This window comes from Canis aureus, chromosome 18 (genome assembly GCF_053574225.1).
Source record: "Canis aureus isolate CA01 chromosome 18, VMU_Caureus_v.1.0, whole genome shotgun sequence".
In the NCBI taxonomy this organism is placed as follows: Eukaryota; Metazoa; Chordata; class Mammalia; order Carnivora; family Canidae; genus Canis; species Canis aureus.
Window position 1 is genome coordinate 39,332,344 of NC_135628.1, and position 72,089 is coordinate 39,404,432.

Here is a 72,089-nt window from a genome sequence, read left to right on the forward strand (position 1 = left end):
AATACTACTAAATCTCTACTAGTTTTTTTAATCTCTTTGACCTATCAGGAATTGAAAGAGGTGTGTTGCAGTCTCCCATTATGAGAAAGGATTTGTCCATTTCGCTCTATGATTCTATCAACTTTTGATTTATATCATTTTAAGCTATTTTATTAGTTACATGCAATTTTAGAATTGTTATATCTTCCTGGGGAGTTAAAACATTTCTTCTGGTGTTTGGACATTCTCTATCCATAAGAATGCTTTTTTTGTCTCAAAGTCTATCTCATCTGCTACTATTATAGCTATCCCGATTCTATTTTGATTAGTATTGGCATGGGTAGTTTTTCCTGTCCTTTTATTTTCCATGGACATTTATTTTCCAAGGACTGTACCATGTCCTTTGGTATGTTTTTTGTATAATGCTTGTAAACAGTATACAAATGGATTTTATTTTCCTCTAGTATAATACTTTTATTTCTAACTGGTGAGATTAATATAGTTATACTTGCTGTGATTACTGATACATTTGGGCTGTTTTGTTTTTAACCATCTTACTTTGTTCCTTCTATTTGATTCACATTTACTATATTTCTTCCATTTTTCTTCTTGGCTTTTGGTTGATGGAATATTTTGTTTGTTTTTTTCATTCTATTTTTCTTTCCTCTATTGGTTTAAAAGTTATTCACTTTACTTCTGTTGCTCTGGTAATCACCCTTGAAGTAAGCTTGGGAAAATAAGTAATCAATGCCCTCATCTCTCTCTGGAAGAATACGTAGATCCTCAATATATTTTATTTCTAATCACTCTCCCATCCTGACTGTTTCTGTCTTTTTTAAGCCATCAAATTAGAAATTGTAACTCTTTTATACAAGTGGCATTATTTAGATTTACCTCCCTGTTTAAACTATCTTTGCTTACTTTTCTTCTTGTGTCTCTCAGATTTTCCTTCTTGGGATCATGTTTCTTCTTCCTGATAATCACCCTGTGGGCATTCCTTTCATAAAGATCTTTTAGTGATGATTGCAAATTTTGTTTGCCATAAATGTCTTTGTTTTGCTTTTGTGATTGAAAGACGGTTGTGCTGAGGATGTAAGTTGGCAGTTATTTTCTGTCAGCACTTTGAAAATATTATTTTACTGTTTTCTGGCTTCCTTTTTTGTACAAAAGGTCTACGTATAATTTGTGGATTATATTTTCATGTTGCTTTTAGGATTTTCCCTTTGTCTTTGGTGTTCTTCAGTTTCACTAAAATTTATCCAAGTGTGGATTCTTTTTATTTATTTTGCTTGGCATATGTCATGCTTTTTGTGTCTGTGAACTCATGTTTCCTCAATTTTGGAAAATTCTGAGCCTCACTTTGGATGTTGACGTTTTCCATACTCTCTTTTATATCTTTCTGGGGTTTATTGTGGTACAGCTCTGCTGTATTGTTACAAGTAGTTCAGAGATGGTCACTATAATACAACCAAGCACAACTACAGGTCCTTTATTAGGTCATATAGTGCCTTCTTGCAAATTTGAAAGAAGTGCTCCCTTCAGGCAGATTTGGGGCATTTTATTTATTTCATTTTATTTTTTTATTTAAATTCAAGTAGCCAACATATAGTACATCATTAGTTTCAGATGTAGAGTTCAGTAGTTCATCAGCTCCATATAATACCCAGTGCTCATCATATCACATGCTGTCCTTAATGCCCATCATCCAATTACCCTACCCCCACACCCCACCTACTCCCCCCCCCCCCGCCCCAGCAACCTTCAGTTTGTTTCTTATAGTTGTTATTTAGTGAACAGGAAACATGGCATCAGGAGTGGGCTCAGGGTGGGTTTTAGTCATTTGTTGCTTCCTTAACTGGGCGGTTTAAAACAACTACAGCACCCAGGAAGTGGTAGGACTTATGGTGGCTAGGTGCAGTGTGAAGATCAGACGTGTGGGGAAGGAGCCCAAAAGGGCTACAGAACAACAGAGAAATCTTCAGATTATGCGTTAGGGAAAGACAGCTTGACGACAGGCCGGTCTCTTCAACACTTGTGCACAGAGACTCTGCCCATATTTGTGGATCACATTCTAACATAAAGACAGGTTATGAGTCCTGTCTTCTAAGAATTGCATAGCTCCTGTGTATGGGTTTAACCTTTGTGGGGATTTTTGTTTGTTTCTTTTTATCTGCACTTACTCTTAGGGGCATGTGTACTTTAAAAAACAAAGTATTTGGACATTTTTTACTATTGAAAAACATCTGTATTATTTAACCATTTGAATCAGTAAAGAAATGACTATACATTAGAGATGTTCAGCATTTGTTCATTGTATAAAAGGTATACATTAAGCTTTCCTGATCACCAAGTGGGTACTTAGTACTGACCAAACCCAAAGAAAAGAAAGGCATTGAGATTTATACTCAGCCATTTTTCATCGGGTGTTCAATCTATGCCCAGAACCAGGGTGGCACCAAGCATTGCACTACAAAACTACAAAGGGAATATTAGCAAAATACTAACATGGTAGTCCCTAGGCTCTGAAACCAGGAGTCTTGCAGGCCATTGAATCACACATCCTATCCTCTGATTTCACTTGGGATTTATCAACTTAAATAACCTAATTGAGTGTCATAATTGATTTGGGAGACTCATTTCCTTCTCTGGAAATCATTAAAGGTGGCCAAGTCTTGCTTGAAACAGCACTTTCTCTAATGGAATCCCCTGGACTCCTTCGAGAGGAAGAAAAACCCTGTCAGCAGGTGGCTGCTCAGTCCTGCTGGCCTGAAGCCTGCCCAGACCTGCCCTCGCCACAAAGGCAGTCAGTAGCTCCTCAGGCCTCCCCACTGGGCGCCTTTCAGAGTACACAAAAAGGGCATATTGCCATTCCTAATGGAGGCAGCCACCCTGGGCAAAGGGCTGACCATTGGCGTCCTCTTGGCCATCACCCCAATTAGCAAGACACACTCTTTGCCACTGAAGAATTTTCAGCAGGAAACTCTTTTGTGAGTGGCTTGACTTCTTCCTTGTGTGAAATACTTAGATATTGTGACTTCTTTTTCGAAGCCAATGTTAAATTCCCAATTAAATCCTTACCTTTGAGGTTTTTCAGCCAACTGAGAAAGCCCACTAGAGGTGGCCCTAAAGAATTTGCAATGCCTTCTCTTTGCTTTCACCAGGAAGAGCTGAAGCTTGGAGCAGCTACTCTGCCCAAAATATCTTTGGAGCTGCAAGAGGTGGTTCTCCTTTCCCTAGATATTAATCTCTCTTTTACTTTTTAAAGAAAGTTTATTTAGTTATAATTTCTACACCCAATGTGAGGCTCAAACTCACAACTCCAAAATCAGAATTGCATGCTCTTCTGACTGAGTCAGCCAGGCACACATAATCTCTCTTCTACTGAACCAAAATCTGAAGGAGCAGCATCAAGTTCCAACAAATATGCTGAAGTTTAGGGTCACAAATGGAAAGATACCAAGATTTAATTTTGTGACATTCATTCATCTTTGTAAGTACCCTGCTCTTAAGCATACATCTCTGACTGCAGTGGAAATTTCTATTTGAAATATACTCCCTGCAAGTATAAGTCAATCTCAATTTGGAATTATCTTCATGGCCCTGAGATAGCCTCAAATCCATAAATGGCCTTTCTAAATATCTGTGTCATTGTTGAGACAGAAATGATTCTCTAACCTGTTCATTAGCTTAACCATTTTCACTTTTCTTTCATACATCCAACTTAAATGTTCTTTCTGCCAGTGAAATTCTTGTCTCTGTGAAGATGTATAACAGATGTCTCATATTTTTCAAGGCTTAAAGACAATATTTCTTTAGGGCATATAATCACAATTTTATTCTATAGACTGCATATTTTTATAAGCACCATTACAGTCCAATTTATAAACTGGCCCAACTTAAAAATAAACCCAACTTACATACTACATATATTTTTTAAATTTATTTTTTATATTTCATATATTTTTAATATGTGCATTCTTCAACCAGGCTGCACTAACCCCAATAATTGGAGAGTGCGCAAGTTAAAAGTGCTAGTGTGTGGCATCCTTCTTCATCCCTCTCTTACAAATTTTACAGGATTCAGAGCTTATTTTTCCCACCTCTTCTTGCATCACTAATTAAATAAATATAAATTATTGTTGATATGCAAAACTAGATTTCTAAACCTTGATCCTGTATTTGGATGAAAGAATACCGTTTTATTTTACTAGGTCCTAAACTGACTCTTGGGGACTAAAGAAAAAAGCATTAATTTATAATGTAAGCTGCTTAAATGCAAAATTAATTAGGCTAGGGGAGGATGGACATGGGGATTAAACTGTCATACTGGGATTTGGATGGTTAGTAACAGGCCAGGTGGGCTAAGAGGCCAGGATGGGGTAGGGGTTAATTGTCTGGTATATCCGAGGCTTATAGAGGAAATTTGGCTGATGCAGCAATGATATATTGAAGGAGTCTCTGGAGAGACTTGGCCTGGGGAGATGAGCCAAGTTGGGAGGGAAGAATATTTGGGCAGTAGGAATAGGGGAGACTGGAAACTTGTGGGTTTGGGCAACCATAAGTCAAGAACTGATACTAGAGAAATTAGGCAGTATCTTTTACATGTAGCAGATGCTAGCACCAACAGGAAAAAATGGAATTTGATTTTGAGCATAGAATTTGGGTAGAGGGGGCATTTATATGCTCCTGTCCAGGGCCTGTCTCTGAAAGAAGACTAGCCCAAGTCTTTGGCAGCAGGGAGACTCAAGATGGGGAATAAAAGAATCTGGGCTGAAAGTCTTCACTAAGCAAGTGTCCTTACTGAATAATTCCATTAGACACTGCATGGAAACTGTTGTGGGAATCTCTGAACCAAAGTTTCCGTCATCGAGATTAATCGCTAATTAATATGTAGCCAGTTCTATTTTTACTTTTCCCTATTATACTAACAGTTGTATATCTAGGCCTTTGTTTTACAATCACTAATCCTCAAAATATTCTGGTTTTGTATTTATTATGGAGATGATAAAATGAAAGCTAAGTAACTTGTTCAAAGCCAGCCACCTAAATCATAAAATAAAAAGGGTAAAAGGACCAAATCAAGATACCCAGCATCTGTTGTGATGAATAATGGATTGGATTGCCAAGGGGCATGAGAACACTTTTGGGGGTAATGGACTCACCCATTGTCCCTGTGTTTCACAGGTGTGGACATATGTCAAAACTTCTCATATTATGCAATTTAAATATTTGCAGTTGATTGTATGTCAAACATGCTTCAGTAAAGCTGTTCAAAACATGAAACAAAATAACTGATAGTACCAACAGTTGATGAATGTAAGCAGATATAAGCTGAAGTTTTTGCATAACCACATAACAAAATGGAGTCTTTGGGTATTAGATCCCTTTCCATTCTTGCTGTCAACAAAACTGATGGAAAAATTTGAATAAGAGGTAAGGGTTAACTTGTCTAAGATTGACCCCTTGCTGGCTAGCCTCCCTGAAAAAAGCTGGCTTCTTGCAAAACTCCATGGAAAGAGACTAGGCTCTAGTGCTTAGAGCAATCAATCATCCCTGCTCAACTACCAGGCATGGAGTCTAGCCTCTCCTTATCCTGCCCAAGGGAGGGCATGGTGTTTTAGTCATGAACATTGATGTGCTGCATGCTCCAAACAGCTTGCCATATACCATAGCTATAACTCCTGATCTCACCAAAGAAGCCCATGACCTTCTGTCATGAACCCTGAGCTGGCAGGACAGACTTACGCCAAGGTTCCATCACACTATGTAGCTTTATGTCCTGGCCCTTGGCTATGATGATGCTTTCTAATGAAGTAGCTTAAAAGTTCAGATCCCTTTCCTCAAATCTGACACCTGGCCTGGCTAGGTGTCTCTATGGTGCTATAGAATTAAGTGAGAAATGGGGATTATATCTCTTGTTTCCATGAATTTTCTCCAGTGAATACTGGTATGAGTACTTCTTGGCCAGTGCCATTGTTTTCACAACACTAGATAACTGTGCTGATTGGCTTCATTACAATTATAAGGCTTTCTTCCTCACTTGCACTCTCAGGGTTGCTCTGTAAACTCCTTACTCTTCCCTAGTTAGCTCCCAGGTAGATGTGAATGTTTACAACTCTCTTCAAGTCTCCTACCCAGTCATACTCCTGCATTTGGGGAGTATGATTAGCCTAGCTTCCAACTTCATAGAGAAAAAGACATCATCAATTATAATTTCATCCTTTCCTACTATACTTTTATTCCTACCTCTTTCAGAAGAAAAAGAGGGGACTATTGTATAATGGTTAGGAGATAGATGGCCTAGGTTCCTGTCTTGTCTGGTGTGATGACTTTGAATAAGTTATGTCACCTGTCGCAGTGCCCTCATCTGTAATGCAGAAGCAATATGGTTTTGGTCTCCTAAGTTATTGGAAGGAATAAATAAAGTGAATGCTTAGTATACTACCAGGTCTGTAACATGTACTCAAACTGTACAGGCTGGTGTCAGTGCTATGATGATTCCTTTCTAAGGCTAACTCCTTTTGAAGGCTGTTTGTGTCCCCATTTCTGGGTCCTAGATACAACAGTTACTCCTCTCTTTTATCTCTTCCCACTCTTAGCTGAAATATCACCTCTTCTGTGAAACTGTGTTGCCTGGCAAAATAAATTACATTTATTTGTTTGTGTATTAGTCTCCTCTGTTATGATCTGAACTTGGCCCAGATAATCTATCTCTTATAGACCCTAATATTTAAGTGTGTGATTTGTTAAGTATATCAGATTTAGGAAGCAGATTTCCTCCCTTTTTTCTTTTTTTTTTTTCCTCCTTTTTTTCTATTAGGAATCAGCTTCCTGTGTTAAAAAGGCCAAATGTGAAAATAACTCCTTTTATTGTTTTGTTTGCTTTTGAGTGGTCAGCACATTGGTTTGGAGCCAGTGAAGTCTGGATGGGAGTCATGGCCCTGCCATTTACTAGCCATGTGACTGCGGTCACATGACTATTTAAGTCTCTGATGCTTCCACTTGTTTATATGTAAAATGGAGCTAATCACAGTAACTACCATGCAGGCCAGTGCTTGGCATATTAGCCATTTCTATCGTTATTGTTATTAGATTGAGGAATTTCCAAAGCAATGGTACTATAGCTGCTAGAAAATCTACCCAGATCATGCTTGTATGTCAACACTAATGGTGCTGTCAAAACTACAGAAGGAGTGGAAATAAAAAGAGAAAAGGGGAAACATTTTTATTCTCTTCACAGGCTCTCTTTTCAGTGCATGCTTGAGTAATTATCTGTATGAGTGTGTGTGTGTGTTTTAAGTTTAATTCATACAATTAGCTTATCATTTCACAATTCAAATAATTTGAGTACAATAGCGAAAAAACTATACTTTCTTCCTTTAAGAAACACAACTGATGATGAAAAGGAAATTTTTCTCAGGTAGCTTAAATTTCACTTGGGGTAGATTTTACTTTTAAATAGTGTTATACACAAAATCTATTATGCTTTTAAAGTTTTAAAAATTGATATTTAGTCACTGTAAAAATGGAAATAACCCAAATAATGGACTGGATTATTTATGCAGTGTGTATCACCTTGAGATGGTCAGTTATGTACAATTTTCCCTTTTCTTTTTGTGTTGGTTGATAATTTTTCTGTAATTCCTCTTCATGTTTAGCAAAAAAAGAGAAAGTATTTCATCATATCCTGAATGTTCTCAAACAAGTTTACCAAAATAGATGCAACATATATATGGAATGCGAAGGATTAGCTCATAAAAATCAATAAGAAAAATACAAATGTTACCATATAACAAATGGGCAACAGACATGAACAGGCAGTTCACACCATAAGAAATACAAATGACCAGTAAACAATAAAGAACAAATATTATTTTAATATAAAAAGTTTACATGATTTGGGCATGCATTTTACCATGAAATTCTTCATGATTCAATGCTATTTAAACTAGATCTGCTGACTAAGAGACATTCTGTCTTTTCAAACAACTTTACATCAATGTTACATGCACCCAAAATGAAATAAATGAAAGAAAAAAATGAAATAAAAAGAGATGGGAATATACAAAATAAATAAGAAGTGGAAATATGTCAAGTATTTAAAAATGAGGCCCATCTGCTCTTCTCTGAAGTCTCTGGATAAAATAAATTTCAGTTTCTTCCCAGACTTTGAGTTTGGTAAACCCATTACCCATCTTTTTTGTATCATAAAACCCTTTTGTCATCTTGTTCTTCATTAGCCCGATAGGAGGAAGCTTCTTTTTCAATCTTGATGGCCACAAGTGTCATTATCCATGAGCAGAGACCCTGGCTTCCACTGTGACCTGGTTCTTAACTATGTCTCTGGTTCTATCTCTCAAGTCCACCTAACATGAATTACATTTGATGGTATAGATATTCCAGAAAGACTTCCTCAATTACTTTAAGTAAAAAGAGTTTATCTTTTAAAGATCTTGTTTGCTATTTTAATAAGATATGGGAAATCATATTTGTGTGTGTGTGTGTGTGTGTGTGTGTGTTTTAAAGTTGAATCTTAAAGGAGGAGCCTAACACCTTTTCCAGTGTGGAACTTTAAATTCTCTTGATCCCTAATTTATTACCACTCTGGCCACAGAGGTGACATTCCCTATAAGGTTTAGAAAATTTATAGCAATACTAATAAAAACCAATCCTTGACGTGCCACCCACATGCTGTTTGAAGCTGTTCTTCTGGAGAATCTGGAAACTGTGGCATCTTAAATTCCTGACTTTGTGTTATTCATCCCACCCACCCTTCATTTTTCTCCATGAGTAACTGCTTTCCTCTCCATTCTAGTAACCCAGAGGCATACAGGTCCAAAGACAACAGTCAAATGGAAACATAAATCACAGATCCTCACCTGAACACACCATAGGCAAACTTTTTGCCCGACTGAGTCTGGGAAGCAATTGCTGTCAAATTGAATGGATGAGACTAGCTTTATATAAAAAGAAAAAAGTCATTGCCTAAAAGATAGAAAAAAAAGGAGATTTATATATTTTGAAATGGTTATAGCTGTCAGGACAGTTTTTAAAAATTGTGTTTTATCTGCAGCTTTGAGCATGTATGTAATGTTCTTCCATTTGCTTTTTTCATTTAGAAGTGAGTAATTCTTATTGGAATTCAAAGTAATGCCTTGCAAAGACAAAACAGCCTAGAATGTTGTTATTGTTATTGTTTTGTTTTATTGTTATCTTTTTTCTCCAGAATTTTTTACCATTATATCCCTTCATGTTAAAGCTGCCAGAAAAAAAAATTCAGTCTCCCCAAATGGCTGGGCTTCCTAGCATTGGCCTGGTATGACTGAGTGAGATGAAGGGCCGACTGGCAAAATATCTCTTTCACTGCTTGAAGAGCATGCCTAGGAGGCTGGAAGAACCTGTTCTCCATTGTGATGAAAACCCACCTCCTTGTCAACTTGGCAATAGTGTAACACACCAGGCCAAAGTAGACTTTTTAACATCTAGCTGAAGGAGGATTGTATTGACTCTTGTGCAGCACAGCTTCCCTTTGTTCTGTGGATCTTTAGTTTTGTGAGATGCCCATAGGAAAAAAGATTTTTGTGGTCAAGTCAATTATGGAAACCTTTGCTTTTGAGCTGTTTATAGATTCACAAGGCACATTAGCATGGACCTGTTCTGAGACTTCCTGTGCTTAAAAAACCCTCTGTTTAACTTTGTTTAGCCCAGTGATTTCTAAATTTGTTAGACCACAGAATCTTTCTTGGGGAAACATTATTAATATTTCATGGAACTGGCAGGCTGTACTGATGGAAACGCATAGGATGTACTGATGGATGATGTTAGGTGCATAGATCAAATTATAATGGAAGAAGGATGGATTTGGAGTCACAGACATATGTGCAAATTGAATCTGCTCTTTGCCTAAAAATACAATTTTTAATTTAGATCTCTAGACCTCTCTAATCCTCATTTTCCTTATCTGAAAATTAGAAATAATAACTGTTTACTACACAGAATGCTGATGGGTGAAAGGAGGCAGTGTGTGAGAGAACATGGGATTAGTGCTTAGTGCAGTATTGGTCAAATCTGATTCTTCTGGAGGAATGAACATTAGGGTCAATTTACACCCTGGAGTAGATGGCACAGAGTGGTCTACCAAAACCCTGCTGCTGCCTTAAATGGGCATGTATCCTCTATTTCGATGGCTTTGTGCAAGGTTTAGAGTGGCACCTTATTGATGAGCTGAATGCATTGAAAGGATATAATAAGACTTTCTATGCCAACAAACTGACCATCTTCAGAGTTGGTGAAGATTGACCGTCTTACAGTCACAAAGGATTAGACTTACAGCTCTCACAATACTGGACACTTTGTATTTTTCAATACAGGTCAGCAAGATGATTGATTGTGGATATTTGGTGGCCTCTTTCCTTAAGAAAACAAACACAGATCTTTCAGTATTTTTCCTATCATTGACCAGGAGATCTTTTGTTGATGGTTTTGTGACTTTTTCATAGTTTCATGGAATATTTTTGTCTAAATATTTTGTTGTACTTAAAAAATTATCTTAGTTTTCTAACTTATAGTTTAAATAAAAACGTATTAGTTGATGGGCTAACTAACTTATAGTTAAGTCCTCAGGAGTCCATTGCTAGATCTCTCTGCTGTATTTCCAATCACTTTCACCGATGAAAGTTTTAATTAGAAATTCTCTAAGAGCCTTACAAATGAATTATGGTTGACATAGAGATCTACTGCCCAGAGTCTCTTTGTGGGATGTGCTGCTCCCTAACATCAAGCAGAGTCTACAGTTCTTAGCTCCTGAGGGCATATTTCAGTTTCAGAGAGCCATCTGTCTGGAGGTCACACCCTTCCCATGATTGTCCACAACCAATGACTGATCCAAGCAGGATAAAAAGACTTGCAATTTTGCCTCAATGTAAAACAGCCCTGATGGCCAGTATGCACTTAGCATCCCCTTGGGTAGGCCAAGGTTTTATCAGGCCTGAATTGCAGTTTGCAAAGTTCTGAGAAAAAACTGCAGTTTGGCCTCTGCTCAATCCTACTTCCTTCACCTTCTTTCCACAGGTATAGATCCTCCAAATGTAAATATCTGCTTCTGGAGAAGCCAATCTGTGCCTGAGATTGGCACTCCTCTGTATCTCCTAAATGTCTATTTGGTGTTTTGTGAATATGATGTTTTCTCTCTAACTTGATTGTAAGGTTTTTGTGGGCAAGAAATATATGGCAACTTCTACATATGTGCCACAGTTTCTGTTGCTGTGCCATGGACTTGGAAGATAGATGTTAAATATATTGTGAATGAAATGATATGTTTATTAGGCAGATGGACAGCATACGTCCATTGTAGACAGACTTCTGTACTATGCAAATGGTCATAAATAAGAAACTCATGTTAGAACTTTGGAAATCCTTGCAATCTTATTTATCTTTTTAATCATTCTCTCAATGTTCACTTACTCTATAGAAATTTCCAGTATGTGGATCTCACTCCTTTTTTGTCTTCTTTTTCTTTTTGTGTTCAGAGCTAACACTGTTGTCCAGAATTCTTCCACCTATATCCTTCTACATTCTTCTATGATAGCTGAAATGATATTTTTCTTTATGAATTGTTATTTGCAGCAACCTTCTTGACTAATGCATTCAAAGATTGTGAATGCCATTTTCCCCTTAAGTAGGCCCCTTTAGACAAATAACTGCTAAGCAGTTTTCCCTGTGAATATGTAAATAGGTTAAAAATGAGGATGCAGTCAGTGTTGTGTGAATATTATTCCAACATTACACTTAAGATCCTTTCAGCACCATTTGCTAACATTTTGTACTCCTAGCCAAAGTGCCAAAAATTGTTCTCTCCTCATGCAATTTTCAGAAATTTCGCTGGCACAAAAATGAAGTAAAATCTCTATCTGCAGGAGAGAGCAAACTTCATTTAGCGTGTTTTACAAAGTGCTAAATAGGTTTTCTATTTTGGGAGTGGAGTGGCAGAGTGTGTGCTTCCTGCTATCCTGATCAAACATTTGCAATTCCGTCCCTGTACAGATCTGCACATTCCAGGTTGTCTTAGGGATATATTCATATAATACTTGTTATTTTACTCAAAAGAAAAGAAAAACAATTACAGTGTGAAGGGATGTGATGTCAGCACTGGAAGGTTATTTTTCCTTGTCTTTAATTTTTTTTTATTATTTAAAATAAAATAGTGATTACAGCCCCTGTGAGAGGCTTTTGTATGCAACTGGTTTCAAAGTTAGAGCTCTTATTTCCTATTTTCTAGTACATCATCCAGGAAAAAAAAAAGTGTCATGGTCTCACTGCTGAGAAATTTAGGAACCTGGATAACTGACACTATTTCAAACAGTCAATCAAATCTGTGTCTGAAAGAAACTATGCATGACTAAGTCGTCGCTGAATATATTTTCCTATTTTCCATGAAAAAAGTAACTGTCTCTAACATAACAACAGCAATACTAACTACTATTAATTGATTGCTCACTAATATCATTGATTGTTCATTGTTCTATGAACATTATTCTAAGAACCTGACCTGTATTGTATCTTGAAATCCTGACATCTACTCTCTGAGATAGTATATTATTGTCCCCATTTTACAGACGAGGAACTAAGACAGAGGAGTTAAGGAACGAGGGCAAGGGAGTGAGTAGGTGGGCCAGGATTTAGAACTTGATTTGACTCCAGACCCTGCATGTTTATCTACTGTCTCACAAATAAAGTGTGCAGTGATAGTACCTACTCCCCTAGTGGAGTTTACCATTCAACCCATTAGCAAAATTGACTGAGAGAGCATAGAAACAGCGAATTAGGGAAGAAGCTGGAGAACACACAAGAAATTGGAACATATGGCTTCTTTGTAAATGTTCTCCATATTTACACCATAAAGTACATATCCTGAGAGTATTTGCACATTTTTCTAGACTTTTCCAATGCTTATTATGTGGCTTTTGTCAATACCCAGCCATTGTTTGAAAGGAAAGAAAATTCCTTCAATGCCAATGAAGGTTGGAGAATTGACCTAGGCAACTAATTTTGGGGGAATAATGATACTTGTGAACATTAGCTTTTATAGATATCTTCTAACTCACAATCTCAGAAGCAGTTAACAAAAAGAACAGATAAATCATGATTCTGAGCTGGAACTCCAATTGCATCTTTAATTCACAGAGCTGACTCCCAAGTGTGTACTACCTTTGTGTCCAAGTATCCTAAAATGATGTTGTCCTTATCACTGGAGAGAGTTTGGCAGTGGGTGGGGCTAGGAGCAAGCAAACAGTACCAGTGAGGAACCTAGTAACATTCGGCATAGTATGTAGAACTGTGCCTTGAATATGTAGATAGCCAGCAAATACTTTTTGCAAATATGGCCCTTGTTTTTATTTTATTTTTTATTTTTTTAAAGATTTTATTTATTTATTCATGAGAGACACACACAGAGAGAGGCAGAGACACAGGCAGAGGGAGAAGCAGGCTCCATGCAGGGAGCCAAATGTCAGACTTGATCCTGGGACTCCAGGATCACACCCTGAGCTGAAGGCAGGTGCTTAACCGCTGAGCCACCCAGGTGTCCCATGGCCTCTGTTTTCAAAAAGCTTACATTTGTAATTGGTATTTAAAAAAAAAAAAAAAACTATGCTTATAGGAAGAGAAGAAACTCAAGGTAGTATATAATAAGAGAGCTAAAATATGTGTGGCCCAGAGGGTACAACTACCAATTCAGAAGAATTCAGAGAGGAAGATCATTGTAATCTGGAGACTCAAGAGAAACTCAACTGGGCTTTTAGGGTTGAGAATGATTTGAAACAGTCTAAAGTAGATGGGGTCAGCAAACTTTTTCTGTAAAGAACCGGATAGTAAATATTTCAGGCCTTCTGGGCCCCATATTATCTCTGTTGCAGGTATTAAACTCACCATTATAGTACAAAAGCAGTAGAGACAAATATGTAAATATTGTCTGGGCTGAGTTCTAATAAAGTTTTACAAAAAGAGAGAGCAAGCCAGATTTGGCAGGCAGGCCATACTTTGCTGACCCCTGGTCTAGACCATGAAAAAAGACATTATAAGGAAGAGGCATTATCAAATGTAAGGAAGAATAAATCCCTGGGGCAATGAAGAATGGGCAAGAGATGATGAATCTAACGTGTGAAAGAAACCATACATGATTGCATATTCACAGAATATATTTTCTTCTTGTGGAAGATAGATGTAGCATCATCTCTACCCATGAAAGATGGCATTCTATAAGACTGAGAAGATGCTACCTCCACTCCCTGAGTTCAGACTTCATCACCTGATACCTGAACTACCTGAAGCAGCCCCTTTTGCTCCCCAATTAGTCTGTCATTCCCACCTGTCCATAATCCATCCATCTATCCAGAATGGGCTGTGTAAAATACACTTCTGGGTAGTGATGTGTCTTAAGCTCATTTAGTGTTTCCATGTAGCCTGAAAGATTAAAAACCAAACTTCTGTACGTGACATAAAAGCTAAATGTGCTCTAATCATGTCAAACTATTTGCAGTTCCTTGTGCATGCTCTGGTCTCTCATTCTTTGTACAAGCTATTCTCTTATCTATCTAATAAGATAAGAACAATAAAAGATTAAAATGTGTATAAAAACTGTTGGTATCAACAAGAAAAAATTGAATTGGACTGGCTACCCTGAGGTGGCCTCTTCCAACTTCTTTGAATGCCTATGAAGACACAGAAAAAAATAAAAATAGCAAGACTGAAAACTAAGCCTTATAGAAAGACTATTGATAGAATCTGGGAGCAGTCTCAGGAAACTACAAAGCTGAGAGTGCTTGGTCAGGGTAATCCAGTCCTCCCTTTGATTGGTGGCATTGTTTTGCCTCATAAAACAGAGACTGTAATCCAGAGAACCAGAGCTTACTCTAGCCAGAAATTGTGGAGTCATATCTTCACCACATAGTTCTGGAGGTTTCCTGAGCATTGTCCAAGTTGTTTTCCACCCTTTACGTCATTTAGAGGAGTAAGGCCCAGGAAACCATGAGAATAAGGAGTTGTGGCCAGTGGCTTGTTACATCTTAGGAGATGGATATACCACAAAGCAGTGGGGGAATAGGGATGGAGACTTGTAAAATTTGGGATTGGGCTTGGGGCAGTGAACATTATCACCCAGGCTTTCAGCTGGAGATTTAGATATTTGCAGTTAACAAGAAAAAAAGAATTGAACAAAAGGCAACCCTTTATTGTCAAATACAAGTTCTTTGTTGTTCTTACCTTATTTAAGGATATATATATATATATATATATATATATATATATTTTTTTTTTTTTTTTTTATTAGAGCCCATGGAAAACTAGTGCAAAATAAGAGAAAGAAAGTGCCATGCTGAGGACTTGGAAGAATGGAGACTGTTTATCACTGAAAAGGACCAATAGGAGAATCCTGGGGTAAAAGTTTGGAAAATCATTTGGAATTTTCATTTAAAATGAAAAAAACATAACCCCTATGAAAGTAGAAGTAATAAAAGGAAAAGAGATTAAGAAGAAAAGACAGGAGAATAAAGAAATTAATGAATCTGATGAGAAAGAATTATAAAAACTAAAAATAAAATAATGGGATTAGAATCCATAGTTTTACAGGAAAAATCATAACTTGGCACACAGAAAATAACATCAGTGATGTGAATGACTAACTTGGAACCTTTCTTGGGAAGGTAAAATAAGAGACAAAGGAGAAAAAAAGAGGACAGAAAACAGATGCCCAAACCGAGGAAGAAGCTAGAAGGGGCGGGGGGGGGGGGGGTTGGAGCAAAACATTTTTAAAGACATAATTGAAGATAGTTTTCCTGAGACTACTTTGCACATACAGATTGGTATTCTAACCTGAAATCTACAATTACAAACTGAAACATTTAAATTCTATAAACTCTAGGTAGAAAAATTTTATTTTATAAAGGAATAAAAGACAGATGTCTTCGGTTTTCTTCCCTGAACTCCAGAAGTCAGTGAGTCAATATTTAGACTTCATGCTGTCCAAAAGAACTTTCTGTGATGATAGGAATGTTCTATATCTGTTCTATACAGTATGGTAGGCCACCAGCTATGTGTAAATATGGAACCCTTACAATATGACTAGTGAGTTGAATTTTTCATTTCATTTCATTTCAATTAATTTAGATTAGTTCCATGTGGTTACCTATATATTGGACAGTGCAAACTTAAAGTTTTAAGGTAGCTTTACTATAAAAGGCCTAGTGGTGACCACTGAAAAAATATATATAATGCAAAATCTGGACATTTATCATGATCTGTGCCTACATCTCCAAATCATGTTAGAAAAAGAAAAAGAAAGAGGTAGGAATCATGCTAAATTCTTTTTTAAAAATTATTTATTTATTTATTTATTTATTTATTTATTTATTTATTTATTTTAGAGAGAGTGAGCAAGAGAGAGCTGGGAGAAGGGGCAGAGGAGGAAGAACAGGGACAAGCAGACTTGCGCTGAGTGTGGAGCCCAAAATAGGGTTCTATCCCAGGACACTGAAATCACGACCTTAGCCACAACTGAGTTGGATGCTTAATGGAATGCACCACCTAGATGCCCCTAAGTTGTTTTTTTTAAGGTACAATTTTTACCTCTTAATCAGACAAGAAGAGGGATATAGAATGTTTTATATACATACATGTTGTATTTAAAACAATACATCTATAAAAAACTGGAGAAGATAAAAGTAAAAATATACATTCTTCTGCATTCAGAGAAAAATCCAATGTTTTTAATTATTATTCAATGATTTTATTATTGAAGAATAAAGAATTAAAATAATCCAAGCATTCAATTCAAGAACTTAGGAAAAATACATCAAAGCAACTCTAAGAAAAGCAGAAGATAGGAATACTAGAATATTAAAGCAAAAATGAATGCACCAGAAAATTGGAAGATGGTAAGATAAAACTAAACCTGAAAGTTGGTTGTTTGGGGACAAAATATAATAAATAAACCTCTAGCTAGCTTATTCAAAGAAAAAAGAGAATAAAAGGAGCCAACATTATGAATGGGAAAGGTAATATGATGGTGGAAAAATTAGATTTATTTTTAAGGAGAGAGATGAAAATTTTGAAAAAAAAACTTAGGAAAGTGTAAGGAAATTTGATAACTGTAGAGAAAAATAGGTATTTAAAATGTTACTTCAGAAAAGCTGGTTTTAAAAAAAAGAAAGAAAGAAAAGAAAAGAAAAGAAAAAAAAGAAAGAAAAAAAGAAAGAAAAGAAAAGAAAAGAAAGAAAAGAAAAGAAAAGAAAAGAAAAGAAAAGAAAAGAAAAGAAAAGAAAAGAAAAGAAAAAGTCTTGGAAGTTTTGAGTGAGTTCTTTCAAACCTTTAAGGAAGACATTTCTCCAAGTTCTTTTAATTGTTTCAGAGCATAGGGGAAAAATGTCAAAATGTAAATTCGTTTTATGAATATCAGATTGCTTTGATATGAAAACTGTCAAAAATTAATAATGAAAAAAAATCTGGAAATCAATCCTACTTCTAGAGATGAGAAAGCTCATCTTAGGAGGGCATGACAAAGTGGAATTACTTTCAGGATTGAAAACAATGATAAACAGATAACACTGGTTAAAGTCTAAGATCTGCTCATGTTTTAACTCAATTCTCACAACAAAAAATGAGGCGATTCCAATAATGGCACCATTATTATATTCTTTTACAGATGAGGAAATTGAAATATGGAAAGAGTAACTTGCCCAAAGTCACACAGTGAGTAGGGCAGAGCCAGGCTCAAATGCGGACAGTATGACTCCAGACTCACACTCTTCCCAGCAGGTATATTGCCTTTTATGTCAGTAGGTTTTGTGGAAGAAACCAAAGCATACATCTCAATAGTTGTAGAAAAGGCATGTGATAATATTCAGAATCCATTCCTGACTTTAAAAAGAAAGCACTTAAACTAGGAGAGGTGGTTATGTTATTCTTAATATGACAAAGAAAATCTATCACTATCTAGGAAGACCATAGGCATTCACACTAAAGTCATGTATGAGTCATGTATACCATCATTTAGTATTATTATGGTAGTTCTATTGAATGCAACCAGAGTAGAGGGGACAAAGAATAAGGAGTTTAACTTTTGAAAAGGGGAAAAACAAATATTATTGTTATTTGCAGATGATAAGACATTGTACCTAGAAAACTTAAGAAAATTAATTAAAAATCTACCAAAGCTAATAGAAGAGTCCAGTTCTAATAATATATGGAAAATAAATATACAAAAAATATTAGCTTTCCTGTATATCAGGAGATATAAACCCACATGCTTTTAAAGGTCAAGCAGTAACGTAAATTCATGACCTCTTCTAGTATAGGAGTATGCTATTCACAATAGCAAGGAAAGTATAAACTAGCTAAGACTTAATAAGAAATACAGAATATGCTCAAAACCATGAAAACTGGGCAGCCCGGGTGGCTCAGTGGTTTAGCACTGCCTTCAGCCCGGGGTGTGATCCTGGAGACCCGGGATCGAGTCCCACGTTGGGCTCCCTGCATGGAGCCCACTTCTCCCTCTGCCTATTTCTCTGCTACTCTTGCTCTCTCTCATTAATAAATAAATAAAATCTTTTTAAAAAACTATGAAAACTGAATAAATAAATGTACACAATGTTCTCAGGTCATTCAGAGAATAAATAGGTGGTACTAGCAAAGTTTAGAATAACAAGAGAAATGAGGGAGAACTTACAATCCTGATCAGATATTGAAATGTATGTATGTGATAGCTATAGCAATTTAAATGGTGTTTTTTGTTTCTGTTTTGCTTTTATGCTTGATTTGGTAGAATAGATAGATCATTAGATAGAAAAGAAAAACCAGAAACATGCATAAGTGTAGGTAAAATGCTAACCTATGGTATATTCATTCATTCAAAAACATTGTTTTATGATGTGGATGGAGCTAGATAGAGGCTATCATACTAAGCGAAATAAGTCAATCAGGGAAAGACAAATACCATATGATTTCACTCATATGTGGAATTTAAGAGGATCATAAGGGAAGGGAGGGAAAAGTAAAATAAGACAAAATTAGAGAGGGAGACAAACCATAAGAGACTCAACTATAGAAAACAAACTGAGAGTTGCTAGAGGGGACACAGCAGGGGGTATGGAATAACTGGATGATGGATATTAAGGAGGGTACATGATGTAATGAACACTGAGTGTTATATGCAACTGATGAATCATTGAACTCTACCTCTGAAACTAATAATACACTATATGTTAATTAACTGAATTTAAATTAAAAAAAAAAAACAAAACAAAAATAAACCACTGTTTTAAGCACCAAGTCACTAAAATCTCAACAGTGAATGTGGTAGATGAGATTCTACTTCTTTCCATTCTGGTTGGAGAGATAAAGAATGCACAAATATACCAAAAATGAGTAAGAAAAATTAAGATAATCCAAGAAGAGTGGTGTAAGAATGACTTGAGGGGATATTTAAGCTGATAAATGAATCATTAGAAGGAGTGATTCATGTGTAATTCAGGGGGAACTAACCTTTCAGAGTAAAGAAATATCATGTGCTTCTCAAAATTATCAGGCTCTGTATGTTCAAGAAACAGACAGAAGGCCAGTATAGGTGGAGCAGAATAGGCAAGAAGATGATAGTCCAACATGATTGTGCCAGGAGCTAGATCTTGTAGGACTTTTCACCCACAATAGGGAGTTTGAATTTTATTTTTAAGTATAATATGAAAATATTGAGAGATTTTAAAGCAGAGGATGACATAGTATGATTTGTAATTTATAAAGATTACTCCAGTTTTTATTGGTAGAATTTATTACAAAGAGGCCAGCAGGACAGTAGGTGACCAGTTAGGAACCTATCTAAGTTGTCAGGAGAGATGAAGGTGGCTGGGTGTAGATGGTAATAGTGGAACTGGAAAGAAGTGGATGAGTTTAGAATATGTTATGGTTGAAGAGTTAAAACCATTGGATTGCAACACTGAGGAAAAGAAAGGAACCAATGGGTAATTTCTAGTTATGGGGTAAATGAACTGGGTAAATGATATTAGGAAGACTAGAGGAAGACCAGGATAGGGGTTGGTGTAAGGAATCAAAAATTTCAAATATATCAAGTTTTAGGTGTCAGAAATTATGAGAAGATAAGCAAGCAGTGAAATATAGAAATCTGATGTTCTGATGAGAATCTGGGCTTGAGACAACCATTTGGCAAATAATCCAAATAATTGATGATATTTAAAGCCAGGGCACACATGAGAGTGTTACAGAAGAAGATGAGGCCCAGAAAGGAGCCCTGGGCATTCTAACATTTGTAGGACAGGCAGGACAGGAGCAAGGCAGCAACAGAAACAGGGAAGACATAGCTGGCAAGGCTGGAGGAAAATCAGCCAGGCATTGCAGCTAAGAGAAGAGAGCATTTCAGGGAAGGACAGTCGACTGTGTTTAGTATTGTTTGGAGTTTAAGTAAGATAAGAACAAAATGGAGGTCATTGCCTAGGCTGAAAGGAGCAATCTTGGTGGGGTTGGTTGGTATGGGATTGCTATTAGAATGAAAAGTGAAAAAGAGGAGACCACTCCTTTCTACAACTTTTTCAATATGATTTAAGTGACATTTCAAGCATTTCAGTACAATGAAAAAATTACTTCAGTTTACTGACGGTGACAATTCAAATCAGTTGGGAGAACAAGGATTATTTCTTAAATGATCTTGGTATGATTTCTTACTACTTGGGAAAAAAAGTTTGATTGCAGTGTTTTAGGGAAAAAAGTGAACTTCAAAAGGATAATAAACCTTATCTCTAAGAAGTGGCATAATGAATATTTTCCTTTTGTAGTTAAACATTTTTGTATTTTCATTTTTCCACGGTATACTTTTTTTTAGTCAAAAGAATTAATGTCTCTTCATGAAAACCAACAATTACTAGCAGGTTATTAAGTTCAAAACAAATTAAGTAAATTCAATTCAACAGACTATTGCAGCTTTGCAACATTAGTGTGCCATCTAGAAAGGTGCATAATATAAGAATCTTGAGTTATAACACAAAAGTGAAGGGAAGTGAGTGTCCTAAGTGAAATACAAGCACCTAAAACAAGTCAAAAGAAGGACTCATAACTTTTGGTTTTTGATCTAGTAAAACTCTGAAACGAAAGGGCTTGACAAATGGAACCCCATGGTGATAGGGTCATATGAGCAACATCATGGAGTGGGAAGGTAGAACTTGTACCGCATTGAGTAACCCTGTGGGAGAAATCCACAGGATGTGGTAAATGACCAGTGGTTACCCAGAGAGCTTGCCAGGGAAGTTAGTAATAGGGAAGAAACCTTAAAGCCTCCTTTTCTTTTCCCTTAAGAATGTTTGGTCACTGATTCAATAGCAAATAAGCAAGTAGCATCTATAACCAAAGATCTCTGCAGCATGTATATGCACGTGTGTGTCTCCAGTCACCATAGGAGATCACAGTCAGTTGTTCACAAACAGCCCTGGATTCTTTCTTTCTTTTTTTTTTTTTTTTTCCTTTCAAGGCCTTGTTTCCAGTGCTCAAGTAGCTTGTCCAAACCTAATTAGAGAAGGGTTAGCTCTGATTAAGGTTTTTAAAAATGTGGTTAGTGAAAGAGGCCACAAAACAGAGACTTCGGAACTGGAGTTGGGTAGAAACACCACTCCTCTCTGTTTTATACAGTGGCTGTGATTGCCGTGGGTTGTGAAGATTTACTGGATTGGTCCATTGCTCATGTTGAAGTCCATCTAGTACTGCGTGTTACAAAGATATGAAAGATCTGGATTTCTGCATCTGACTCAGTTGTGGATGGAGGTGCTTCCTTGCAATTGAGACAACTACTTTCTGGGTATATAGAGGAGTAAAATGAAAAACAAAGTATGTAAGCAAGAGATGATTCAAAATTCCACTCATTTGTGACTCAGAAGCAATGAGTCTAAGGCTATTGTTAGCTACTTTCCCTGGCTCTCCGCAGTCCCTGGGTAAGTGCTGCCTAGGAAAGATCTGATGTGGAGAGGCCCTGACTGCACTGCTACTATCAGGAAACCATGGGGTCTCTGGTGTGTACTCAGATACAGAAAAAGAAGACTTTAAAATGCCAGTGGCATTACTCACATGTCTTTTCTTGCTGTCTCAGTGTGTTCTTCACCCTCACACAGAGATTGACACACATTCCCCTGGTCCCTGATAAAAAATAGAACCCATTTCTCATTTCAGCTCTCAAATTATGGAACGATGTGTCCCAAGCCTTCATAATCTTCTTCAATGCAGAACCTGAAGCCAACATAAACACAGTGTTATCTGGGTGCCTTTATTATGTTTATGTACTTAGAACTTTTATATAAATTGTTTTCCCTTGAGATGCTACTCATTGCTGGCAAGTCCTGTTGTGCTGCTTGTATTTCCCTTCATTTAACTTTACTTTAATGCCAATGGGTTGTGTGCTTGACTATATTTTCCATTTAATTTCAGAATGTTGGGCTCTTAGTAAAGCATAATGAGGAGCCCAATTCACTCTCAGTTCAAGTTTTGGATAATGTGCTTCTGCGTTAGATGAAGGGGATGCATCTCTTATGGCTTCCCTCAGTATAGTTGTTCTACCATGAAGCAGCTGGGCATGGGCAAATGGCCCCTGTACAAACTGAACACTTCTTTTCTTTCTCTGACAATCATCTCCTTCCCTCTTATTACACTGGCTAATTCTTATTAGACTCCTAATGTGTACCCTGGGCTCTCTATGTTTGCTGGACTTACTGAGACTTTCTTTTCCAACTCAGTGTCTTTCATTTTCTCTCTCTACCTGCATGCTCTCTGAGCTCCCAGGGGGAATTATGACCAGCTCATCTATACACTTCTCTAGTAATCTGGCACAAAGACCACAGCTAACAGCTACCAATGAATAGTAAGTTAGCAGACACTGCCTTCACCTGGCCTGGCTACCTCATCAATTGCTGATTTTAAATATTCTCAGGTGGCATTGCCTCTACACTCAGTTTTTAATGAGCTCTACTTAGCCACATTCCTCTAATCTACCTGTTTCAAGATGATTTATGATCAAGACTTTTCTTAGAATATTTCAGGTAAGACTAAAGCCAGGAATTGCTACTTAACCTTTATTCCTTGAGCACCCTCTTTGCTCTGTCATTCTCGTATAGTGCCACAAATTCCTTTCCTTTCTAAGGCACAGAAGAACTGCTTCTTGTTGGAGAAACACAGAATCCTGGAAACACGTGAATTCCTCTTTGGACTAATTCATTTGTACTTTAAATTTGACCTACCATATTTTTCTCTTCATTTGGGCAAGCTTTGATTTTTTTTTAGACAATGTATTTTTTTCTAATTACAAACTAAAGACATACGTGATAAGTTTAGAAAATATAGAAAGCTCTAGTGAAGAGACAGAGAATCACCTATAATCTTCCCATTTATTATTAATTGCTTTGTATCTTCCTAACCCCCTTTTTACATAGTAATGTAGTTAGGATCATATCGTACATACTATTTATATCTCCTTTTCACTCAATAATTCATCATTAATATTTCCTCATAATGATAAATATTATGTTTTATGGTTGTTAATATTACATAGGGTACAGTAGTCCCTAATTTAATAAATCAAATCCCCGACTGATTTGTTAATTAACTTGATTGTGAAAATCATTTCACAGCACATATATATATATATATATCAAATCATCACATTGTACACGTTAAATATATACAATTTTATTTGCCAATTATACCTCATTAAAGTTGAGGGAAAAAAGAAAATGAAAAAACAACAAAAATAAATAAAATGTCTTATTTCTAATTTATTGACATTATAGATGATGCTTGAGTAAGCATTTCTACCCATACCGTTTGTATTCATCCTAATTCCATCAAGCCACTATTTACTCATGGAATCAAGTTCCATGTTGTCCTCTCTTTTGTCCTCATTTGCTTTGCCAGTTAAATGGACAGTATTTCTGTACTAGTGTTTATCTTCTCCAACTAAGGCATGCCTATTTGAAGGGTGGGTGCATAAACTAAGGTGGCTTTTAAACAATCCCTAGGATTTCTTATAAATATTCTAATATCCACCTTTAGTGGTTCACCTATTTAAAATCAGGTACTACATGATAAATGTTTTAAGCTTTCTCCTCATTGGAGTTTGGTACTTATGGTCTTGATTATATAATGATCGTGATTATAAACTGGCTTACATAGGAATTCTGCCTACATCAGTTCCTGTCCATTCTTTAGAGCCAAGTCCAGGATATGTCTTTTCCACATGTATTCAAAGGGTGTTCATGCCAGAGGCTATATTTCTTATCCAAACCTCATGTCCACAGTTTGTCCCCACGATAGGCTCTGCCAATTTCGATGTGGATACTGATCAGAATCCAATTTTTTCAGCCTCCCAATGTCACTTAATATTTCTATGCCTGCCTTGTGAGTTTTTCCCTTATAGCTTTATAATATATCTTCATTATTGCCATACTTCTATTGTTTCAGTACAGAATCCACCCAAGGAAATATTATAATATTGTCTTTATCTGGTAGGCCATTGAATATTGACCTTGTACCCACTATATGCAAAACACTGTGCTGTTTTTCACTCTGTAAATAAGCAGATTAAAGGAGGGTTTATTTATTTATATTTTTAAAGGGGGGTTTAAATATGGATATGCTAATCCAAACCTATGCTTAATTCGGGTTGCAGTCTTGTTTAATACTTCCATACATAAAGCTAAATTTGAAAACCAATGTGCTCTCTACCTTTGCAACTCAAAGTGTGCCCTCTGATCCAAATCACTGAGATCACCCAGGAGCTTGTTAGTAATTCTGGATATCAGGTCTATCATATTAGCAGATGATTTTTGTCACATCAAAGTTTCAGTGGCACTGCTTATGCAAAAGATTTTAGCATTGAAGCTTAAAGCCTAAATTTTAAGGCTTGTTATTTTGTTGATCATTTTAACTCATTTAGTGAAGAGTAGAAAGTAACAACACAAGGATATAGTTCTAAAGATTCATATCAAGTCATCTGAACTGTTTTAGGGAGCTGCATGTCTCCTTGGCATTTCAACTCTTTTCCTCTTGCTACTTTCATCTTTAAGTTTCTGTTGTAGTTCTTTCATTTCTTTTGCTTTTTGGTCTTGCACATGTTGGGTGACTGTGAGAGGTTGAGGGAAAATATGGTGCTAAGTGAGAAGTGAGGGAGCCAAAAGCCTTTCTTCTTTTGACCTAAAAATGAAATGATGCCCTAAATCTGAAGTATGAATCACCTGGAGATGCACTAACACCCTGAGATGTGGGAGAAGACAGCAGGCATGGCATTTCACCTGAGAGGGGTTAGCTCTACTCCCATTTGGAACAATGGGATTCCCAAATTGCATGATCACACCTGAGCCTCCTCCAACACTACACAAGCATCAACCCCTTCATGGGACAGAGGGAGTGGCTCTTAAATAAGTGTTTTTAGCATGGATTAACAAACATTTCCATTTAGATTGAGTGATAGTCACTTAGCATTGAAGAAGCTTCTTAGATATAATAGGTGCTTTGGGGATTTGCATGAACTCCTTCTGCATCATGGCCGACAATCTGGTGCTGAGCAATGAGCAATTATTGTTTTCAGAATCCTCCTGCTTCACGTCCCCCTGCCCCAGCCTGTCCTCTGCCCCTGTGCAACTACCTTACTCCCTGCATCCCAGAGTGCTCTCCACTCCTGAACACACATACATACACACACATACACGGTAGGCCATCTGTGTCTCCTTCCTAAAAGTGTCTCTGTATTAGCTACCAGTAACCCTTCTTCACCTGCAAGGAATCTTTTCTGTAGCAAATAGTAGACTGAGGTCTAAGTTCCTTTCCCTTCCCCCTCCCCTCCCCTCCCCTCCCCTCCCCTCCCCTCCCCTCCCCTCCCCTCCCCTCCCTTTCCTTTCCTTTCCTTTCCTTTCCTTTCCTTTCCTTTCCTTTCCTTTCCTTTCCTTTCCTTTCCTTTCCTTTCCTTTCCTTTCCTTTCCCTTTCCTTCCCTTCCCTTCCCTTCCCTCCCCTCCCCTCCCCTCCCCTTCCCTTCTCTTCCCTTCCTTTCCCTTCCCTTCCCTTCCCCCCAAACAGGGATAATCATATTTTCATGGTGGAAGGGTATAGGCAGAAATACCACAGAAGTTAACATAATAATGAAATAGCTAAAATCTGTGAGGCCCTTTTATTTGCCAGGGAAGCACTATTTCATTTAATTCTTACAACTGTCCAAAGTTAGTATGATTATTCTTTTTATCTCCATTTTATAGATGAAACAAATAACTGACCCAAGATTTCACAGCTAGTCAATGTCAAGCCTGGCAGGATGCAGACTCAGGCATTCTGACCTCAGAGCTCACACTCCTACCTCAAATCTGAAATAACTTCTAAGTGATGCTCTCTTGAACCATGAGGGATTTATATGTGGTTTATTATGAAAATTTTAAGCATATACGAATTAGAAGGAATAGTACAATGAGCTACCTATCTACCACCTAGATTTATCAGTCCTTAACCTTTTGTCTTATTTATTTCATTCACATTTATTTTTATTGAATCATTTTTAAGGTAAATTTCAGATAATGATACTTCACCCCTGTAGTGGGTTGAATGGTGGCCCCCAAAAGGCATAATATTACTTTATATGGTGAAAGGCCAAATGTTACCTTATTTGGAAAATGGTTCTTTGGAGATATAATTAATTTAAGAACCTTAAGATAAGGAGATAATCCTGAGTTATCCTGGGGGGAAGGGACCTACATCCAATGACAGGTCTCTTTTTAAGAGAAAATCAGAGAGAGATTTGATAGAGATAGTAGAGAAGAAGGTACACACAGATGAGGAGAAGATGAGAGGCAAAGATCAGAGTTATGTGGCCACAAGCCAAGGAATACCTGGAGCTACCAGAAGCTGGAAGAAGCAGGGAAGTTTTCTCCCCTAGAGCACAGACCTGCCAACATCTTGATTTTGAACTACTAGAACTGTGAACAAATTTTTGTTGTTTTAAGCCTCCATGTTTGTGGTGATTTATTATGGCAGCCCTAGGAAACTAGTACAACTCATTAATATTTTATATTAATACTTTATATGTATCACCAACAAAATAAGGATATTCTCTTACATAGTCACAATACAGTGATCACACCTAAAAAAATTAACACTAATTCCTTAATGTTATCTAATATGAAGCTTATAATCAAATTGTTCTTCAGAGGTATTTTAGGGCTGGTTTGTTCAAATAGGGTCCAATGAAGGACCATATGTTGTGTTTCGTTATTGTTTTTTTACAAATCTGTTCTAATCTAGAGAACTTCACTTCTGCTTTTCATGGTATTGACTTATTGAAGAGCCTATAGAATGACTCACATTCTGGATTTACTTGGTTGCTAGAATGGGGGACTTTTGTGCACTAACAGTTCTGCTGGGCAAAGTTTTTTTCAAAGTCCTCTCGGATCCCACTCTTCTTGTAGTGCCTGGCGGGCAGAGCAGATGGGAGGCAATGACAGAGTAGAGGATGTGCCACTTACTGCATCTTCTTGGGGCTTTCTCCAGGGGCTTATGCCTCTCCTTTCTCACATGAGATGTTAGAGTTTAGTGTTACTCCTGGAGAAAAGGTGGAATAGGGGGTTGTTCCCTCTAAACTGGAATTGATTTGTGGCAGCCTGGAAAAGTAGGCAGTTTGGCTTTCAGGGATTTCCACTGGCACTGACCCTAAAGCATTCATACTCCATGTAGGACACACTAAGGCTGGAATTCCACCTTTGAGATGCTTGTAATTGTGTAAATGTTACCTGCCCCCTTTGAAAACATCATATCCCTAGACAGGAAAATGTATTGTGTTGCCAGCACAGTGGTATGAATTGGTTTTATAGTGATATATACTGGTCAAGTGATAATGGGGGATTTGAGACTGATGGGTGTTTAATAAAGAAAACATCTCTTACTTTCTAGTTTTGCCTATAGCTGATACCTGGAAGTGGAGGACTGCAGAGAATTGCCAATACCAAAGTCAGGCTTCACATTGATCATGCTGCAGCTAGTGGGGAGGAAAAGGGTACCTAGCCCCTTGCCATATGAGAATTTCCATCAACTGTGGAAGGAGACAGAAAAGAAAATGATACACTCTGTTTAGAAATTGCCACTGGTGTCTTGATAGTCAGGTTACTTCTGAATCAACTACAGGCTTCCCCCACTATCTGAAAGTAGAACATTCCTATGAAACCTTTTGTGAGCTGAAATGGTATAAAGTGAAGAAGCAATTTCCACTTTATAACTGAAAATCCCCTTCACATTTTTTTTTCAGCTAGCAAAAAAACAGATTCTAAGGTAGGTCTTTTGTAAAAGCAAAGTGGTGTAAAGTGAAATTTCAAGTAGTGGGGGAAACCTGCAATTGTTTCCCCGCAGCAATTCAAAGCCAAGGAAACATTTTCTCATCACTGTGTGTCTCAAAACTCTGAAATAAGGCATCCTTTCCTGTCTTTTATTTGATTTAAGGTCTGCTTTGGGCATTTATTGAACTGATTAGCACATTAGTTTTACTATTCTCTTCCATGTCCTTTTATGTTCTGGTGAGTTTATTAGGTGAGGCCAGTTTCCTTCTGAGAGTTTAATCCAAAGGCCTTTACTAGAAGGCTAGCATATTTCCTTTTCTCATAAAGATAAGAAAATGTCAACAGGCACAACAAAGATAGCAGCATCTGAGTCTGACTTATGAAAAAGACTCCATGTCAAACTTGCCAGTGAGATTGACTTCAACACTCACTGACTTACTTCTGATTACTGGTTCACAAATGAGATAAGTAATCCCCTAAGTGGGGAGCTGGTCATATTCTGTTGCTTACTCATGGATCTGGGTACATTATTTTTTAGGATTTTTGGTAGAAAAGGTATGGTGTATGAGAGAAAGAGAGAAGTGAAGAGTGTCTCTAGAATTTTCTACTTGAGCAAAAGGTAGTGTAGGATTTTCATTTGCTAGCATGGAATAGACTGATGAAATAAAGTCTTTCATGTAGAGGAGGGAGAGTAGGGGGAGGAGGAAAATATCAGGGATTTGTTTTTGAACATGTTGAGCTTAAGACATCAAATATGTATATCCAAACTAAGATACACAGCTGACTAAACAAGGCCGAAGTTCACAGAGTTGTCAGCATATGGCTGCTGCTTAAAGTTATGTGAGGAAGAATACATAAAGAATAGAAGAGGCTATACATTATTTACAGTGGTGGTCAGCAATTTTTTTCTGTAAAAGGTTAGGCTGAAAATATTTTAGGCTTTGCAGGCTGTACAGTCTCTGTCACAGTGATTCAACTCCACCTTTATAGTGAAAGCAGCCATGTATAATATGGAAAGGAATGGATGTGACTATGTTCCTAATAAAACTAGTTAAAAGATAGACACCAGACCAGATTTAGCCCAAGGGCTCTAGTTTTCTGACCCTTGATTTAGAGGTCAGACTTACAGGCTCTTAGAAGGAAAAATAAAAATTCTGAGCTTATACTTTAAGCTTTTCCTCTTTAAGCAAAGAAATTGTGTGTGTGTGTGCGTGCATGCATGCACACGTGCACATGCATGTCCTATACATTTGTGTAAAAGATAAGATGAATATCTCTATGAACTACACAGAGCAGCCAGAGTTCTGTAACTATGAGACTATAGAGAACTCAAGGTTCCCCATGCATTGTGAAAGACCTGAGTTGGACTCATGGCCTGAAACCAGAAGCTGGATAGGTCTTCCCTGCCCTAGAAAGGAAAGCTGGAAAAAAAAAAAAAAAAAGTGGTACTACTGTCTTTGGCTCTGGCTTTCATAGAGCATAACTTATGGAAGGAAGCAAAAAATGTCATTCAGAAAGTTCAGGGTCTGGACAGAGCTTCCGGCTGGCTGAGTGAATGCATCTTGATATTTAAGGTTCATCTTGAAACTGGAGCTCCAAGCTGTTTATTAAAGACCTGGTTCTGGTTCTGGACTGGGGGATTTTAGCAGGAAACCTGCACAGAGCAAAGTGAGACCACAAACAAGGAACACAAAAGAATGAAAACACTTTCCATTCAAGGTGAAACTACAAAAGTAGGTTATCTAAAATTTTAAAACACATTAGGAAATTCAACATCAAGAATGAGACCAAAAAAACAGAGGAGATAAATAGATAAATTCACACATGGCAAAATGTAAACATTAAAACAATTTCAATGTGACTCTAAAATAAGTATACTTAAGATTCTCAAATAGATACAGATAAGAATTTTATACAGAGAAATAATTATGAAAATAAAAGATTGATATGAGTAAAAAACCAATTAGAAATCCTGGAAATGAAAATATAGTAACTGGAATAAAAGTCTTATTTAACAGAGTGATTCCTAGACTGGACTTAGTTAAAGAAAGAATTAGAGAATTGAAAAATAGTATGGAGAAAATCATGCAGAATTCAATAGAGAAATTAAAAAAAGAAAAATATGAATAAGACATTAAGAGACAGCCACTGAAAGATTTATGTACATATTTGTATATAGAAAATAAGTGTCTCAGGGAGAGAGACTGGTGAAGAAACAATATTTGAAATTGATTTTTTCAAAAAGGCAGCTATATTCCATTTACAAAAGTTACATATAAAATAAAATGATGGATTGAAAATTTTAAAAATATGGAAAGAAGTATTCAGACACTAAACAAAAGAAAACTAATAATAACATTATGCAAAATGAAATTTAAGGAAAAAAGCACTAATTCCTATAATAGCTGGAAAGGTGTTTTGTTTTGTTTTGTTTTGTTTTTGGAAAGGTTTTAACATTGAAAAAAGAATGAGTGCTCAGCTTCAAGGTGCGTACCAAATGCTACAACGGTAAAAGAAAAGAAACTCCCAACTCAATTTACTATACTGAAATCTCAAAACTTCAAAGGTTAAGGGGAAAAACCTGAAAAGCTAACAGAATGTAAAAAAAAAAGTTAAAAACTGCGAAGAAAGCAGTTAGACATGAAGGAGATTTTTCATGAGAACAATAAATACCTGAAGACAATGGAGTAATATCTTCAAAGTGCTAAGGAATAATAAATATTAACCTAAAAATATATATCTAGCTAAACTAGCTTTCAGGAACTAAAGATGTTTTCAGATGTACAAAGACAAACAGAATGTACCATCCAGGGACTCTTGGTGACAGACTGCCCATTTTTTAGCAAAAAGAAAAGTAGATGAAATGAGATACAGCATGATATGAGAAACAATTGGAAACATGTAAATTGATAAACTATGTTTATATATTATTAATTATAATCTATAAAAGAGAGCAACAACCATAATTTTGAGTTTGTATTTGTTCAGGTGAAAGTCTAAAAATAAAATGAAACTGTAATGTCTAGATCAGAGGTTGGAAAATTTTTTCTGCAAAGGACCATATATTAAATATTTTTGACTTTGTTAGTCATGTGGTTTCTGTTGTAACTATTCAACTCTGCCACTGTATGAGGAAAACAGCGATAGATAACATGCAAACAAATGAGAGTGGCCATGTTTCACTAAAACTTTATTTGTGGACACTGAAATTTGAATTGTATACAGTTTTGGATGTTGTGAACTATTATTATTCTTTTGCTTAAAAAATCATTTAAAAATGTGAAAGCAAAAAAACAAAAAAAAACAAAAAAAATAAAAAATAAATAAAAATGTGAAAACATGTCCTAGCTCAGGACACACACAAATACAGGTAGCAGGCAGGAATTGGCCTGTTGCCTGCAGTTTGCAGTGTACAGTTTGTCTTATAGTAGCAAGAAAGATCAACAATGTGAGGGATAAGGAAAGGGGGATTATTTTATAGATAGACTGAGATTAAAAGTGCTAAATACCTATGGTCATTATTAGAATATTTAAGAAAAACCACTAAAATAATAGAAATACAATCTATAGCTTCAAAACTAGCAAAGGAAAAAAGTGAAATAAAGAATATAAAAACCACAGAAGGTAAGAAGATTTTAAAAAGAGAAAAACACAATTAAAAAACCTCCAAAATTAATTGATATTACTAAGTCTAAATATATTACTTAACAATGAATGTAAATAGATTAAGTGTATCTAAAAAGGACTGTATAATTGGATTTTTCCCAAAAACAGCTATATTCTGTTACAAACATCATCTGTAAAATATAATGCCAGGTTGAAAATTTTTAAAAATATGAAAAGAGGTATTCAAACACAACAAAAGGAAGCTAATAGTAACATTGGCACAATGAAATTTAAGGGAAAAAAGCACTAATTCCTGTAATAGTATTAATTAAAATAAAGAGGAACATTATATGTTAAGAAAAATCAACATACACCAATAGATAAAATAATAATAAAATTATGCATTCAACAGCATAGCATAGAAATACTGGCAAAATTACAAAGAGAAATGTATAACCATAGTGGGAGAATTTAATACTGTTCTCTCAAATTTCAAATTTTGTCTCAAATCTAAAACAAAAAATTTCTGCCTATTCTTTGCCCATTCAGTGTATGTATGTATGTATGTATATATTTTATGTCTTATATAGTAAGTTTAATATTATACTTATATATATTATAGTAAGTCTTATATAGATCAGTATCTTATATAGATCACATTTCCTAACAACAATGCAATTAAATTAAAACTCTAATATAAAATAGTAACAAAAACCCAACCCGTATATTTGGAAACTAAAAAATACACTCTTAAAGAATTCATGAGGTTAAACAAGAAATCAAAATAAAACAACTGCAAAATACTAGAATTGAACAGCAATGAAGTAGTATATTTCAAAATATGAGGTCATGATTAAAATATAATGTATAAACAAGGAAAGAAAGTAAAAGGAAGGAAAGAAGATAATAACAGAAATTAGTAACATTATAAAGCAAGTCAACAGGGATCCCTGGGTGGCGCAGCGGTTTAGCGCCTGCCTTTGGCCCAGGGCGCGACCCGGGATCGAATCCCACGTCGGGCTCCCGGTGCATGGAGCCTGCTTCTCCCTCTGCCTGTGTCTCTGCCTCTCTCTCTCTCTCTCTCTCTCTCTCTCTCTCTCTCTCTCTCTGACTATCATTAAAAAAAAAAGTATAAGATAGGTCTTGGATTGACCCCAAATTCATGATAGTGGTTGCCTCTGGGGAAAGAAGGAAGAGAGAAGTAAAATGGCATTTTCTGTAGGTTTTTTTTAATTTTATTTATTTATTCATGAGAGACGCACAGAGAGAGAGAGAGGCAGAGACACAGGCAGAGGGAAAAGCGGGCTCCATGCAGGGAGCCCAATGTGGGTCTCTATCTAAGGTCTCCAGGATCAGACCCTGGGCAGAAAGCAGTGCTAAACCACTGAGCCACCCAGGCTGCCCTGTAGGGTCTAATTTAAAAAAAGAAGAAGAAGAAAGAAGAAAGAAGAAAAAGAAGAAGAAGAAGAAGAAGAAGAAGAAGAAGAAGAAGAAGAAGAAGAAGGGGGAGGGGGAGGGGGAGGGGGAGGAGGAGGAGGAGGAGGAGGAGGAGGAGGAAGAAATTCTGAGGAAACTGTTAAAAGATAATTTTCAAAAAACTATAAAGTCCAGACTCTCATATTGTTATAAAACGAACACATGTTATAGATTCCCTTTAACTTAATCACAGAGGGAACTATTCAGATGGGTTCAAAAGAGAATCCATGAACTGACACGTTTATAGTCAGCAATATTGAAATGTGTATAAAATTGTTTTTCCAGGGCAAAAGGAAGAGACAGAATTTGTATACGTCTATAGGTAAGAATTATTTTTGCGTTGTTATTATCTATAATACACGGAGTTGTACAGTAGTTCTCATAGAATCAGAATCTGATAACCCTGAGAAGTCTCCTCTAGTGTCTGAACAATGCAGTTTTCCATTAAACTCTTTTGAGGGGGAAGTGTAAAAGGGGAAAAAATAGAAGCTCTTTCCTTTTAGCATAAAAATGTATTTTAAAATATCTAGCAAAAACCTATGAGTCTTATCAATTTAGAGACCCAATGATATAAAAAAGATAGTAATTTATATTGAAGTGCAGTTGGGGTCAGCTACCACTGGATGGAAAAACTTTGCACTTGATAGAGATTGTTCAAGAGTAGAATAGGATCAGGTTATTTAAACAGGGGATTCCATGATTGTTTCATAGGTTAGGCTGATCCAAAAGTTCTTATGAGAATAAACAAGTAAAATCATCAAAAAACAGACGGTACCGTACTCACTGAATTCATCTCCCTGACCTTTCATTTTCTTTCTCTGATTATCTGAATTCTACTCAATTTTCAGACCCACTGTGAATTTTTCTTTGACTGTCCATCATAGCACACAACTCTTTCTCCTTCTTCTGAGCTCTAAGCAGCCCTTCTGGTCTCCACAACTCATGATTTTAGCTCATATTCCATGACTCTTGTGGATGACTTGCCAGTTCTTTTTACCTATTTTGTTTCTTCCTACCCAGATAATATAAGTCATTCAAGGCCAACAGCAGTGCTGTATACATCTTAGGATCTCCCATAACCCCAGGTTAGTATTTTGCAAAAAGGATTGGAGATTCTGGCAACCTTTCTAAAGTATGTGAGCCATTGACCAACTCCTGAAACATTCATCCTCTTGGAAGAGGATGAAACATATTTTTTGCAAGGTTTGTAAAGTTTGCAAGGCTTATGAGATAGATTACTTTTAGGAATGCATTTTATCTTTTATATCTGATTACTGATAAAGTAGCTAAATCTCAAGAACAATTTAAGCCAAAGATTTGGGCCCAGTCAGGACTTTGCCTCTCTCTCTCTCTTTTCTCATGTAGCTTATCTTTGGTGTCCATATTATTCAGCTTCATAGCAGAAAATCCTCCTCCTTTGTGGAAAATCTGATTATTAAAAGTTTCTGGAATTTACAATTTATGGTTTCTATCAATGGGAAGGGAGGGCAGCCCAGGTGGCTCAGTGGCTTAGGCCACCTTCGGCCCAGGGTGTGGTCCTGGAGACCCAGGATCGAGTCCCCTGTCTGGCTCCCTGTGTGGAGCCTGCTTCTCCCTCTGCCTGTGTCTCTGCCTCTCTCTGTGTGTGTCTCTCATGAGTAAATAAATAAAATCTTTTAAAAAATGAGAAGGGATTGACAGGATTTTTCTTTATGAAATTCACAATTACTGGGAAAGTCTTTAATTGGTCTAGCTTGAGTCAGGTGATCATAGCAACCTACTTTTTTTCTTTTAATTCAAGTGTAATTAACACACAGTATTATATTTGTTTCAGGTGTACAATAATGGCAATTTACTTTAGTCAGACGTGAAAGTCAAGTCACTCACATTAAAACATGGATTCTTTAATCTGAACTGCTGGTTGGAATGGGAGGAGAAACAATTCCCTAGAGAAGGGTGGGACAAAACAGGTTTCAACTATACTTTCAAATCTCATTTCTCGCTATTCTTAATTGGAATCGAGAATTGTTTCCTTATGCATCTTGCTTCTCTCTACCTCTATCCCATTCCCGCTAGACTACCCTCCAAAATTATTTATAAGGCTTTGGAGTCTCCTCTTCCAAGAAGATTCTCCCTCCCTCCATCCTCTGCTTTCAATTAATCTTGCACAAGCACTTCCATTAAATGCTGCATCATAATGACATGGTGTTGTAATTTAAATTAGGAGACTCACATTTAGGTCCTTATCCTGAGATTTGCTAGCTGTGTCACCCTGTGCAAATTCCCTAACTTCTCTAAGCCTCAGTTTTTCCTTCTATAAATAAAGATTATAATGCCCATATCACATATATATTTCAACATCTAGGTGAAATAATGCATTGAAATTAATTTGTAAATTACTCTAAAGATAGAAGATATTTTTATATCTCAGTGCATGCTGCAGGAAGGATCTTTAATGCAAAGATTTATATTGGGACATGTAGTGAGACATTTTTGGAGCCTTAAAGCCAAGCTCACAACATCTGAACCTGAGGGTACCGCTACCATCTATATAATGGTTCAGAAAATATTAACATCACTGGATTAAAAAGTAGTTGCATACTAATGATAATAAGCACATAAAAGGTGTTCAACATCATTAGCCATTAAGGAAATGCAAGTAGAATCTATGATGAGATGCCACCCTATGCCCACTGGAATGGCTATAATTTAAAAAAAAAACAAACAAGTAATAACAAGTGCTGATGAGGCTATGGAGAAACAGGAACCTTCATATATTGCCTATAGGATTGTAAAATGTGTGGCAAACACTCTAGCAGTTACCCAAACAGTTAAACACAAAGTTACCCTATAAATATCTATGTATATACCCAAGAGAAATGAAAATGCACAAAAATGTGTACACCAATGTTCTTAGTAATATTATTCACAATAGCTAAACGGTATAAACAACTTGTCAATAGAAAAAATGACTGGATACACAAGTGTCTTCTAGTCATCCAATGGAATATGAGATTCTTCAATAAATAGGAATAAATTGATACATGCTACAACATGGACAAACTTTGAAAACATTATACTATGTTTTTTAAAAAGCCAGTTAATGTATGGTAATTCTCTTTACAAAAAAAGGTTCAAATCTTTAGAGACAGAAAATAGACTAGTAGCTATGTTTATGGGAGGAAGGTGGAGAGTAACTTTTAGTGGATACAAGGCTTCCTTTTTGGGATGATGAAAATGCTCTAAAATTAGATTATGGTGATAGTTGCTTAACTCTAAATATTATAAAAACCATTGAATTGCACACTTTAAATGGGTGACTATTATGGTATGAAAATGATCTCACTAAAACTATTTTAGAAACACAAAAAGATCAACATTATTTTTTAAAGATTTATTTATTTATTTTAGAGAGAGAAGGAGAGAGAGAATGCATGTGCAAAGGGAGGAGGGACAGAGGGAAAGAGAGAGTACCAAGCAGACTATTCAGGGCTCGATCTCATGACCCTGAAATCACAACCTGAAGGAAATCAAGAGTTGGAGGCTCAACCAACCACAGCATCTAGGTGCCCCTGGATCAGCATTCTTTAAAAGAATGAGGGGCAGCCCAGGTGGCTCAGTGGTTTAGCGCCACCTTCAGCCCAGGGTGTGATCCTGGAGACCCAGGATCGATTCCCACGTCAGGTTCCCTGCATGGAGCCTGCTTCTGCCTTTCTCTCTCTCCCCTCTCTCTCTCTCTCTCTCTCTCTCTCTCTCTCATAAACAAATAAATAAATGAAAATTAAAAAAAATAAAAGAATGAGAAGCAAAGTAGAAGTAGTGCCTTGTGTCAACAAGCAGGGAGAATAGTGATGTTCAGAAGCAAAGTTGCAACCTACGCACTCAAATTCAGAGTTAGGACTTCCAGTCTCTCTGTTGGGGTGCTGCCAAGAGCTCTTTCACAAACTTCCATTCCCTCGTTTATGTACTTCACTCTGCTTGACATGTCCTTCCTTCCTCACCCACCTAGTGAATTCTTATTCATCCTTTAAGAATCATCTCAGATACACTCTCCCTGGGAATTTTTTTCTATGACTGCTTCTCTTCCAGATAGTAGTAGTAGCTTCCTCCTCTTCCACTCCCATACCCCCAACCACATCATTTTCAGAGGGTTGATGTCACTCACTTTTGACCTTATGGGTACATCTCCTTATTAGATTTGAGCTCCCTAAGGGCAAAAACAATTTCTTTATTATTTTAATATCCCCACCACCTGACATGATGAGTTACCCAAGTAGATACTCAGTAAATGTTTGCTAAAAGGATAAGTAGGGCAGGTGTTCCAGAAGTAAAATGTATACTAGATAGAGATTTAGATCAGGGACTCAGAAACAAAGTCTAAGGCCAAAATCCCACTGGAAAAGCTGTGTGGGAAGCCAACTGTCAATGCAATGGCTGCTAGGGAGTGAGCAAGGGCGACTCAGAACAAGGAGGGACTCCTGTGACCAGCACAGCTGGACATTTAGTGAGCTCAATTGTGGTCAGCTAGAGATGACACTGTTAACACGTATGAGATAGGGACTGTTGGCTTCTGTTATTACCTGGTTGTTTGTTACTTTATTCAGTTAAATTATAAAGTCCTTAAGGGCAGGGCTATAATTTCTTGTTTTATGTGTTTCATAGATACTCCGTAACTGTTTGTTAAGTGAGCTAATTTTACTCTAAACATTTTCTCCTAAAAAAGAGTGAACATTCTCTTTTCTTTTTAACGATTCATTATTCTAACTCCTTCAAAAATGAAATGTAAAACACAGGAAAACAATTTTCCTCCAATTTAAGGTAGATTCTGTGGTTTTGAGTTAGAATACTCTATCACTAAAGAATGACTCAAATTGTGAAACCAAGTGAAAGGAAGAACAATGCCCATCATTGTAGCAACATGACAAAGCATATATTCATTTGTTTATTTGTTGCAGGCTATCTTTCCACACTAATAGGTAAGCTCTGGGAGAGTCAAGATTTTTATCTGTTTGGTTCACTGAGGTATCCTGAGCATTTGAAGTTTCAGGCAATAGCACTTGATAAATAAGATGAAGACAGGGAAAGAAGAAGGGAGAGATGAAGGGAAAAATGACTTTTATGTATGGAAATGTGTAAATACCAGGAATTAGTGCTGGATCAATCTTACTTAACATTGTTATAAATGAAAAAATGCCTGCTAGAGTAAAATTTTCTGCAGAGCTCTCTGTATAGTGACATACTGAGGCAATAAGAATGAACTGAAAAAAGAAATAACTTGGCCATATGAGTGGGCAGAAAAATGGCAAATAAGCTTCATGTAGACTGATGTGAGATGATAACACATTATGGGAAAATGGCACAAATGTGCCTATAAGATAATGGCATCTAACTATTAGATCTGAACCAGGAGAGAATCTGAAGTGTTGTTGAATGCAACCTACTTTATGCCCAGGGGTTACACTTCAACTTCAGTGCAGTGAAAGAAATAAGTCCCACATTATTTTAATTATGCCTCAGGACTTGGGTGAAAAATGTCTGTGAAAAATAAATAAATCTTTTTGTAATGGTTGTGTCACAATTTTCTGTCTATTCTTTCTATGTCCTCAATTCCAGCCTACTATATATGGATGTGGGCTTGTTTCCTTACCAAAAAGGCAGGTATAGGCTCAATTCAGGTGCCACAGTTAGGGTGTCTGCTCTGTAGGAAGGGCTCCCACAGCTCTTGCTGTGGTAGCTCAGCTGCTTTGAATAAGAAGGACCCGCTACCCTCTGGCTATAGCTGACTAGAATCTAAGCAGGATTTGCTATCCACATTTTTTTGTCCTTAAGCCCCATATAAATCTAAGTTACTTAAAGTTGGCTTGAGTAGGTTTCTATTTATTGAAACGAAAGGAACCCCAGCTATCAGTAGGAAATGTATTTCAAGAGGAAAATCACATCCCCTATCCAATCCAGCATAAAACTTGATGTAAATCAACTCAACTGGTAAAGAGGCTTGGAAGCAGATCCAGGAAAGGACTGAATAGTTTATCCAAGTTGGAAGCAGTCCCAACTCAAATGTACCTTGGCCTGTATTTGGAGAGCCTTTGTTTATCATTCAACTGTGACATGAGAAAGTCTGAGGGGATATTTATTTATTTATTTGTTTATTTAAAATATTTTATTTATTTATTCATGAGAGACACACACAGAGAGGCAGAGACACAGGCAGAGGGAGAAGCAGGTTCCATGCAGGGAGCCTGATGTGGGACCTAGGAGTCCAGGATCACACCCTGAGCCAAAGGCAGACACTCAACCACTGAGCCACAGAGGCATCCCCTGAGGGGATCTTCTGACCAGCTCCCCAAGTGTTGCTATCTAATCCCCAAGGTGGAAAGTAGAGTCGCTTTTGTGTCAATAACTCTGGCCTGCAAATCTAGGCCTCTATATGATTTTACTATTGTTTTCCATTGTTGGTTATTATATTAGTGCTCTCTACTGAAATAGAACAAATAGGATATATCTATGTCCATCTATCCATATATATAAAGAGATTTGTTATAACATATGGTCTCACATGATCATGGAGGCTGAGAAGTCTCAGGATCTACCATCTGCAAGCTGAGACCTAGCAAAGCCAGGGGTGTTGTTCAAAGGCCTGAGAGCCAGAGAGCTGTTGGTATAGATTGCAGTCCATGTCTGAAGGCCTAGAACCAGGAGCACAAAGGGCAGATCTATGTCCCAGTTCAACAGGCAGGCAGAGAATGAATTCAACTTCTCCCACATTTTTATTCTATTCATGCCATCAATGGATTGGATCATGCCCATTTATATTGGGAAGGGCCATCTGCTCTACTTAGTCCAGCAACTCAAAAGCTGATCTCTTCTGGAAACACCTTCAGGGACATACTCAGAAATAATATTTAGTTAGCTACCTGGACATCCCTAGGCCTAGTCAAATTGGCACGTAAAAGTGATCATCACAGTTTTCTTGGTAAATATTTATTTTGGAAAAAAATAAAGATACCATAGTTTGAATTTAATTCTAGTCTCTGCACCTCAAGAGTGACAACATAGAACTGACAATGGAAGAGCAATCAAGATGACTGGAGGAACTGATTGTCTGCACACTGACTCAGTTTTATCTTAAAGAAGTATTGTAACATGAAGAGGCAAATGTTGAGAGAGGTAATTGTTATAACCAATAAATTAATGACTAGCATGTAATTTATAGGTTAATTATTTAATTCTCCTAACGATAGTATAATAAAACTATGATGATTATTCTCATTTCACACATGGGAGGTAAAGTAATTTGCCTAAGATCTCATAGTGGCAAAGCTGGGATTTGATTCTGGCCAGTCTGGCACTAGAGTTTATGATTTTTAGCTGCCACATTAGATGACCTCTAATGTATATTGAATTAAGCTCAACTGTTGGAATACTTATAAAACTTATATATTTATAGAACTCTTTATACCAAGATGTGGCAATGGCTGCAAATATAAATAGTCATGACTGATAAATTTATGAGTGTTAAATTTATATTGTAACAAAAGAATATTGGAGAAATTGGAGGATATCAGCCTGTAGATGCTGATGACCTGGGGACAACCACAATGTCTTCCCAAATTCTGCCTAAGAGACCCTGTTCCAGACAAACCAGAGAGACATGTGGAAGCCAGTCTAATCCAGTTCACAATGTCTCATGTTCCTATTTTATGTCTTAATAAGTACAGAAAGGATATTTTAAAGATCTTTGTTTCCTTCTGTAGCTGGCCACTCGCATTGCTGGTGATGGAAGGTACAGAACAGTCCATAGACCTGGTCCTGGTGGCTTTCTCCTGCATGTTTTCATGCTGGATATCCTCATTCTGCTTTACCTCTTTACTAAGTGAAATGAGTATTTGCTTATATCTTAATTTTATTTATTTAATCATGAGACACACACACACACACACAGAGAGAGAGAGAGAGAGAGAGAGAGAGAGGCAGAGGCACAAGCAGGCTCCATGCAGGGAGCCCGACGTGAGACTCGATCCCGGATCTCCAGGATCACACCCTGGGCTGAAGGCGGCGCTAAACTGCTGAGCCGCCGGGGCTGCCCTATATCTTGGTTTTTAAACACCATTTATCATCTATGGAATAAAGTATAGAATACATTATAATCAAAATTTAAATGGTAAGATCTATTTTTAAAATAACTTTCATTTAATATATTAAAAAAATTATCATCAGGTGTGATGATCTTATAATTTTACATGCAGTCACAAATACAAAAGTGATGGTACCTGACTGGGCCTGGGGCTTCTCTATATTAAAAAGCTGTCCTGTAATGTCAGTGTCCATTAAATGTGAGAAATATAAATTTAGTGAATGAGTTTTAAAATCTCTCTCCTTCCCAAATACTGAAGCACTGAAGTAAAAGACTGAAAAGGTTTTTAAAAAAGAGAACAGACATAGGGTTGGAAGGAAAGAGGAGAGCTGTTGGGAGAGCTTTGGCTTGCTGACTGTTGCCATAGGAACCATTTACCAATTGTTCAAGATATCAGTTCCTGAGGAAGACAAGAGTAGCAAACAAAGTAAAACCAACAAATGAAGAAAACAAAGGGATCTGGCACTAGAAAATGTTAAATACCTTTTTGTGTGCATGCATTTGAGAAAATGGGTTTGTTTGTTTTTTTCAGAGAGAGAGGGCAGGGTAGGGAGATGCCCAAAATGTGATGATCATATTTCTCTTTTGAAGAGCAGAGATAATGTGTCAGGAGGAGGCCCTGATTGGCTGCCACATTCTCCTCCCAAGCTCATGACCACTCCTAGGGTCAATCCTAAGAATGATCAGAAACCTCGATTACAAATCCTCTTTTTCTTTTCAAGCAATCTATAGAAACAGATAGTAGGTGTTCAGTAGGTATGAGGACTGGCCAACTATTCTCTCACATAGACATTTCTAAAGATTGCCCTTAAGATCAATGTACACAGAATCTCAGTGTAAGAATATGTATTTGAAATCTGAAAAGAGAAAATAAATTCTTGCTCACAACCTGATAGCCAAATACATTTCTTTGAAGTTACAGCTCATTTGCAATTTCCTATCCACTCAATACGTGGAGCCACATTCCAGGTGAATTTTCAGGTTAAAAACTAAACTTATTATTTTTTACTTTCTAATTAGTATACAGTTTTATGCTGCTCTGCAGGAAAAGTAATCCTGCTTTATGCCTACTGCCTTAACATTTCAGATTTAATTAGACACCTCATCCTGATTATTTCCCAATCCATTTTTCTTCCCTTGTTTTTTTTTTTTTTCCTTCTCTGTACCTATATGTGACCCTCCCTTTGATCGTTTCTAAGACCTTGGATGCTATTCAAAGCTGACCACGACTGAGGTAGTACTTTGAGTTCTTGAAACATAAGAAAAGGTTGAGATGCTCACTAATTCATTCTTTGTACCTCAGTGCCATCTTTCTCTTCATTTCTCTGGTAAGAATGTCAAACTTAGATTTACCAACAGACCAGATATCTTCTCATGAAGATGCTGGCTGGATTTCCCAGATACAATTAGGAGAAAAGCTAGATTGGTTCAAGGTAGCAATTATTAATTACCCTTAGGTAAGAGATAGAAATGTTAGTACCATCTGTGTATGTAGGTCCATACCAGGACTGACAAACTCAAAGGCTCTCCTTCCCAAGTCCAGGCATGTGATATGAATGAGTAAAACCAGCCTGATGGAGATATTGGTGACCTGGAGAGCACATATCCCTGTCTAAATGCAGAAATAAGAGTAATTATTTTTATTGTAAGTTATTTTTTTTAAGATTTTATTTATTTATTTATTTATTTATTTATTTATTTATTTATTTATTTATGAGAGACATAGAGAGAGACAGAGACACAGGCAGAGGGAGAAGCAGGCTCCATGCAGGGAGCCCAATGTGGGACTCGATCTCAGGACTCCAGGATCATGACCTGAGCTGAAGGCAGACACTTAACTGCTGAGCCACCCAAACGTCCCTTTATTGTAAATTAAATAGTGTCACTCCTCTGCTCAAACCCCTGCATGGTTCCTCATTTCAATCAAGTAAAAGTCAATCCTTACAAAAGCTTGTAAGGTGCTCTATCATCTGGGCCTTCATCAGTTCTCTCACCTTGTTTCTTATAAACTTTTCATTTGTTCACACTGCTCTAGGCCCACTGGCCTCCTTGTTATTCCTCAGACAAGCACATATGCTCCCACCTTTGAGGTTGGGGGATTTATTGCCTCATCCTGGAACATTCCTCACATCTTCATTTTCACATGGCTAACTCTGTCACCTCCTGCAAGTATTTGTTCAAATGCTACTTTCTCAGTGAAGCCTCCAACCAATGACCCCACCTTTCTTCTAAACATCCATTACCCTAATTTACTTTTCTTTCTTAGCTTTTACTTTCTAAGGTCCTGTATGTTAATCACTTATTATGTTCATTATTTATTGTTTGTGTCTCCCTGGTAGAACGGAAATTTCATGAGGGCAATTTTGTCTGGTATTTTGATGAATCTGAAACTCCTAAAACAGCACCAGGCACATGCCAGCCACATGCCTAGTAGATACTTAGTCTGTGGAAGGTGTTGGCGCTAGACGTATTCTTGGCTTTCTTCCTTTACACTTCCCAATTCTTCCACTGCTCTTTTCAAACTTGTCGTGTCTAGGGGACAGCATTGCAGACGTTAACCTGTAGACCTGTGGAGAAATCCAGGCAGAAGGCTACATATCCATTGTGAAATCCACCTACCTACCTCCTCCAATAGTTGAGACCAAAACTAAGCATCAGGAGCAGAGCACACACATGAAGAAAACACATCACTGATGCTTTGTCATGTTTTATAATAGCTTTATGAGAACAAAGATGACATGGCATGGTGGCATGGCAAGCTCCTAAGCAGACAGAGTTGGAATTTTGGGTCTGCCACTTACCTTGGCCACCTTACTCATTCTTGCTGAGTTATAAATTCCTTGGTAGTTAAGTCAGAGTCATCATATTTGGGAATTAAATGAGATAGTAAGTACCAAATGAGTGGCATATTGGTATTCTTTTTTTTTTTTAAGATTTTATTTATTTATTCATGAGAGACACACACGGGGGGGGGGGAGAGAGAGAGGCAGAGGGAGAAGCAGGCGCTCTGCAGGGAGCCCGATGTGGGACTCATCCCAGGACTCCAGGATCAGGCCCTGAGCCAAAAGCAGGCGCTAAACTGCTGAGCCACCCAGGGATCTCGCATACTGGTGTTCAATTGATGATTGCTTCCCTTCTCTCTGGCAAGCCAAATGTTTGCTAAAACCATCCTAGGGAATTTGGTTCTTCCCCTTCTCTTAAATCACTTTCAGCATTGCCCTTACTCTTTTTGAATGTAGTATTTTCAAAATATTATGTTTTTTTCTCAACCTGTAGTCCATACCATAAATATTTTCTAGATTTTTTGAAGTCCCTTGTCAAACATTTCTTTGCAAAACATTTTTTAAAAATTCTGTCTCTCTCACTTAACAAAAAACTGTTGGTGTTGCTACAGAAGAGTTAATCTCGGTCTTTCCTTTAAAGGCTTTGATGGTTTTTGTATATTTGCTACCTAAAGACTTCAGAAAAGGCAACTATAAAGATTGATTAAAATAAAACAAAAGCAGGAATGACATTTAAAAGTATGTAAATTCACATATTCTGAGTTTCTCAAACATGAACTTGTTTTTAAAACATTCTCTGTCTCATCTCCAAATGTTTGGTTGGTTACTGATTTCTGTCTAACTGAATCCAGTAGCAATAGACTTGCATGTTCCTATGTGACCTGGAAATTCCCAAGTAATCACTTTTGAGTAGCAGATGTTTAGATAAGCTAACAAGTTCTTAGGGAAATAAATCCTTTTATGATTATTTCAGAAGGAATCTGTATGTTTGGTTCAATGCTTTAGTGGAATTGCATTCTCAACAGGTGAAAATAAATACATGCAGAGCCAGGGTTTAAACCAAGGGAAGGGGATCTGGCACCTATTTTCTAGAGACTATATAAAGACAGGCTAAGGGGCTGACCCCAAGATGGGTGTGGGTCAGAAGGGCAGGAAGGGAATCTGCTTGTCCTCTTGTTCTCTTTTAAAGTCTTGTAAGAGCAAAATACATATAATTTTAAAAGGGGCCTGGGAAAGGAAGAATTGTAAGAATTTAACTTAATACTTATAGTACCTACAAAGATGACATTATCATGTCATATGTAGAACCAAATGGGGAAATAATATCATCTGCTACCAGTAACATCAGGAGGTATTTTTTACATATCCTTGGGGATGACACAAGCAACAGACACTTAAGGGAATGTTGGAGTGACCACGTATATATAAGTAAATATGTGAGTAGTGAATTATTTATTATTACTTGTTTTTTGATAGTCTTCTTTCCTCTCAATTTTTGTATTAGAAGTTTTTGAACCACCAATATTTTTGTAAAAAAAAGAAAAGAAAAAAAGAGAGAGAATATTACTTATTAGCCTTTCCTTCAGGCAAAACCATATGCTTATGCTTCAGCTTTCTACCCCAAATAAAGTACTATGTCTTCCTGTCTTCCATCTTGATAGGAGGCAAAGACAAATGCAGTTAACCTCAGCTTCACAACATTCCTTCTTTCCTTCCTTCCTTCCTTCCTTCCTTCCTTCCTTCCTTCCTTCCTTCCTTCCTCCATCTCTTCCTTTCTTTCTTTTCTGTTTTTCTCACTCTCTGATGACGCAGTTTCATTCTTGGTTGTATTTCTCTTTGAATTTTTCCGATACTCCAGGGTTATCCATAAACCTCATATGATTCTTTAAAGAGGACAAATTACATTAATCTCAATAAAAGAGTATATACATGCCTACACAGTTTTGCCCAAATCAGGATAGAGGTTAAAAAAAAAAACCAAAAAACTAATTTTATTTAACAGGTAAACAACAACTGCAACCTAAGATTATAGACCCTATGTTTTTCCACAAAGTGAACATATAAACTCAGTGGTCTGGGGCCCATGGTCAAAAAGACATCATAGTTCTACACTCTTCAGATCTTTCCAATTAGAACTTGAAAGCCCATTTTCCTCCCAGAGAAATGCCAGATGCATTCTTCTTTAATGAGCTTAGGACCCAAACTGCAATATGATCTCCTGCTTCAGGTGGAACATGGATAACAACTTAGAAAGAAAGGAGAATGGGGTCTGGAAGAGGATGTAGATTGAAGGATTACCTTAATTAAATGTAAAAGTAGGATCAGAGAGGTAGAAAGACCTTAAAGAAACACTAGTTCTGTGGTCTGAGAGACAAAGCCCTGTAGGGCAGCTGTTCTCATGTTTGGAAAAAATCAAAGTAAGTCTGGATGTTTATACAATATTTAAAAAAAATAAGGTGGGCATGAAAAACACCACATAGAATATAGGCAACTCAAGACAAAAGCCTACTAAGAACTAATAAAATCTTAAATGTTTTTAGTTGAGTCTGTGTTCTAATTCCATGCCTTTTAACTAACTCAAATTTATAAATCAGGTTATTCTTTCAAATAACCCTTGACTCCACAGATCTCTATTTTTCAGAGTCTTAACAATTCAGGCCACAGGTAAATAAAACTTTAGTTTGAAGTTGAAAACAAATGAAAATACATGGAGCTTGCCATGTCATATTTTTGAATGGTGTTTCTAAGAGTGACCAGGACTTAAAAAGCCTGCAATTTGCATCAAGTAAATTATAATCCATTCAAACAATGAGATATTATACATCTACAAAAATAAATGAGGAAACCATGTATTAAGACTTAAAAATCTCCAATATATAGTATTAAGTGAGAGTAAGATACAAAACAGTGTGCAGAGTGTATTAACTTTTGCATAAAAATGGGTGAAACCAATATATATGTATTTATTTATCTGTATATAAAAAAAGAAATACAGGAAGAATATACAAGAAACTAATAATAGTGGATATTTAGGACAGGAAGAGGGGACAGTGGACTGGTTGGAACAAGGGGTAAGGAGACATTTTACTACAGACAATTTTTGTACTGTTATATCCTGGAACCATATGACCATATTAGCTATATATGTATAATTTTAAAGTTCTTGATACACCAAAAAATAAAAGAAAATGTGGCCATCTAAAAGAAAATTGTAAGCTGATGAATCTGTAGAGGAAATCTATATGACCTGTATTTTATTTGCAGGCTCTGTCATTTTGTGTCTTGCTAACATCTCAAATGCCTACAGTTTGACCCCTAGGTAAAAGGAGAGATCAGGAAACTTCAGAAAACACAACCCCTGATAATCTTCTTAGAAGCATTTGGAACTGCTCAGTGATCCATGAATGTCAAGGCAAAACTCTGATATGCCTCTTTCAGGTTCCATATAAATCTCTTTATCTAAGGTAAACTTTGGGTCAATAAGAAATACCTATGACCTTTGTTTTATGTTCATGAGTGTTTTAGAGGCATTATTTCACATATCTTCCTAATAGCTCAAGAAATATACAGCATTTCTCATATCTTTTCCTAAGTAGAGGTGTTAAGGCATTGAACAATCCAGCTCTGACCCACATGGTAAGTGCTAAAGGAGAGCGAATGTCTGTTTGGATTCCTAGCCAGACAATTACAAAGATTCACAGATTCACTCCTCCAAAAACATTTTCCATTCTCCAATTTCAATGCCAGCTCCAGTGTCATTTGAAACTCATTTCTTATGTACCTAGAATTCTTCCTTTTCTTCAAATGGCAAATTTGCCTCTATCTGATAACTGGGGAATGCTTATCATTGGAATTTTTAAGCATACAAGCTGACACAACAAACCACCAATTTGTTATTTTGATGAAAATATTTTTATATTTTCAGCAGATGGCTAAGAATGTTGCTTTTGTTATACATTCTTTGTTTTGACAAAGACCAAAAAAGAGAGAAAGAAAGCTCTGGATTATTTTTCCTGTGAAACTTAATCTAAAACCAAACAATTTGGCACGTGACTTCTGAGCGTGTTCCATGTTTCATTTCTAGAGCCCATTTCCCTGGCAACCTCCACCCTCTACCAGCTGTAGAGGTCAACACAATAGACTTGTCACAGGTTTTAAGTCGGGTAACCACTTTTAATTTGGAGAAATTATTACCCGGGGAGAAAATAGGCTGGTCCTGTACTTCAAAGAAAAAAAATAGAAATCAAGATGCACACAGCCTCCCGAATTGGACTGACTCTTAATGTTGCTGTGTGCCTCTTAAGCAGCTGTTCAAATAAGTAGCTGCCCGAGGAAATGTATATTCAAATGCTCCTTGTCCTTCGCCTCTCCTCGCTTCACACCTAAAAGCCAGATGCAAGCTCTTCCAGGGCTAACAAATAGATGCCTTCTGGTGGCTCATTATGGTAATTACTGGCCATATATTACTGCCAGGTGAAAAGGGTTGGGAGGCAGGCTAGCCCAGGGGCATTTACAAGTGGTTTATTTGTGTTGAGCTATTAAGAATCTTCGGAGTTATCAGATCAACCACTGCTCTTTGGGTTTTACAAGCAAGTTGTTCCTTAACAATCTGATCCTTCATCTGCTACCTTTGTGATATGTTTAAGCACCACTTAGGGACCTGACATGCTGCTTAGGAAAGTTACTTTACCTGTTTACAGAGTTTCTCAAGTCCACTAGGTCCTCTACACATTTTCTGCATGCTTCCTTTCCAACAACCGCCACCCCCCCACCGCCCGCCAACCCCAAAGGCTGCTTTCTCCATTCTTTGATCTTCAACAGAGCTACACACCTCTTTGCTGGCCACAGACACCTTGTTGGTGTAAATGAATGTTGATGCAACTGAGCTTTATGGGTTTGGACAACATCAGGGTTAAATACAGATTATACAGGGTCTGAAGCTCATACAAGTTGGGGCAGGCCCTCTTTAACAAAAAGAATAGAAAGCTTGTATACATAAATTAGATACAAAATGAATATTTGGAATGGGAAATACAAAATTTAGAAAGCTGACAAATCAACAGATATAAAAGTCTAAAAAAAAAAAAAAACAACAACAACCGAACAACCCAAAATAGGACTTTAAAATCAGCTACCTAACTCCTCTAAACTATTTTTCTTACTTTTGGCAAGGAGAGGAGCAGCAGACTCTTTGCTTCTTCCTATGATGAAGAGTTTATAATTTTATTTATAAAGAAGAAAGAAATTTAGTCTTTCCTCTAGCAACATTGACTGAAAGTTTTTTTAGAACTTAGTTTAAGGAATTATTTCAGCTGCACATCTTGTTATAGGTAATGTCATATAAAGTTTTAGAATTTTTGTTAAATTTGGGGAAATGTTTAAATTTTTTCATATGTAAGCTATAATATTTCAGGGTATCTCAAGTTTTATTTTGCAACGACTAATTTTAAATACATTTTGAATTGAAATATACTCACTAACCAGCTTGTTGTAGATGACACCATTAAAATACATTTTTCTTGGGGATCCCTGGGTGGCTCAGCAGTTTAGCGTCTGCCTTCGGTCCAGGGTGTGATCCTGGAGTCCCAGGATCGAGCCCCACATCGGGCTCCCTGCATGGAGCCTGCTTCTCCCTCTGCCTGCGTCTCTGCCTCTCTCTCTCTGTGTGTGTGTCTCTCATTAATAAATAAATAAAATATTTTAAAAAAATACGTCTTTCTTCATTGCTGCCTTTATTTGAATGTCAGTTTTTTTGTTTACATTGCTTCTCTATTAGTAATTTCTATTGATTTTTATCACTTATCTATATTGCTTTTAATTTCATATTAATTTTTTTCCTGAATTTCCTTTTACTTTTTAAATACATTGATAGATGGAAAAAATGGTACCTCATCATAAACATTCAAATCAGGACATTGTAGATAAATTTTCACTTATTTTATTTAAGCATTTCAAAACATCTTTGCAAATTTGTGTCTCCATATTAGAGTAATTTTTACAAATTTTCAAAAGTAAGTATTTGGCAGATGCCCATGTAAGTAAGAAGCCATGACGCTTAAGCTTCATTAGTGTCATGAAAAATCTGCCTTTAAGCCTCTGAGAGATGACCCAATAGGTGTGATTCAATGTGTTGTGAGGAATAGGTCCTGCCTTATTCATCAGTACATCTCTGCTTGATGCAGTATATAGCTAAACACACAGCTATAAATTTAAATTAAATAAAAAGCTTCAAGCTAATATCTGAGGGTAGGGAGGGAGTTATAAATGGGAAAATCTCTCATATCCCCAGAATTGTCAGAGGATAAGGAATGGGAAATGGAGTGAAAAGGAACTTTTGGCTTAGAGGCAGGGACATTGGAAGAAATGGCTTTTTGGAACTGTCCCCCTTTCAGCCTGCTGTCAGGACCAATAAGCTTATTTGTAGCCTACTTCTGGTAGCAGGCATTTGGTTGTTGCAGTTGTATATATTCTCTTCACACAAGAGATAGAACATTCAGCAAATTCTTTTTGGCTAACAACATTATCTCACTCATTATAATAGCAAAATTGGAAATAACCTGCATATTTAAAAGCCACGTGTTGGTTAAATACATTGTTATGTATCTACACACAGATTGGAACTTCTGAAAATGTTCCATAACAGTGTATTTATTGATTTAAAAATTTGTTACGCTGAGTGAAGTAAGTCAGTCGGAGAAGGACAAACATTATATGTTCTCATTCATGTGGGGAATATAAATAATAGTGAAAGGGAATATAAGGGAAGGGAGAAGAAATGTGTGGGAAATATCAGAAAGGGAGAGAGAACGTAAAGACTCCTAACTCTGGGAAACAAACTAGGGGTGGTAGAAGGGGAGGAGGGCGGGGGGTGGGAGTGAATGGGTGACGGGCACTGGGGGTTATTCTGTATGTTGGTAAATTGAACACCAATAAAAAAATAAATAAAAAAATAAAAAAAATTTGTTACAAGATATTTTGCATGAAACAAACAGGATGCAAAGAAATAAAACGCCAGTTTTCCTTAAAGAAAATGTTTATCTACACAAGTAGATACAGACAGGCATGTACCAAAGTGTTGATGACAGTTGTCTTTGTGCAGGTAAAACTGTAAGATTTGCATTTTTACTAAAAGTATTTATTTGTAGCATGCGAATTTTCTTCCCTAATGACCATCTTTTATTTGGTAATAAGAAAATAATATTTTTAATGAAAAAAAAGAGAAAATATCACTGAGATGTTAGATTTCTTTGGTCCTCCTTCAAGAAAATAATGGCCTGAAGTTTAAACTCTTATATGCAGTTCAATGTTCATATTAAAACCCCATTTCCGGGATCCCTGGGTGGCGCAGCGGTTTGGCGCCTGCCTTTGGCCCAGGGCGCGATCCTGGGAATCCGGGATCGAATCCCACGTCGGGCTCCCGGTGCATGGAGCCTGCTTCTCCCACTGCCTATGTCTCTGCCTCTCTCTCTCTCTGTGACTATCATAGATAGATAGATAGATAGATAGATAGATAGATAAAAAAAAAAATTTCCAAGAAGCGTTAACCTATAAGAAGGATGACTCCCCAGGATTTACCATAGCAATAGGAGACAGGTCAATCTCCTATGTGGCACACTAAGATCTGCAAATTCCATTCATATGATAGGGGAATTGGTCAACAAACTGAGCAACTAGTTCCAGAGGGCTGTAAGAGAAAGGTCTTATGTTTAATTGAATTTTTCTAGAATGTGTATATGTATATATTATATTTAAAGTATTTTCTGGGAAAGCTTATATTTATTCCTTCACACTTACATGTATAATTAGGAAAGTACAGTGCCTCTTTAGAAATTTGTAGGTGTAGGGGCGTGTGTGGATAAATTTCATTAATTTGAGTTGGCACCAGACAAAATTTATCGCTGTGAATGCAATGTGAACTAGCACTAAGAATCTACAAAGTTCAGAACACATATGTTTACTTAATCTCACTCTATCCTACCAAGAGAATGGTTCTCACTCCTCGATATGCAAAAGAACCCCCTTGAGGAAACTTGGTAAAATGCAGATTCCAAAGCTCAGCTTTCGGATATTCTGATTCAGTACAGCTGGGGTGGGCTGAGGAATGGGCAATTTATTAGCCCAGGGCTCAAAATTGGAGACACACCATTTTTTAAAAGTATGCCTTTTTTAATAATGGGAAAATTACAGCGGGCGGGGGTGGGGGGACCCTGCACTACAGTTCTAAGGACTGTGATGTGCAGATAAGAAATGAGAAACATTGCCTCTGCTATGTGCTTTCTCCACCCCTCCATTGCCAGCTGACCAATGAGCCCCCTCACCTGTATAATGTGAACTCTTTCCCCAAATTAATCAATCCCTCAGAACTAGTCCTTTGGCAGTTAATGAAACCATACTGTGTGGAAAAACAATTCTTTTTTCCTTGGAGTAGTTTGAAACCCTGTTAAGATAATGATTTGAGCCTCACTTAAAAACCTGCTGCATTCAACCTTCTAAATCTACGCTCCTACAGATTGCTGCCCTGAGTACATGTGCTTTGTCTCTGCTGGCACTAATGGTTTTCTATGTTCTGTTCTGGACACGTGACAGCCCAGTATCATAGTGCTGCTGTAAAATGCATTCTCCGTGCCCAGGAAGAACCTGTATAAATATTCTCAATAAATAAATAACAGTTGTCATTTTCAGAATATGACAATCTCCAGCTGCCTGTGCTTAAAGTGAGCGACGTGTCATTTATCCTAATAGATGTGAATGCATGTATTGTACATACCAGTGAGTCACCTAATTCTTATTCACTCTAGCCTTGGTCTCAGTTGGGGGCAAGTTGCCTCTAACAGGGTATGGCTGGATCAAATCACAAGCTGAAAAATCTTGGTCAATTATAGAAGCCTGAGGCTAAGGAGGGAGTTGTCTTTTCAGACTTCCCAGACCCCTCCTCTTCCCAGGCTTACTGAAGATGCCAGTCAACCTCCCATCTGTGGAATTTCTGGTACTTTTTCTCCTCCCTGTAATTTAATGTGACTCAGTTGTTCTCAGTCCTGATAATACAAGTGGTGAGAAAGTCGCCTAATCCCACTGGCATCCCCTCTTGTCAGCACCTCTTTATTTCCCTCTTTAAAGGCTCAACATGTTTTGATTTACAATCCTCACCAAGATAACTGCAGGTGCCCTCTTTAAAAAGCAAGGTTAACTCACCTGAGATGAATTCTTTTATTGCAAACAAAAGCAACACATGAGCAGGAAATACAATTAATACAGGTGCTTCCCTGAAACTTAGCAAATGCCTGTTGTCTTGAAAGGGGGAAAAAAAGTCTTCACCAAGGCCCCAGTGGTTCTTTTCATGCTCTTTTGGTGAAATAGGAAGGACTTGAATTAGAATATGCTTGAGGGGGAAAGGAATAGCCCTCTATGTTCAGGAGAAGCTCCAAGAAAGACTCCATGTGAGGCACTGCAAATTCCTTACGGACTTAGGTTATTCAGGGCAAGTAAAATGTTGGACAAGGCTGACCCTCATGTTAGCATTGGGGGACAAAACCCATTCAGCGAAATCACCAGTTTTATATGTCTGGAGCTATCATCTTGCCAAGTAACTTTTTAAAGCACTCCAGTTAAGGCAACCTTTGTAGAACTTGTCATTTGGTTCTCCTTGAAAATGTATAATGTATATATTAGTTCCAGGAACGTGTTTGAAATTGTTAGATGGAGGCAGATGTGCTAACCTGATCTTCAGTTTGAGGTTCAGAGTTCGTTATTCCGGTGGTTGACGGTTGGTTAGTTTAAAACTTCAGAAGTTAATTGAAAGTCTTTGATTGTGAAGCAAAGGCAACTCTTTTCAGGTGGTGGTAAAGATATTTGCTGTTCCTGTTAAGAAGTCATCAAGAGGGAAATCAAGCAAAATAAATGTGCAGTCCTAGTAAACAGCTTAATTTAGTAAGTCTTGTGTGGTTACAGGAAATTAAGATAAAAAGCCATGAAAAACTTAAGGAGGAAGTGGTAGACTTAGCAAGAACACCTGACAAGTAGTTACAATTAAATCCCCAAGTATTGCCTTCTATTAAAAAAGAAAAAAATCTTGATCACTTCTCTAAACAAGTATCTTCTGTCTTTTAATTCTTAGATCTGATACTCATTTAATTCTGATAGTTTGATCTAGCAAAGGGTTACTCTTCAGCCTTGGCCGGGGTACCTTCTAACATGAGTTCACCTGGAGAGTGAATTCCTGTGTTTGCAACCTGGACTTTTGCTCTGACAAGCTCCTCCTTTCCCAGAGCACATACAAAGTAGGGTTTCAGAAAATGCATTTGGCACAGTCACACTTCCTCAATGGCAGATTCTACCTGTTTTTACAATGACAAGATGACAAGACTGCATGCTCAATTACACCTTCTCTTTTTAAGTAATTGCCCTAGATCTTGCCAAATTATGTGCTAGTTTTCTCCGGCACTCTAATTTAAATTAGAATGAAGGTGCTAAACTTTTGTTAATTACTGCAGTCTGATTGTTTGAAGCAATGTCTTTTTGTTTTCGGAATTCTACTATCTTTCATGACCCAATTAGAAATAACTGAAGATTCCTACTATTTAGGATCCCTGTATATGTCATGATTATGTTTCCTTCTGCATAGTCCGTATATAAACTAGGTTCCTATATCCGGATTTTTATGTAACAAAAATCAGTGCTACTTTACGAGGTTTCGTATGACATAGAAATAAAAGCAATAGAAGAAGTAGGGCCAGATTTAGCAAATAAAAATACAATATGCTTAGTTGAATCTGAATTTCAGATAAACAATGAATTATTTGCTACTGTGTGTCCCATGCAGTATTTGGGATATAATTATACTAAAAAAATTATTTCTATGAAACTCCAATTTAAACAGGTGGCCTATAATTTTATCTGGCAACTCTAGGGTTGAGTAAAGCCAAAATTGATTTATATATTTGTGTTTTCTATGAGTTACATTGTATTGGGAAGCAAAGGAATGCATTATATTTCAATTTTGGTATGGGAGAAATAAGATCGATTTAAATAATAAGTAAAAATAAGATATTATTGGCAAGAAATATTAGCCTGAATGGGTATTTTATACCTTTTTCACATTCTAGTAAAATATGAAATTTGTCTCCATTTATAAATATGAAACTTCGTTTTCTGCCTGAATTAGCATTCATTATTTTTGTGCATGAACCTCTAAAACCCCTTGCACGACTCAAGTCATCTTTAGTCACTCAAAACTGGTGAAGCCTTATGAGAATAGCAAACGGAGGAATAGTGGCCTAGTTAAAATTAACTCAGTTCAAGAAAGAAGGAATGCAGCTTTAAAATGTACTGTCATAGTGAAATATTAGGAAAGGCATACTTCAGATAATTCTCAGACTCCAAAAAAATGTACTAAAGACAATTTATTTCCAAAATCATAATTATAGTAGCAGAGATGTTTTAATTTTTACTCATGATTATTAGCAAAAGTTACAAAATCAATTGAACGTAACTTTCGTATTTTCCTCATAATTTCTTTCATCACAAATTCTATAATACAACTAAAGAATACTAATTAAAGTTAAGAAATATGCTACAAATTATTTTGATCAATATTAGAATTTTATATATTTTAAGTTTTCTAATGTGTGCTAATACCTACTCATGCATGAATTGAAATATATTCCTAATCTTAAAATTAAATTTATTTTTTTCCGTAAACTATTTTTAGCCTTGGTCTGCTATAACAATTTCCAGTGTTTTTTTTTTCTTCCTTTCTCTTAAAATAAATAGACTTCAAAACAGGAGAGTTGATACTTCTTATTATTAAAATGGAATGGGCTTTTATTATCAAATAATACACCTATCCTGTTAAACCTAATGTTTGTAATATAACCTAAAGCCTTTCTTTCTAATTGACTCTATGAAATGTAAGGCAATGACATTGTTTCTTTTTAATGCTTTAAGGAGTGAACACTGAGCTTACAACATGCAGTGCTTCTTAGTTAACATGACAAAGTATAGGCACTGTATCTACTGGTAAAAATTTTCACAACCATTATTTTACGTAGCTTTCTACATTGTTCAATATTATGTGTTCAATATTTTTTCAGTGTCTGTAGGAAAATGTGAAATGTATCATGCAAGGTTCCAACATAATGCATGATATATCTAATTTAACCTAAGTAAAGGATTGGTGAATTTACCATTATCCATTATCCAGCTCTCTGGTGCTACCAAGACAGATCAGACCAGCCAGAAGCAAGATACACACTCAGTGTTCACTGAGGCTATGGAAACAAACCCACGTTTGCCAAAGCTGAGAATGTGAGGGAGATTCCCAGAAAGGAAGAAGGAGGAAAAAGAAAAAGGAAGGAAATTAAAGGAAAGAAGAGCTCAAAGGGTACAGAAGAATGCAAAGGTAGTCAAGGATCAGAAGCAGCAATGGCACAAAATTAAGACATCTCTAAGGGAAGAGAACAAAAGCATCACTTGGAAAAGAGGGAGAATATTATTTCTCCAACTGGGTTCTGTGGAAATTAGTGTCCAAAAATCTGAAAGGTGTGCCATGGGGGGAAAAAGTTTCCTTAATTAAATATACTTGAGAAATGTATATACTCCCATCTTGGAGATTTACAATTAATAATTGAATATTAAACTTTCCCAGAGGTCCTATCATTTAAAAAAATCTTTTAGATCTTGTTACTAAGGGATCCCTGGGTGGCGCAGCGGTTTGGCGCCTGCCTTTGGCCCAGGGCGCGATCCTGGAGACCCGGGATCGAATCCCACATCAGGCTCCCGGTGCATGGAGCCTGCTTCTCCCTCTGCCTATGTCTCTGCCTCTCTCTCTCTCTCTGTGACTATCATAAATAAATAAAAATTAAAAAAAAAAAAGATCTTGTTACTAAGTGTATATATGTTTAATAGTAATAAATATTAATTAATAAATATTAATATCTAATATTAATAAGACTTATAGGACTATGAATTATTTTTCAGACCACATGATAACATTCTTTATTGTGAGTTGATGAAGCAATGAACTCTAGAGTTCTGTGGTTATTGGGTATTTGGAAACTTGGATCTGGATAATACCTATATCTTGATGGTACCTGAAGACGTTGCTTTGTCATATCCACAGTATTCTTGGTGGTGACCAGAACTGCAAAGCCTTTAAAAGTGGGGCTACAAATTGAGAATCCCTGAGTTCAACTATTAGGTCTTGCACATGCTTCAGTAAGGTACCTGCCTTATTTAAGGCTCAGTTTCAACAAGAAAAGAAATAACAATGAAAACTAGAGCTTATTCCATAGGTTGTTGTGGGAGGTGGGGGGTAGGGGGAATCAGATGAGATATTCTTTGTAAAACACATAACTTAATGCTCAGTATATGGAAAACAACCTTAATATGAATGATCTGGTGCTAAAATCTTTGTGAGTTTTCCAAGCAGAGTTTTCATCTGGCCACTCAAATGCTTTTTGAAGATTACAGATTAAATAAATGCTGAATCTCTGAGCAAGGCAACTTGTTGCCTGAGCCTATGGTCAAATATAAATAAATATGATCTTACCAGTCCTACGGTGAAGTTGAGAGAATTCCATAAGACTACATGCATAAAGGGCCCAATGGCTCTTTAACTGTTGGCAGAAATGAAATGAACTAACAGGCAATATAAGTGAGAGGAATTGGATTTCTTCACTCCTTATGTTGCTCTGTCCATAAACTTTCAATATCTGCTTTGAGGAGATGTGTACAGACTCTGGGATTTATGTGTGTGGGCTTAGAGGGAAAGAATCCTTCTTACCACTGGCTGTTGGCATTGTAAAGGAGGGATGGGACCAAACGGGAGAGGTGGTGAACCCTCAGAATGGAGATCAGAAGGCCAAGCCTGCACTGCATTTTCCTTAGGGTTGAAGAAGAATACCCATCTTCATCCTTTTTAAAATTGGGAGGTAAGGGAATAAAATTTAAAAAACTTTTTATTTAGAAGTTTATTTAGAAATAATCATGGACACACTGGAAATTGCAGGGATAAAAAGAGAAGTCCTATGTAACTTCACCAATTTCCCCCATCTACACATTCGTTAGAGTTCTATGTCATTTTGTCACATTCACCACCACAACCAAGATACACAACTGAAGATTTTATTTTACCTGTTTTCCCCTTTTCAAGAGACAAAATAAAAATAGTTCATATTACTCTGAGCACTAATTATTTTTAGTAATTAATTTTCAACATTCACAGCTGAAGATAGGCATGAGTATAAAGAAGTTACTGAAGGGTTTTGATATCACAAATCAGGATTTTCATAGAACTCAATATTTCTACTGTGGTTGCATGTGCTTCCCCTTTTCTCTGTAAATCTGGTCATCATATGTAAATACTTTGTAAAGTAACTTCACATTTTAATTCGGTTCCTCTCTTCTGTCATCATTTATGATTGCATTGGTGGAAATGTATGTGTTTTACAAAAAGCAAAATGTGCTGAAGAGAAAACCAAATGGTGAAACAGATCCCATTTTAAAAAGCCATAAACAAACTTACAGCAGTAAGTGGTGACATGAATAAATTGCTTTTGCAAGAAAATTCAGACTTAATATCATTACTAAGCCACAGCTGAAAGGCATAACTATATTTCAACTGGTAGTAATGACTGGCACCAGTGGGTTAGAAATGATCTCATGATGGTATCATAATGACTTTTTTTATTTTTAAAAAAACAAAGGAAACTTGAAATTTCATCATGGTGGTTAAAGATGTAAAAATTCAATGATAAAAAAAATTCAATGATAACATAACTGGTTTTATACTATATTCTTGTGATGTTCTCCTCTGGTCTTTAACACAAATATGTCAAGATTTAAGAGACTGGTTCTCATAGTTTTGGTATAGCTATGGCTCCTAGTTTGTTATAGAGCATACTCATGATATACATAGTTTAATAAATTGATCTGCCAAATAAATAAATAGCCAATAATTTTATCAATAAAATGAGCTGTTTACAATAAGCACAGAACAAAGTTTTGTTGAAATAGAGAAGCTGGGTGGGCACCTGTACTCACTAACCATACCAACATAGAGGCTGGCTCTGGCACCCCAACTGGCATTAATTAGCATTTCCCTGAATGTATTTCATAAAATACAATGGTTTTCTAAGATGCTTTATGAAAAGAACTGTATTTCAACAGCACAACCAAAACATGATTGTTCTTAATGCAGATCTACCTACCTGTTCACCAAGGTCCTCAAATTTCTTCTTATGTCTCAGCCCTTCCTTTGGAGATCATTTTTCCATGTCTCAAAGTTCTTAGAAATTGCTTTAGAAGGGAGATTTTTTAGTTTGTGAGAAAAGTGCTAATTTCACATAGGAAGATATTTCACAGGCTGCATGGTTAGGGAGATAGTTATCTTCTTTTAGTATTTTGAAGATATTATCCCATCCTCTGATTGTCTCAATCAAATTGTCATTTCTTTTAAGTTAGCTGGGTTTTTTACTCTCTAGTTCCTTTTAAGAACTTCTTTTGTCTTTGGCAATCTGCAGTTTCATTTTGTATTTGGGTGTCTTTTTCTTTTCCCTTTATCTGAATTTCACTGAGATTGTAAATCTAAGGGCTGTGTTTTCATCATTCTGCAAAATTTTCAGCCAGTGTCATTCTGAATATTGCCTTGTCCTAATTCTGTTATCTGCTTCAGAAAATCTGATTAGATTTTTGTTAGACCTCCTTACTCTGCCCTCTGTCCTCCCTGCTTCTCTCTTCACTATTTTCAATCAACTATTAGAGTTCAGTCTATTTAGTTCAGCAAGTTTCTAATTTAATTTCTAAAACCTCTTGGGTGTATTTTTAAAATTTTGCCTAATCATTTTTCATAGTCTTATACTTCATAGTTCTACTTGAATCTTGTGTTTCCTTAAACATATTAAGCACATCTATTTTATATCTCATATGTAATAATTTCTAGTCCTGTAGTCTCCGTGTGTCTAACATATTGGGGTTTTCTTTCATTCTACTGATTTTTGCTCACAGTGGTTTATTTCTCACTTAGTATGATATGTTTCATCCAGCACTATGTTCTTTGGGGTTTGGGCTATGGGAGTTTTTTAAGGCTCAAGTCAAAGTGTTTTACTTTAAATATGAGTTATTTTTGCTTCTGACAATCATCTAGGGAGATTACCTAGCCAGGACCAGTTCAAATGAAATTCTTAGCTCTGGGTTTTTCAGGTCACTGAGTTCTTTGAAATCCATCTCCAACCCAATGTAAAGACTTGCTTGTGGTTTTGAATTCTCAGGAAAGAATTTTCCCAAAGTCCTCTACCTAGAACCATGTCTAAGACATCTCTTTCCTGGTACCTTCTGCTGGGTGTTTTTATATCAATTAATGAATACATTATTAATTAATAGACTATAATATAAAATAGTATAGTATAGTAGTAGTAGTAGTAGTAGTAGTAGTAGTAGTAGTAGTAGTTATCTTTACCCTTTTATTGAAAGAGTCACTTTCAGAGGTTCTGGATTCATGCAGCATTTTCTCATCCAAAACTTCTTCCTTAGCCTTCAATCCCCTAAACAGAAGTAGCCCATGAAGTCCCAAGGTCTAGGCTACCAACAAATATTGGATGCTCTCAGAGCTGCTGCCAATGACAGTACTATATTTACTCTCTGGGCTATATTTTCTCATGGTTAGGAGTTCATTTTCTTGCCAGCTTATATATTCATATAAAGATTAAATGTTGTATCCAGCATTTCTAATTATTCTTACTAGGAATGTTTCTATGATAGGCTCATTTGCCATATCAACTAAAACAGAATTCAGAATATCATTTAAAGGTGTTCAGAAAACTGTTAGAAGAACTAAGGATAATAATATACCCAAACAAATTAAATGTTGGAGTGAAGGGAAGTAGAAGGAAGTGAAAGTTTATTTAATTTGCTTATTATTTATAGTGTTCATAGTATTTTTTTTTAGTGTTCATAGTATTATTCCATACTATTATTTATAGAAGAAAGTCATGATATTGTCTTAAAAATAGAATTAAACATATTATATGCAATTATATTTATAAAGGTAAACACGGAAAACTTTTTAAAGATTTTATTTATTTATTCATGAGAGACACACAGAGGCAGAGACATAGGCAGAGGGAGAAGCAGGCTCCCTGTGGGGATCCTAGGACCCCGGGATCAGGACCTGAGCCAAAGGCAGATGCTCAACCACTGAGCCACCCAGGTGCCCCTGAAAACTTTTTAAAAAGGTAATAAACCTTTCAAATTTCAAAGGATAATATATGTATAAAAATAATGTAATGTAAACACAGACCATTGAGTAGAATGTGAAAGACAAAAGGAGAAACAGATTTAAGAAAAGGAAACCCAGACAACATAGTAAAATAGAAAAGACAAAGGGACAACTAAAAGTAAGAATTACAATACAATGACAAAATCAAAACAAACACAGAGTAAAGGCAAATGTTATAAACTCATCTATGAAAGGAGTTTCCAATTGAATCACAAATAAAAATTCAAATATATGCTAAACATAAGAGATGCTGCTAAAACAAAGCATCTCAGAATGGCTGAATGTAAAAAGATAAATATATTGTATCATGTGTATGAAAACAGAAAATTATTCAGAGGCTAAGATATTGGACAAGGTTGAATTCACAGCAAAGAAACGTTAAATAAGACTAAGAAAGTCTTTGTGTAATGACAAATAATATAATTCACAGGAAGATACAATAGTCATGGATACTTATCCACCAAATAACATAGCATAAAGATTCCTAAAGCAAAGCTGTAACAAATATAAAGATAAATACCTATTCTGTATATCTACACAGTATACAGTAATAATAGATATTCATTTATCATCAGCTCATAAATACTCAAGTAGACCAAAGTGAATGAAAATGTAAAATAACAAAATTAATAGAATAAGTCTAATTGATATATTAAACTCCATGCAGAGAAAATGCCTTTTTTTGCAAATACACAGAATTTTTAAAAGAATTACCATTAATAGGACATAAAAATCCAAATACATTTCAAAATTTTTAGAGCCTTGTTTTATCCATGGTGAAATAAAACTGGCAATTAGTACCTATGTTATAAAAATTAAATGAGAGTATTTTAATACTCTCAGATGAGAGAAGAAATCAAAACCAAAAATACTAAAACCACTACCCATTGAAATCTGTAGGATTTACAAATAAGGTTATCAGAGGAAAAACCAAACTTCAAAGAAAAATTGTGAAATAAGGATCTAAAATAATTAAATTAAGCATTCAAAATAAGAAATTGTGGTCATCAACAAAATAAGTCTAAAGAAATCAGAATTAAGGAACTGGTAAAGAAAATGAGGACTATCTGAATAACTACAACCACCAAAAATAAATAAATAAAACAAAGAAAACTGTCTTTTTTTTTTATGGTGAGAGACAAAGAAAGTACAGGTATCTAGAATGAGCAACTAAGTCAGGAACCTAAGTGCAGTTATTGAAGGAATTAAGAATTAAAATATATCTTTGTTTAAACTTATCCATAAGATTTGAAAAATCTAAATAAAATAGATGATATTTCTAGGAAACTTAAATCACCAAAAATAACCTCAGAATGTATAGAAAATTTAAATAGACCATTTTAGAGTTATTATGAAAGTTGTCAAAAGTTGCAAGCATCAAGCAAAACTTTAAAGAACAAAAAACTCCAATGCTATTGAAAGGACTCTGGAGCAGAATTTGAAGAAAAACCCATTTTCTAATATTACCCATCATAATAATTATACCAAAATGCAACGGCATAGTAAAAGAAAGCTACCTATCAATCTTTCATGTAAATATTGATCAGAAAACTCAAAAGAATACATTAGCAATCAGAATCCAGCATTACTTTAAAAGAATACATCATGATTAAGAAAGGAAATTAGCAATATCCGGAAAATTATTTACATATATACCGTAATATAATATAGAATTTGAGCTACTATTAAATTAGAAAAGTAATGTGATCATCCTCAGAAAGGCTATAAAGGTATTTAATTTTGATATCCATTGCTGATAAAACCATTGATAAAACAATAATAAATAGATAATTTTTAATATCTGTCTGATTTACAGCCAAAAGCCTGCACGTACTGAATGGTAAATCTGCTAGAAATATTTTCAAAAGAAGAAAAGCAACAATGTTTACTATTAAAATTATTATTTATTATTGTTGTAGAGGTCCTAGATTTACAAGTAGAAAGGAGAAACGAATACAAGTTTAAAGAGATGACATGGAATTATCATTATTTACATATGATTAAATTATACATCTGGAAAACAAGAGAACTTGCAAAAATCATTACCAATAGTAAGTAAAATAGCATTAATACACACAAAAGAGTTATTTTCATATGGATGAGTGAAAGTTGAAATATAAAGGAGTAAAAGTAGTATTTCTTATAAGAACAAAATGATAAAATGTAATAGGAATAACCTTAAGAAATTGCCCACATTGGGACACCTGGGTGTCTGGGCAGTTAAGCATCTGCCTTTGGCTCAGGGCTTTATCCTGGAGTCCCAGGATTGAGTCCCACATCGAGGCCCCTGCAGGGACCTGCTTCTCCCTCTGCCTGTGTCTTTGCCTTTCTATCTCTGTGTCTCTCATGAATAAATAAATAAAATTTTTTTAAAAAGAAATGGTACACATAGATATAAAATACTTTACAAGAACATAGAGGGGCAAAATAAGAATTGAACAAAAATATACTTTTTTTAAAGAATGTATTTATTTATTCATGAGGGACACAGAGAAAGGCAGAGACAAAGGCAGACACTCAACCGCTGAGCCACCCAGGTGTTCCAAAAATATACTTTTTTCATATGAATATTCAATATTTTGAAGATGGCAGTTCTCCTTTTATTAAACTTTACATTAACATTATCCCAGTGAAACTAATACAGAAATAACTTTAAGAGTAGACAATAATTTAGAAACAGAAGATTTTTTTGAGGTGAAATTAGTTCTGCAAGGTATTAAAACATTAATTAAAATACATTTTTTAGGGGGCATCTGGGTGGCTCACTTGGTTAAACATCTGCCTTCGGCTCAGGTCATGATCCCAGGATCCTGGGATGGAGCCCAGCCAGCATCACACTCCCTGTTCTGCAGGGAGCCTGCTTCTCCCTCCCCTCTGCTGCTCCCCTACGTCGTGTTTTTTCTCTCTCTCTCTTTTTTTTTTCTCTCCCACTCTCTGTCTCTCATAAATAAAAGTCTTTAAAATACATTCTTACTGGTACATAAAAACAGAACCTCAATGGAAGAAATGAAAAGTTGAGATATGTACCAAAATCCTCATGGTAATGTGGCTTCTTATGAAAGAAGCACTTCAAATTCATATCCCCCCAAATGATTTATTCAATAACCGACGATGAGTAATTGCCTAGCCTTCTGGAAAATAATTAATTCCTACTCCAGTCCTAGTGCCAAAATGAAATCCAATGGGATTGGAAATTTAAACTTTATAAAAGAAAACTCTGAAGGTACTGAAATTATATGAGAATTTAAAAATTATTCTTGGAGTGAGAAAAGGCTTTTTAAAGATGACACAAAACCTTGAAGTCATATAAAGGCTGGTAAATGTGTCTGTATAAAAATGAAATATTCCTGAATTAGAATGAAAATAAATAAAATCAATGACAAGCTGGAAAGAATATTTGTTTGTTGTTTTTTCAAATGTTTATTTAAATTCCGGTTAGTTAACATAAGGTGTAATACTAGTTTCAGGAGTAGAATTTAGCGGTTCATCACTTAGATACAACACCTAGTACTTATCACAAGTGCCTAGTGCCTTCCTTAATACCCATCACCCATCTAGCCCATCCCCCACCACACTCCTCCCCTCCAGCAGCCCACAGTTTGTAATAAAATAAAATCAGTGATAAGCTGAGAGGATATTTGTAAGATACTATATAATAAAGGACTCTCTTTCTTAATATATTGAGTGTTTCTTTAGGATCAATCAAAAATATTTTAAAACTTGCAGGAAAATGAGAGGACATGAATAGGCAGTTTATAGAAAGTAAAATTCAAACAGCTTTTATTTTATTTAAAAAATTTTTTAATTTAAATTCAATTTAGTTAACATATAGTGTATTATGAGTTTCAGAAGTAGAATTTCGTGATTCATCAGTTGTTGACCTAGTTTTTTTTGTCTTTGTGTTGAACTAGTTTTTGTTTGTTCAGTCTTTCTTTGTAAAAGTATACATCAAAATTTAAAGTAATTATCAGTGATCTTTTTGTTTATATTTTATGTTTAAATCAATAAACATAACTCTGTTTATAATTTAAGTATTACATTGACTATAAAATTTGGAAGATACAAGGATGAATAAGACTGAATAACAAAATCACCAAATAAATTTTGCTGCTTATCCTATCAGTATTTTCTGTATAGTATAGCATATATATATATACATATATATATATGTATATATATATATATACTTGTATTATGATGGGTTAATTAGCGAGTATTTAAGAAACTTCCAATTGTAGTGACATTAAGAAGAATATAAGGTTTTTCTCTCTCATGTTAAAATCCAAGTTCAGGGCTAGATAGCATCTCTGTTCTGTAAAGTCCTCAGGGAATTAGCCCCTTTCACCTTATAGTCTATCTGTGCATGGCTCCATTTCCAAGGTCATTTAATGATCTGAGATGGAAGCTCCAGCCATCACATTTCAATTCTAGCCAGCAGGACAGGGGAAGGGATAAAGAAAAGAACATAACTCTTCCTTTTAGTGAGAATTTCTTTTTATTATTATTATTTTTTTTTATTAGTGGGAATTTCTGAAACTAAACATACCACTTCCATTTTACTGGATATTGCCTAGACCACAGTCACATGACTATATATCTCTTTGCAAGGAGGGCTGGGCAATATAATATTTTTCTAGATGGCCATGGCCAACTAAAAATCCCATGTCAGGTTTCCTACTTACTAAATCCCATTGTTTCTTTTAAATGGTACATATCTTACCTATCATTCCTAAGATGGGAGAGAAATTTTTGAGAACTTGTATTTATTCACTCTGATGTATAAAATCAAGAAATGAAGATCAACTTTAAGACTATAAAGCTAAAAAAAAAAAAAAGACTATAAAGCTGAAACAGGTATAATGGGAATTTTTAAGAGCAACATAAATCATGAAAATTGACTCAAGTTGAAATAGAATATAATAACTTCTAAAAAATACAACTTTCATTGCCTATTTATCTCCAACCTTCTTATATCCAAGAAACGACATTCATCTCAAACAGGGAATTTTACTAAAGTCTCATATCTTAAATCTCTATTTTATAAAACCTGTCTTAGAGTGTAGGAAAAGAGGAAAGTTAATCTGATCTGCTATATTTCAGGAAATGGAAGTTATTCAATTATGTCTTTATTTAATATTTCTGTTTTAATTGTTCTTACTCTTCATCGAGCATATCAGTTATACATATGAACAATTTCTATTCTCTGCTTCCTAGCAATGACTTTCTTTCATTTTCATTGTTTTTCTTTTCCCCATTGTGCTTTATTAGAGCTGTGTATGCTAGTCCTGTTTCTTCTGTCACAATTCTTGACAATTTTAATATCCAAATAGAAGATCCTCTTAGTACCCTGAACTCTCAGTTCCTTACTCTCCTCTCCTCTTTACTGCAGCCACTTTGTTAGTTATATCTTAGTCCCTGTCATTACCAATAACTGAAATTACTTCAGAATCTCAATTTCAACATTTCCCCTCTGGCCATTGCCTATCTTTTTAATTCAATTCTTCTAGGATTTTAACATTAGTAATTCTTCTTTCCTCTGGGATCTATAAGCTATTGACTTTATAGCCTTTTCAGTCTCTCATACCCTTCCTCCAATCTCACCTTCCTTACTCCTTCCCTTAGTCAGCTTATATTCCATGGACCAACATTAAAATCACCCTCTTTGCATACATCATCAACTCCCTTGTTCTGGCTTTCAAAAATATCAGTCTTGGCCAATTCCAATTTTTCTGTATTCTCCATGTACCAATGTACAGCTGAGTTTGACTGGAGAAAAAGACATTTATATTGACCCCTTTCCCTTTAAATTTATGGCCATTAACATTAAGAGGATTTTTTTGTGTGCTGCTCATAATCATACTACATTTCCCATAACTGTTTATGCTCCCATTCTCCTACATTACTTTTTTACATTTAAAATTACATTAATTTATTTAAAGTAAGGCAATGGAGCATATATCTTAGTAAGAAGGTTACTAAGGTTTAAATGTAACTAAGGTTACATTTAAATCCCTCTTGCCTCTTTTAATCAATTCTTTGTTTAGCAACCAGAGTGCCAAAAATTCCTTTATTTAATCTATAAATGCAAATCAGAACATTTCACTCATCTGCTATAATCCTCCAATGGCTTTCCTTCATACTTGGGATAAACTTGGAACTCCTTAACTCAGCTTGCAAAGCTATCTGTAATCTGGCCCCTAACTATATATTGCAACTCATATTGTACTACGTTTCCTCTTGTTCACTATATTCCAGTCATAATGGCCTTACAATACTACCCATCCTATGGCTTTGTTCCAGTTTTCCTGTCAACTTATAAGACTCCTTGATATTCATGTATCTGTCTCTTTCCATTCATATTTTGGCTTGAAGTTATGTTCAAAGAGAAGTTTCTATAACCATCTAATCCCAAAGTGGCAGTATCTATCATATTACTCTTTCAATTCTTCGTTTAACACTTACCATTCAGCGTATGATATTTTTCTTATTTATTGCTTGTTTGCTAATTTTTAAAATCTCTCCCACTAAATTTTTACCTCCATTTTAGCAGGAACTTCCCCTGTTATATATCCCTAGCAATAGAACAGTACTTTATATTAGACAATCAATAAATATGAATGACTAAATAATAAATGAATGAGTGGAAAGTCTTCTAACTTACTTTTAACAAATTCCAGTGAAGGTAAGTCAACCTTCTTACTAAGATATATGCCCCATTGCCTTACTTTAATAAATTAATGTAACTTTAAATTTGTTTTGTAGGTATTTTAAATTCATTACAACAAGGGAAAGATGGGTTTCCAGTTAACTCTCCCTAAACTTTAATTTTACTAAACGAATTACATGTGGCTAATCATAATTAATGGAATGACTTGGATCTCTTTCATGCTGTGGATGTAAAAAGAAAACATTGGTAAATGGTTTCTTTTCACTACTTTTTTGTTTGTTTGTTTTGATTTTTTTGTTTTTGTTTTTTTTCCACTACTTTTTTTTAGTGAATAATGATAATACAAATGTACCAGTCATAGTTACAAAGATGGAGTCCTTACTTTTCCATCTCAGGTGCTGAGGACATGTAAATGTAACTTGAGAAATTCAGACCACCAGAGCTTTCTCCTTTTACCCAAGGAAAGTGAGTCGCTATGTACTTGTCACCTCTCCATCTATAGCACATCTTTAATGTTTCACATTTTATATTTCCTTCAGCTGAGTATGGAAATGTTTAGTTACTTAAATGGTTCCAAAGCTACTGTTAAGTAAAAATACTTAAATGTGGAACAGATGTTCAAGTATTGGGGTAATAAAGATATTATTTAGGGCAGCTGAAAAGCAGATAAAAGGATACGAGAGATCAACTCATGATGGATGAGCACCTGCAGCCAAAGCAACTGCAGCAAGAAGCAGCAGGCTGTTTGCATCCAGAGGTGTGGGAGCCTCTGCCATTTTGTGAGGAGACCAAGGCCATCATCATAGAAAAAAGACCAATGAGGCTCATCTGTTTCTGGTTCCCTCATGACACTTACTGATGGAAAAGTGTTACAGCAGGAGGAATCTCCAGAACAGTGGTTTCTCATATTGTTCCTCAGAAGCTGCATCAAGGATCCTATGGGGAGATGAGTAAATAGGACTTCAGACCCTCCAACCCCATCTCCATTGCTTCAACCCCAGCAGTTCTGCAGAAGAGTTCATTTGCATAATAAATATTTTGTTGTATGGAATTTTACAAATTTATTCTAATTTATCTTGAAGAATTAATATAGAAATATAGCTATGAAAGTTCTGTTTTTTTAAAGTAATGAGGATAAGAGGATTTACATTGTTTAGTTACATTAAACCTATAATAAATAAAATGGCATATACTGGCTGAGGAATAGACAGCTAGATCAACTAAATAAGTACACAAACACATTAAGAACATATAGAAATTATTTTATGGTATAAGGTATTACTTCAAATCATATGGAAAATTATAGATTATTCAGTGTATGATATAGGAGCCCTATCATACAACTGCCAGATGGGTTGGTAAATAATTTAACTAAGAAAAATAAAATCCTGTAAGTATTGAATAAAACATAGCTGAATATTTTTTTAAAACTTGAAATAGAAAAAAGTGGAAAGCTGGGGCACCTGAGTGGTTCAATGGTTGAGCGTCTGCCTTGGCTCAGAGCGTGATCCCGGGGTCCTGGGATGGAGTCCTGCAGGGGCTTCCCACAGGGAGCCTGCTTCACCTTCTGCAGGTCTCTGCCTCTCTCTGTGTATCCCTTATGAATAAATAAATAAATTCTCTAAAGAAAAAAAAAAAAGAAAAAAGTGGAAAGCCATTCAGTACACTGAAACCAGAAATCATAAAGGAAATCATAAAGGAAACTCTTAATTTTAACTATGTAAATAATAAAGATGCCCTTATGGCAGAACATTAAAAGTAAGATTAAAGGCAAAAAACAAGGAACATATTTTGGAACATACAGGCAGATATAAGGTTGATATTCTTGATGTATTACAATACATCAGTATTGTACTACAATACTGTACTACAATAAGACAGCCAAATAGAAAAATATACTATGAGGCATGAATTGTATGTTACTAGAGAATTTAAATAACCAATAAGTATATGAAAAAAATTAAACCTCATTAGCAAAGACATTAATTTTAAAAGCTCTGATTGATAATCTATAATTTTGTCAAACCTATATAATAAAAAGTACTCTAATATACCCTAGCTGATTTTATAGTATGGATATAATCTCTGTTGGGGTGCAATTAAGTTCATTTCTATAAAAAATTAAAGTGTGCTACATTTTAGCTCAGAAATTTTATTTCTAGAAATTTATTCTAAGGAAATAATCAGATAAATTTGCAAAAAAATTAAGTAATATAATAATATTATGTAGAATATATATTACTGTAAGTATATTAATAATTAAATAATATACATCATATATTATATATACATAAAGATGTTCATTGCAGAACTACCTATAATAATAAGGAATTTGAAATAACCTGTGTCCACATATGAAATATTACCCTGTATATTAGTCAGGATAAGCTAGGCTATGTTGCTATACCAAGCAAATTCTGAAATCGTGGAAGCTTTACATTTAATTTTTTTTCCCTTGCTCACAGAGTGCATTGTGAGTCTGGTGATCATCTCAGGGCAGCTCCTTTTCCAGGCTATCTCTGTCCTATAGTGCCATCATTTATATTAATGACACTCAGGCAGGGCTAAAGGGCAATGCAAAGGCTCTTCTTTGCCTCAGCCTGTAAGAGCTGATTGGCCAGAACTAGTCACGTGGCTCTGTCTAACTTCAAGGCAACTGGGATATGTATTTTTCTGTGTGCCTGGAAGAGAATATGAGTGAGCTCTAGTGATCTCTACCGTATTTGGCATTAAAAATGCTATAGATATTTATTTACTAACACAAAATTTCCACAATACATTATGTAGGGAGGAAACATATATTTTGGATAATCCGTTTGTGTAGGGGATGGGAGGTAAGTACCAACACAGACTGGAAAAATATGGCAATATGTATCTCCACATACAAATTGAAACAATGTGGAAGGAGTTACATACTAAAAAGTTAATAGTAATTGTTTTTAAGTGATGGGATTATGGATACCTAAATGTATTTAACTCAGATTTAGATGATAGCACGGGTCTCAATCAAGCATAGTAAATAAAACTGTGGACCACTTTAGTTTACACTGTGCATTAACACACTATGGCTTTTTTAATTAAGCCTCTCAATAACTATGACATTTATTTATTTATATCTCTATTTAACACTATACCTCAAAACTTTAGTGACTTACCCAGTGTTAATAAGTAGGGTTGCAAGGATGTACCAGCTTTAAATACCATGCCTCTTATTTATTTATTAATATATGTAGTAATTTCTTTTGAGTCCTGATTAAATCTGTTATTCCAGCAGTCTAGGGCTTCCTGGATTACCATATGGATTCTGCTCTGGGTCTGATGTTAGCCAAGAGATGTATTTTTTTTAATAAAACAAACAAATGTGGGCATCTCTTTATGTTTCTGCCCAATTTCCTCATCCCATGCCTTGTGAAATCTTCCTCCTCAATCTTTCTCTTTTTATAGACAGTTTTTCAAGAAACAACTAGGGCAAGCTCTTCACTTTCTTTTCTTTTTTAGGATTTTAATGCAAATATAATTAATATAGAATGTTATGTTAGTTTCAGGTATACAATATAATGATTCAATAATTCTATACGTTACTCAGTGCTCATCATGGTATGTATGCATACTCTTCATCACCATCCCCCTGCCTCATCTCCCTTCTGGTAACCATCAGTTTGTTCTCTATAGTTAAGAGTCTTTTTTGTTTGTCTCTTTTTTTCTTTGTTCATTTTGTTTCCCAAATTCCACCTATGAATGAAGTCATTTGGTATTTGTCTTTCTCTGACTGACTTATTTCACTTAGCATTATACCCTCTAGATCCATCCATGTTGTTGCAAATGGAAAGATCTCATTCTCTTTTAATG